At 35.3% G+C, this 71,806-nt stretch overlaps 7 protein-coding genes across 7 annotated transcripts; 1 reads left to right on the top strand and 6 right to left on the bottom strand.

The window, feature by feature from the left end:
* Positions 1-22,798: 22,798 nt before the first annotated feature.
* LOC139844700 (DEAD-box ATP-dependent RNA helicase 22-like) lies at positions 22,799-25,700 on the bottom strand. The gene is made up of 7 exons (XM_071834921.1): positions 25,329-25,700; positions 24,923-25,219; positions 24,707-24,829; positions 23,824-24,621; positions 23,577-23,729; positions 23,361-23,412; positions 22,799-23,259 (listed from the first exon to the last, which is right to left on the bottom strand). Exons 1-7 carry the CDS (start codon positions 25,635-25,637, stop codon positions 23,210-23,212), a joined length of 1,782 nt encoding a protein of 593 aa, XP_071691022.1. The 5' UTR covers positions 25,638-25,700; the 3' UTR covers positions 22,799-23,209.
* Positions 25,701-27,629: 1,929 nt separating this feature from the next.
* Positions 27,630-28,672, bottom strand: LOC139844699 (uncharacterized). Its single transcript, XM_071834920.1, has 4 exons — positions 28,520-28,672; positions 28,320-28,427; positions 28,179-28,230; positions 27,630-28,013 (listed from the first exon to the last, which is right to left on the bottom strand). Exons 1-4 carry the CDS (start codon positions 28,601-28,603, stop codon positions 27,934-27,936), a joined length of 324 nt encoding a protein of 107 aa, XP_071691021.1. The 5' UTR covers positions 28,604-28,672; the 3' UTR covers positions 27,630-27,933.
* A 1-nt stretch (position 28,673) lies between these two features.
* On the bottom strand, positions 28,674-30,866 carry LOC139842396 (uncharacterized). The gene is made up of 5 exons (XM_071832540.1): positions 30,396-30,866; positions 29,660-29,818; positions 29,391-29,459; positions 28,789-28,881; positions 28,674-28,685 (listed from the first exon to the last, which is right to left on the bottom strand). The coding sequence occupies exons 1-5, from the start codon at positions 30,768-30,770 to the stop codon at positions 28,674-28,676; spliced, it is 708 nt and encodes a 235-aa protein (XP_071688641.1). The 5' UTR covers positions 30,771-30,866.
* Positions 30,867-32,105: 1,239 nt separating this feature from the next.
* On the bottom strand, positions 32,106-33,468 carry LOC139842395 (uncharacterized). Its single transcript, XM_071832539.1, has 3 exons — positions 33,257-33,468; positions 33,110-33,155; positions 32,106-32,188 (listed from the first exon to the last, which is right to left on the bottom strand). Exons 1-3 carry the CDS (start codon positions 33,350-33,352, stop codon positions 32,106-32,108), a joined length of 225 nt encoding a protein of 74 aa, XP_071688640.1. The 5' UTR covers positions 33,353-33,468.
* Positions 33,469-36,683: 3,215 nt separating this feature from the next.
* LOC139842394 (uncharacterized) lies at positions 36,684-37,323 on the bottom strand. Its single transcript, XM_071832538.1, has one exon. The coding sequence runs from the start codon at positions 37,227-37,229 to the stop codon at positions 36,684-36,686; it is 546 nt and encodes a 181-aa protein (XP_071688639.1). The 5' UTR covers positions 37,230-37,323.
* Positions 37,324-38,345: 1,022 nt separating this feature from the next.
* On the top strand, positions 38,346-41,860 carry LOC139844698 (zinc finger transcription factor YY1-like). The gene is made up of 6 exons (XM_071834919.1): positions 38,346-38,616; positions 39,425-39,483; positions 39,609-39,811; positions 40,643-40,732; positions 40,900-41,043; positions 41,155-41,860. Exons 1-6 carry the CDS (start codon positions 38,528-38,530, stop codon positions 41,719-41,721), a joined length of 1,152 nt encoding a protein of 383 aa, XP_071691020.1. The 5' UTR covers positions 38,346-38,527; the 3' UTR covers positions 41,722-41,860.
* A 3,399-nt stretch (positions 41,861-45,259) lies between these two features.
* LOC139844697 (uncharacterized) lies at positions 45,260-46,272 on the bottom strand. The gene is made up of 3 exons (XM_071834918.1): positions 45,823-46,272; positions 45,629-45,750; positions 45,260-45,532 (listed from the first exon to the last, which is right to left on the bottom strand). The coding sequence occupies exons 1-3, from the start codon at positions 46,070-46,072 to the stop codon at positions 45,398-45,400; spliced, it is 507 nt and encodes a 168-aa protein (XP_071691019.1). The 5' UTR covers positions 46,073-46,272; the 3' UTR covers positions 45,260-45,397.
* Positions 46,273-71,806: the final 25,534 nt, after the last annotated feature.

The following is a 71,806-nucleotide window of genomic DNA, read 5'->3' as shown; positions in this document are numbered from 1 at the left end:
TATCAATGTTATAATAAGGTTGTTTTGTACGAAAAGTCGAAGTTGTCTTGCTGGAGCTGTGACAAAATTGGCTATCTCGAACAGCAGATGCAAAGTTATTTTCGGTAATAATAACGCTAAAGGAATTAGCACAGCTACGTGTTAAACGTTTACTCAGGTTCCGAGTGTTTTCAGGTGCATAACTATATGCATCAATCTTTTCTCCTGTAAATGAAGTGCGGTTGGTTCATCCTCTCGATTGAGGTGTTTTCAAGAATCATGAAAGGTTTGAACGCAGAATGTAATCGTGAAGATACAAATGATGTTTAAGACGAAATCAAGTGGTAAACTTGAAGAATTATTTAGTTTCATATGTTATAAACAATATTTTAATTCATTTTAATTGTCCAATTGTTGGTAGTCCTTAGTTGATAGTCCACAGTTAGCAATTCAACAATTCATATATAGTTTAATATATAATATTCAAATTAATTAATATGTATCGTGACCCGTATACATCTCAGACTCAATCACAATTCAAACTATATATATATATATATATATATATATATATATATATATATATATATATATATAGATGGGTCGATATGATATGTCAAAACATTGTATACGTGTCTCGATATTTAAAGTGCATAAAATAAATACAGAAATTAAATGACAATTAATAAAATGCGTAAAGTAAATAACAGAAATTAAATGACGATAAATAAAATTGCGAGAATATAAATTGCGATAAAACAAATTGCGATAATTAAATTGCGATAAATAAAATGTAATACGGAATTAACAGTTAGCTAGGAACAGTTAGCTAGGATTTTGTTAGCGTGGTTTCTTAATAAAATTTAATATTGTTAATTAGTCTGTTTCTAATCAATTTTTATTATGTCCATTATTTCTTCATTATGCCACTTGTTGGATTCTGATAGGTTAAAATCCAAATATGAAATTGAATTTGAATGAAAATAGTTATTCTTTGGTGAACGGATACGTATCTCGGTGGTTGTAAATAGGATAGTGAATAATTGTTGAATCAGATTCGAAGAATATACAGTGTAACTTATTAATGTGAAATTTAAATATTCCTCGGGTATTACCTACCCGTTAAACTATTTTCACCATTAACAGTTTGTACAAAAGAATTTTTAATTATAATCTTTTTGAAAACATATATACATATATATTTTCTTCAGATGTAATCATGGATTTAATGAGTCAATATGATATTAAACTCATTTGATTTATCATTAGAACAAGAATATATAATCTCTAACATATTAAAGATTACATAATCACCATGTCGAATGAAGATAAATGATGTAGAACGATTCGTAGAACAATAATTATATTCGAGGTACAGAATGAGATGTCGAGGCCTGGATTGTTGATGGTACTGGTGTTGTTACTGATGGTTATGTTGATGTCGGTGATGTTGCTGAAGCTGGTAAGTTTTACACCATGTTCTCCAAATTGATTACTCGAGCGCGAAGCTCGTTGACTTCTTCGATTACCCCGGGATGATTGTCGGTCAGAACGAGCGGATGAATCAGGTTTAGAATCTGAGTTATGATATAGTCGTGGCGAGATATTTGGGAAATGAGGGTGAATTGGTGTTACGAACAGGTTCGCCGGTAAGTGCTTCAGGTTCGTTGCCAAAAGGTGAAATCGATTAGTGGATGGGATCGCCTTCTGCGCGTCTCCATTGATTGAGTCGACTATGTACCCATCAGATTAATTGATATTGGCTGATTGGTTGATTCCTGCCGATGACGCTGTTTTCGGAGCTTAGGTGAACATCTATGTCGGAATAGCTGTCGGAATAACTATCGGGATAACTATCGGAATCTGAGGGACTCGAACTGGTTGCAGGATTCATCTCGTACGATCAGATGAATGATTGTCGATAAGAAATAGATTATAGGATGTAGATTAGTACCCAGCAATACATAATTTACATATGCATATATAATACTAAAATTCCATAAGTTACGGAGGAATCTACGGAAGTTGTCAGGCAAAGTTACAGTAACAAATATGCTAAGATATGAAGTAGCAGATACGCTAAGATATGAATTTTTGTCTATACACTGTTCATGCAGTCAATGCAGTAAAACGTGTCTAGACTAAGAGTGATAAGCAAGTGATTCTCTAAGAATGATAAGCAGGTAATTTTTGACACAAAATGATAAGCAAAACTTTTGATATGCAGACACGGTCGAAGTCCAGACTCACTAATGCATCCTAACGACTATCAATTAGACACACTAATGCAAGACCTGGTTCGCTAAGACCATTGCTCTGATACCAACTGTGAAGACCCGTCCTAATCCATCCGGACGAAGTCATCAACCTTTGATTCCAGAGCAATGATCGATTCCAAGTATTGTCCTTAAAATGAGCAAAATGCACAGCGGAAGGTTTCTTTCACACCTGAGAATAAACATGCTTAAAAGTGTCAACCAAAAGGTTGGTGAGTTCATTAGTTTACCATAAATAATCATTTCCAACATTTTAATAGACCACAAGATTTCATATTTCCATTTCTCATAAACATACGTCCCATGCATAGAGACAAAAATATCATTCATATGGATTGAACACCTGGTAACCGACATTCACAATTTGTATATAAGAATATCCCCATCATTCCGGGATCCTCCTTCGGACATGATATAAATTTCGAAGTACTAAAGCATCCGATACTTTGGATGGGGCTTGTTGGGCCCGATAGATCTATCTTTAGAGTTCGCGTCAATTAGGGTGTATGTTCCCTAATTCTTAGATTACCAGACTTAATAAAAAGGGGCATATTCGGTTTAATAATCCAGCCATAGAATGTAGTTTTAAGTACTTATGTATATTTCGTAAAACAGTTATAAAAGCAGCGCATATATTCTCAGTCCCAAAATATATATTGCGAAAGCATTTAAAAAGGGATTAATGAAACTCACGCATATAAATATTGTAAAACAGTTAATAAAGCATTTGCATGTATTCTTAGCCCAAAAATGTAATGAGTAAAAAGGGAGCAAATGAACTCACCTATTGTATTTTGTAGTAAAAATACATATGACGTCATTTAACAAGTGTAGGGTTGACCTCGGATTCACGAACCTATATTATTCATATATATTAACACATATCACATTTAATCGTCTAAGTTTAATTATATTATATAATGTATTAAGATTAATATCTTTATATATATATATATATATATATATATATATATATATATATATATATATATATATAGGATTATATTAAAATATGTTTTTATATAACTATTACTTTATTTGGTAAAATAATATTTATAATGGAAAGTTGTAATACTTTTATAAAAAAAAATGATACTAAATATAATAATAAATAATAGTAGTGTTAGTAAAAATTATACAAAAATTTTGATAATGATAATGTTAATAATAATAATAATAATAATAATAATAATAATAATAATAATAATAATAATAATAATAATAATAATAATAATATTAATATTAATATTAATAATAATAATAATAATATTAATAATAATAATAATAATAATAAATAATAATAAAATTGAAAATTTAAAAGTGTATACCCTCTTTTAAAGCTTTTCCAAAAATGTTTGCCCATGACGGGACTCGAACCCGCGACGTCCTGCTAATCCGTAAACATCCTTAACCACGATTTTATCATACCATACCCTATGTCGATCATTATTATGTTAACACCCTAATCATCTTAATCATCAACTAACATCTATATCATCATACACCATTGTATCATTTATCATGATCATCATTCTCATGTTCACTGATTATTATTATTATAATCGCGTAGTATATTCACCATCATCAATCTTTTATCTCGTCACCAAGTGATCATCATTATCTCGTTAAACAATAGCAATTCGTGTTCACTATATCACCATGTTAACATCTTCATATTATTTAATATCATTCGTTATCTCGACATGTGATCATCATAATCTAATTAAAGTTGGGCTTCGGCCCAAATAGGAAACCGAACCCTATCAGCCCATATAACAATCAATTAGCAGCCCATTAACAATCTAACTTGCTGAGCCCAAGAGAAAATCACTCGGCCCAATCTTAAATCCCATATCCTAACCGACCCACTTTATAACCAATATGTTCTCAAGTCACACTAGTACGGGAAATAGAAGAAAAATATAGCGGGTCCCGTAGCTAGCAAAAAACAAAATTAAATCACGCACCCACTTTTGTTTCGAGCTGTAATCGCATTAACATACGACCATGTATATATTTTTTTAACATTGAAAGGTAGGACACAATATCCACTTTGTGTCATCTTATACACCTGCCATCACACTTTTGTCTGCCACAATTTGCAACTTGGTTCTTTTTATATAAGGTACAAGGTTATTATTGTTATTCTATTCCCTCAATTAATTCGGAAAAAAAAAATGTAGCAGCTGTACAGTGGTTTTCGTTGAGTGGGTTAGGAAATAGATGGTGGTTTGATGAATTAAACAGAAAGAAAATTATAGTAGCAACAGCAGGTTTCGATCATCTGCAGCACTAGGGATAAATAAAAAAAATAGACAGAAAGTGGGTTTGTGGCGTTTCATAATGGGTTCAAGTTGGTGGAAGTGGGGTTTAGTTTAGATAGGTATTGAAGTGTTCAAGTAATAGTTTGTGTGATGGTTGTAAACGGTGACAAGAATAGTAGCGGATCAAGATCACTAATGGCAGCAGTTCGATGGTGAGGATAACCGTAACCACAACAGCAAGATGATCAGGTTGACTGTTTATTGGTGTTTGATTGGGCTGTGAATCGAAAACAGAAGAAGAACTAAAAGTGGTTTTTTTTTTTTTATGGTTTGGTGTCAAGCATGTAATAAAACCATAATCAGGTAACATGTGGGCGGTTTGTGTGTTGGTCTCGTTGTTTTGGTCTGCATTTAATCAACAAAGAAATAACATGTGGGTTGTGATTGATGATTTCATAAGGCGACATGTAAGTATGTGTGTATATTATGTTATATGTTATCTAGTGTGTGAGATAGAGAATTTAATTCTTGTTAAAGTATGAAATGGATATTTGAGAGTGGATTTGGATATTGGAAATGGTGTTTGGTTGTTCAATAGAAGGGAGAAATGAATCATAATAAAGAAAGTGTTCGAGCTATGCTGTAACGAGGGTTGTATGTGAGTTAATTGATAATATAAAGTCAAATGAAATCTTATCAGTTGGAATTATTTGTTTGTTGTATAGAATTGTTCGTAGACAGGAAGAATCATCAGGTACATGAAATATATAAAAAATTAAAATATGAAAATAACTCTCAACTGAATTTGTTGTGTTATGGATTTGATGGCATCAATTACAGACATGAGACAACTAATAGTACCATATGATTGAGATATGAAACAGATTCCAATTATTATATATATCTGATTGATATCTATTTGGTATTAATAAATAATTAAGTAGATAAGTAATAATAATATTAATAATAATAATAATAATTATATAAATAACAATAATAATTAATAATAATAATAATAATCAAAAATGATATTGTTAATGATATTTATGAAAAATTGTATTGTCTTTATGATAATCTTAATAATGATTTTAATAATAATGGTAATTATAATTATAAAAGTAATAATATCAATAATAGTATTAATCCTAATGACTAATTACAACTAAATAATAAATTTTATCATTCTTATAGTAATATTTATTTTTAGTATTTATTTTGATAATTGTAACCTCATTATATTATATATTATTCTACATATTCAATTCTAATGATTAATTGGCATTTTATCATTTCTCATTAATATATATACACATACATTTACATTTACACATTTGTTTGTGAATCGTCGGGAATAGTCAAAGGTCAAATGAATACATGAAAACAAATTTAAACTTTTTGAGACTCCAATATTACAGACTTTGCTTATCGTATCGAAATCATATAAATATTAAGTTTAAATTTAGTCGGAAATTCCCGGGTCATCACAGTAAGCCGGTTTTCCGCTCGTGTAAAATTTTAAAGCTGGTCAGAATGTTTTAGTTCATTTGGCCAGTCCTTCAGAACTGGACGCCATCCAGTTAGCTGGACGCCGTCCAGATGTACTGTCCCACAAAAAAAAATTTAGGCATGCTTTTGGGTTGGATAACGGGTTGGGTCGTTACAAGTGGTATCAGAGCATGGTCTAAGGGATTTAGGTGACTTGAGATGGGTGCCTAGACTTAGACTTTTGTGTGAGCTTATTTGTTGCGGGACTTGTAGGTGTACGGGTCGGAATGGGAACTTGGTTAGTGCCTTAGCGTGTAGGTGAACTAACTAGGGTATTGGCTTGTGTTGTGACGTTACTTCTTACGTGTGTTTTTATCGCGTAGAAATTTTGATTGTGTTGGTTATATCATCAAGCGAGCTGGTGGTTGTACTAACGAGACGATACGGCGTGTGTGCGTAATAAGGACTTGCAAACCTTATTACGGGTGCAAATTGTGTCTAACAAGTGATGTACGACGAGTGTTTAGCAAGATGGAGCGGTGTTGTGTGTGTGGTTTATACGTTCGCGGACTAATCGTTTGCATTCTTTAGATTGACGATGCGAAACGAGATCGAGACGAATGACGAAGAGTTTAACGCTAGAGTTGCGGCCGCCATTGCGGAGCAAATGGGAGCGTTTCGAGAAGAAATGGATAGGATTATTCCGAAATTCAAAGTAGGGGTGAAATGGAGCGTTGTCATAAGAGCTTCATGAGGACTAAATCCCCAATGTATGACGGGAAACCGGATCCTTTGGTAAGTACAACATGGATCTCGGATGTCGAAGGGTGTTTTCGCACTTTTGAATGCTCTCCCGAGAAGATGACAAGACTCGCTACTAGCTTGTTGCGGGGTAGGGCGAAGGATTGGTTGGATGGTAAGATTGATCTTGTCGGTGGAGAAGCGTTTATGGGGTTATCGTGGGACGATTTTAAGAAGAAATTCTTCGAGGAGTTCCGGACTTCAGCCGATTTGTCGGAATTGCGTAATGTGTTGCAAAATTTGCAACAGGGTTCTATGGATTTGAATACTCTCAAGACGACCTTTATGGCGAAGGCTCGTATTTGCCCAGAGTATATGGGGAATGATCGTTTGTTGATGGAAGATTTCTATCGGACTTTGAATGATGACTTGAAGAATAAAATTAGTCGGGGTTACGCGAAGTTGTTTGCGGAGTTATTCGCGGTGGCTAGGGGTTTCGAGTCGTATTCGAGATCGAAGATTGGCGAACCTTCAAGTGAGAGAAGGGTTGTTTCGTATGGTGCTCCAAGTAAGAGAACTAAGGGTGCAAGTATGAGCACGGGTGGTACACGGACGAGTATATCGGATTCTAGTGCGTCTAGATGTTACAATTGTGGCATGAGGGGTCACAAGTCTTGAGAATGTTCGGCGCCAAAAGGTGATGGCAGGTGTGCTTCAATTGCCAAGAAGAAGGACATCGTAATTCGGAGTGTCCCGAGTTAGCGGGGACGGGTGTGACGAAAAGACGTTAAGGTACTTTTCGTTTTAATGAATATGTCCTTTGATTAATTATTATGTGCCGATTGAGTTCGGATTTGTTAATTGCATCATGTTGTGCATAGTATTGTTATGGGTGACGTTCCTAATGGAATTACCCTACGGTGACGTTTTGATTAATGGGCGAAGTGTGTAAGACTTGGTGCAACTAAGCATTCCTTAGTGTTCGAGAAATGTTTCTACTAAGCCATGTGTATGGGCTTTGGTGTTCGGTCGTTAAGCGCGTGTTTGCTTTCGTGTTGAAGTTGATGAACCATGAGGTTCGACGGGTAGATAGAATCCTAAAGATTGAGTATTTGATCTCGATGTATGTTGGTAAAGGAGTCTACATGGTGCGATGATAGGTGCCTCTTTCATACCTACTAGCGTGGTGATCGACTCCGATGGTGTTGCGGTTAAATTGTACTTAGGGTACCGGAGAGAAACCCTTAGGTACATGAGTGACTAGGTTGAAAATTTGACAAGCTATAGCAATTGGATGATTGCGAGAGTAAAGTTTGTGTAGTTTGTGGTGAACTCTTCGTTCGAAGTATCTAAGGATAGGTTAAAATCCTTTGTATGCTCAAGGTCGGAGTAAGATGTGGTGATGGGTCGTGTGAACCCAATTGTTAGTAAAGTCTACCTTTGGTAGCATTGTACGGTTGTACAAGATGCGGTTAGGGGACGTGGTTCTAAGTGGGGGAGTTTGAACTCTCGCACGAAGATGTTCTAGTGTATTGATATTGGACGATGCTCGTATGGATTCGGAGCTAGCATTGAGACCTATGTTGGTCGATTGTGGTAAAAGTACGATTTGGAATAAATTGTACTTATGGTTTTGGATTTAAAATTATCACCGAGGTGGTAATGTGGTGAATCTCATTTAGAGATAATGGACGTGTTTGACGAGCAAGGTGAGATCCCTCGGTTAAGGGATGTGCGTGTCGGATTCTCTTATAGAGAATTATTGTTATGTACCTATGTGCGATATAGGTGGTTCGTGCTCGATTGTGTTGGCGTTGTGTACGCGTACGTATGATGCGCGTAGATGTATGATGGTTTACTTGGGTGGGTTAGTCGCGGTGTTAAGACACCACCTGGGAGTTAGTGTTACGCGGTGTTAAGTACACTAATGGATATCTGTTTGGGGTGGATGGTTAGTGTAATCCGTTAGGATTCACTATGGTGTAGCAGTGCGCAATGTTACACTACTCGTTGTGATTGAGGCCAAAAGAGCGTGTGTTGATGGTTAGTGTATTCTGTTAGGATTCACTATGGTGTAGCGGTGCACGATGTTACACTACTCGTCGTATGAGGCCAAAAGAGCGTGGGTGATTGATGGGTTATGGTCGTGACTCGGTCCGCTAACTTCATCATAGGAGTAGTGTTATATCGGTATGGTATAGCGTATCGGGAAATGCGAGTACCGATGGGGAATGGGAGTACCATTCCTGTGTTGAGATTTGGGAGGTGGATCACGTGTGGATGCGGATTCACGATGACGCGTGTAGTTCGGTCATCTTATTGTGGAAGTGAGTCGTGTGTAGTTCGGATTCACAATGACACGTGTGGATGCGGTCATTATATTGAGGAAGTGAGTCTCGTGTAGTTCGAATTCACAATGACACATGTGGATGCGGTCATTCTATTGGGATAGTGACTCTCGTGTAGTTCGGAATCACTAGGGCAAGTGTAGTTCGGCCAATCCCGATTGTTGTTGCGATGGAGGTGGTGAGTCGCGTGTGGTTACGAATTCACTAAGGCGCGTGTAGTTTCGGCCAGCCTTCATGTTGATTGGATTTGTGAACTATTGGTTGTTTTATACACCAATGGTGGGGTCGCGAGGACCATGTTGTGTGATTAGTGATGCGATAGCCGCGTTTTGCTCACATGTTGTTACAGGTGTGACAATAGCCGATTTTGTACACCTTGGGATTAGCGTTGCCATAGTCGTTTGGACGCTATCGGTTTTAGCCGTTGCTTATGATGTTACGATAGTTGCGTATTGGTCGTATTACGCACTACAAGGGATGTTAAGACGTAAGGGTAATCCGTAAGGATTCGTTTGTTCGGTCTTCACCGTTCGGGTTGTTGACCTTATTTTGGTATGTAGTTACTTTAGCATTGTACTTGTTAGGGGTACGTTAAAGGGGTGATATCTCGGTACGAGATTGGTTGAATTTTCCCGATGTGAGGGATTGAGCAAGTTTTAGTGCTCGGATTTATGAATTTGATAGATCACGGATGACGATTTAGTGTTAAAGGCAATTCATTGAGAAGGATTGCCTAGAGAAGTTGGAAGGAAACACGATGTTTCCGCGTATGTTAAGCGATTGTGGTAGATTTTGGATGTTGTGTGCATTGCATGTTACGGCATGCGTACACGTGTGTATTTAGTAAGTGGAATAATCCTCGAGATTAACGATAAGTGTGGCGGAAGTCGTTTTGGAATGTATGTTTAAGGACCATTGAGTGTTGGTCCGGTTGGTTAAGTGATGGAGATCAAGAGGACGTGATCCAATTTAAGTGGGGGAGAGTTGTAAGACCCTGATCCTGTTTAAGTAAAAGTGGACGCCGTCCAGCAAAGAAAGGTGAGACGTCGTCCAAGATTTGGGACGCCGTCCAACATAACTGACGGGCCAGCTGTTAGTTTTGTTTTAAAAATGGGTAAATTGGTAATTTCACTTTGGGTCGGTTTGGAGCCTTCAAAGCTGACTCATTGATCATCTTATCCTCATTTTACACCCATAAACACTCTCACCTTCAAACCCTAGAGAGAGGGGGAGCTTTAGAGAGAGAGAGCTCCATTTGGAGAGGAAGGAGTCGAATTCTCGCCAAAGCTCGGGTTTTAAAGTTGTTCATCTCGTTCACGGCTACGTTGTGATAGTATTGGTAAGTTCAAACTCCGAATTTCATTTGTTAGATTTGATATTCAAGTTAGGGTTTGAGCTTGATTGGTTGTGAAACCCTTTTAGATGATGAAGTGAGTTTATGGTGACTAGTTATTCTTGTCACTTGGCGGGTTTTGGGTTAGTTGACGTTTTGGCCATGTCTAGGCTTTGATATTGGGTTTAATCACTAGGTTTAGTGATTATGGAAGTGTTGGAACCCTTTTGGGAGTATTTGGTTGACTAATTTTGAAATGGGTCAAAATTAGGGTTTGGTGTCAATTTGGGCAAGACGAGTGTTTAACACTTTTGTTCGGGTTTAATTGGCGTATTAGGACCATTCTCACTTGTGTTAGTGGTTATTGGTTAGTTTGGACGCGGTTTGGTGCTTGGAAATGCAATGGGTCGAAATTGCACTAAGTGTCGATTTGAGTTGGTTTGTAAATCCACTCTAAGTGTGTTGTTTGTATCTTGATAATGGAATAGGTACTTTCCATTGGCGCGTTGCGGATTATTCGGTTGCATTCATCAAGGCGACAAGGTGAGTGTTAATATCATATGTGCATATGTATGTGTATGATGGGTGCGGGTCGGGTGAAATGGTTCTCAGTTATAGAGCTCAATTCACATATAGGTGGATTCGATGGACTTGTGTAATAGGTCCAATTGGCACGGTTGTGCGTTTTGGGTGACTACCTTTGGCGAGGTGCACACCTTGTGCGTACGTTATCACATATGCTCGTGATGTGGATTATACAACCCCAATGCCTGAAGGGTTGGTATTGAGTTGTGATTGGAGAAGTGGATCACGTGTGGATGCGGATTCACGATGACGCGTGTAGTTCGGTCATCTTATTGAGGTAGTGATCTCGTGTTGTTGCGGATTCACTAAGGCTCGTGTAGTTTGGCCAACCTCGATGTTGTTGTGATATTGAAGATAGTAGTCTCGTGTGGATGCGGATTTACTAAGGCTCGTGTAGTTCGGCCAATCTTCATTTGGTATTTGGGTTAAGGGGTTAACCTTGGGCGTTTTACGCTTTATTGTTATATATATATATATATATATATATATATATATATATATATATATATATATATATATATATATATATATCGTCGTATTGTTGTGATGTAGCTAGCCCTCCGGGTGTAGCTTGTGGGTGTTGTTCATAGTGTCGTTGGTGAACTTACTTGTTGATTATTAGCTTGTTATATAGCGGTTGAACGGTATGCTTAGTTTGCCTTATACTTGGATGCCCCGGTATGTGATATTGATTATTCGTGTGGCGTGTTCATTTTATGCATATATATACATGTAGTATATTCTCACTTACTAAGCATTAGCTTACCCTCTCGTTGTTTACATTTTTGTAGATATGCATGGATGCAGTGGCTCGGGTAAGCGTGGGAACTAGAAGACTTACGTAGTTACTTAGAAGACGTGCTTTTGGATTTGATTAGGATTGGGTAGCGTATCCCCAATCACCATGCTCGGTCTTTGTTTTTGTGTTACAATTTATATGGTCGAAAACTTGTATTTGGTACCAAAGTCGTAAAACGGCCGATGCGGGCCCGGTGTCGTAAAACTCAGTTTTATTGTGGAAAACTCTTAGTTTTAATTATTATAATGTATTGTGAAAGTATTTTCGTGTGAAAGTGTCGGGAAGCGGGTTTTCCGCTCGCGTAAAATTGTAAAGTTGATCAGAATGTTTTAGTTCATTTGGAAGCCGTCCAAAGGGCTTGGACGCCGTCCAGTCCTTCAGAACTGGACGCCGTCCAGTTAGCTGGACGCCGTCCAGATGTACTGTCCCACAAAATTTTTTTTAGGCGTGTTTTTGGGTCGGATAACGGGTTGGGTCGTTACAAGTGGTATCAGAGCATGGTCTAAGGGATTTAGGTGACTTGAGATAGGTGCCTAGACTTAGACTTTTTTGTGTGCTTATTTGTTGCGGGACTTGTAGGTGTACGGGTCGGAATGGGAACTTGGTTAGTGCCTTAGCGTGTAGGTGAACTAACTAGGGTATTGGCTTGTGTTGTGACGTTACTTCTTACGTGTGTTTTTATCGCGTAGAAATTTTGATTGTGTTGGTTATATCATCAAGCGAGGCGGTCATTGTACTAACTAGTCGATACGGCGTGTGTGCGTAATAAGGACTTGCAAACCTTATTACGGGTGCAAATCGTGTCTAACAAGTGATGTACGATGAGTGTTTAGCAAGATGGGGCGGTGTTGTGTGTGTGGTTTATACGTTCGTGGACTAATCGTTTGCATTCTTTAGAATGACGACGCGAAACGAGATCGAGACGAATGACGAAGAGTTTAACGCTAGAGTTGCGGCCGCCGTTGATGAGCAAATGGGAGCGTTTCGAGAAGAAATGGATAGGAAATATTCCGAAATTCAAAGTAGGGGTGAAATGGAGCGTTGTCATAAGAGCTTCATGAGGACTAAACCCCCGATGTATGACGGGAAACTGGATCCTTTGGTAACAACATGGATCTCGGATGTCGAAGGGTGTTTTCACACTATTGAATGCCCTCCCGAGAAGATGACAAGACTCGCTACTAGCTTGTTGCGGGGTAAGGCGAAGGATTGGTTGGATGGTAAGATTGATCTTGTCGGTGGAGAAGCGTTTATGGGGTTATCGTGGGATGATTTTAAGAAGGAATTCTTCGAGGAGTTCCGGACTTCAGCCGATTTTTCTGAATTGCGTAATGAGTTGCGAAATTTGCAACAGGGTTCTATGGATTTGAATACTCTCAAGACGACCTTTATGGCGAAGGCTCATTTTTGCCTGGAGTATATGGGGAATGATCGTTTGTTGATGGAAGATTTCTATCGGACTTTGAATGATGACTTGAAGAATAAAATTAGCCGGTGTTACGCGAAGTCATTTGCGGAGTTATTTGTGGTGGCTAGGGGTTTCGAGTCGTATTCGCGATCAAAGATTGGCGAACCTTCAAGTGAGAGAAGGGTTGTTTCGTATGGTGCTCCAAGTAAGAGAACTAAGGGTGCAAGTATGAGCACGGGTGGTACACGGACGAGTATAGCGGATTCTAGTGCGTCTAGACGTTACAATTGTGGCATGAGGGGTCACAAGTCTTGGGAATGTTCGGTACCAAAAGGTGATGGCACGGTGTGCTTCAATTGCCAAGAAGAAGGACATCGTAAGTCGGAGTGTCCCGAGTTAGCGGAGACGGGTGTGACGAGAAGACGTTAAGGTACTTTTCTTTTTAATGAATATGTCCTTTGATTAATTATTATGTGCCGATTGAGTTCGGATTTGTTAATTGCATCGTGTTGTGCATAGTATTGTTATGGGTGACGTTCCTAATGGAATTAACCTACGGTGACGTTTTGACTATGGGTGACGTTCCTAATGGAATTACCCTACTTATCAAGGTGAGAGTTAGGATCATCATTCGGTAGTCCATGGAATTGACAGCCATTTTGGATGAGCTGTATAATGTGATGTTTTAACTTGAACACGTGTCCTTGGATCTCTATGAATCTGATCGGTCCTCCTTAACCTTCAATCGAGGGTTTTGTGTTTTCTGCTAACGTAACGCGTAATGCCATTCGATTTCTGATTCGTTCTTCCTTGCGTGCTTTAGAGATTATTGCGTCTGAATCAGGTACGAATAAGAGCGGCCCTGTTCTAGATCGGGTTTGGGTCATACACTGGGTATGCCTTTTTTGTTTTTAATTTTTAAGCAGATAAGCTAAGTTCCTATTTTAGTCTAAAGCAATCTACGGTTATTCTAAAGTAATCTAAGGTTATCTAAGGTAGCCTTAATCTAAGGTATTCTAATCTAATTATAAGGTAATCTAATTATCCTAAGTTTAGATATGTTTTTGGTTCTTGCTACTGATTCCCTGGTATTTCGATAACAGAGTTTCGCACTAACTATTCAACAAACCAAGTGGCCAGGCCGACTACAGAGAGGCAGGATCCTTTTGGTTCCAATATAATTGGAGACTGTTCGGAAATTCAACAATCAAGTCCGTGTATAATTGTCTTTCTTAGACACCACTTAATGCTTGTGAATGAGTTTGATAAAACCAGTATTGTCTTATACCAGTTCCCCGGCAGCGGCGCCAAAAACTTACCCCTCCTTGATATGGCCGAAATGGACAGTTTTGTTTATGCGGTGTCGTTAGGCCGCAAGGTGTCATAATCAACTACCAACAGGAGGGAGCAATAGTTTTAAATTTATATTTAGCGAGGCCTAAATCTTACTACTCCTTATTATGAATAAGGTAAGTATGACCTAGGGTCGTATTTTTAACATATCAGTAGAATCGAACCTATATTTAAAGCTTAAGATAATTCTAAGGCGCAGGAGTAGTGGTTTGTTACCTAATTTTTGATAAAGTAAAGTAAATACGATAAAATTTGTAATTCAGATAAGGTTAAAACAAGTGCATGCTATGATTTCATCAGTTACTTTGCCGAGATTATGGAATGCTGGCTCATGAATAGGAGTGACCTTGTATTCATTACACTAGTCCTAAACACCCCTGTCATAAGACATGTCACTGGGTAATGCGATAGGCTTGAAGATTCTGAATAGACAGCAACGTCCCTTACCCCCGACACCCATGCAGTCTGACTACAGGCATACACATTCAGATGGCTCATCCAATTGAGCTACTCGGTTGGGTGACATATTAACATTCCACAAAGGTCTAAACTTTCTTAAGCATAATAGAATACAGGGTTTTCCATATCTGAGAGACGTGATGTGCTTCGATACTTTCGTTAATGATTGAGTTTAAAAGATAGTTAGGCCCTAAAAAGAGTTCAACCATAAAGAACACCATGGCCAAGTCAAGTTTGACATCCATGAACACGTTCGGTTATCCTAACGGTCCAATCCTTTATGTGTTTAAACAAACAGTTCCTTAATTAACCAAGAATCCCTCAAGCGGGGTGCAATGCTTGAGACCGCGTTATGGTGAAGTGTACTAATCAGCACTGACCGGGTTCCATGGCCTTACTTAGTAGAGGTACAGCTTACAACAACCGTTGTGCTTCAGCGTGCACGTACAAAGTTTATATGCTTGGTGACAACACTAGCATGGTCTAGGACTGACAAGGTACTAGGGGTCTAGTTAGATGTTTCATTACGAAAGAGTCCTCAGTCGAAATCCAAGGCTTGGTAAACTTACTACAACCGTTGTGCCTCAGTCGAACTTACGTTGTATCTAATAGACTTCTCTTATCAAGGGGTGACACAGATAGTGTACTCTGAATCGGGGTTCGTGACTTCCCAATAACAGAGCCAATAACTACGTTCTATTAGTTGGAAAAGCGATTGAGTTTAAAGCATAATCGGAAAGCATCTCGACAACATACACAAGCCATAATATTATTTCGGCATTATAACTGACTACATCACAACATACACTAAAGATAACTACTCGCTAATCATGGCAACAATATCACAAAGCATAATAATGGAAAACATTATATAAAGACAAAGGATAGAAGTACCAGTAGATTAAATGAGTTCCGAATACAAAAGTGACAACTTCAAACTCCAGACCGCTCCTAATACAATCTCCGGCGTTCTTCTCAGGGTACTAGGTTTCCCGCACGGAGTTGAAGACCTTGAAAGTATGACTAATATTGTAGAAAGAGAGAGAAAGAAGTGAATTGAAATGTGTGTAAAAATGAATGACAAAGACCCTTTATATAGACTTAAAATTTGCCTGCAAACGGCTGGCAGGCCGTTTGGCAAGCCGTTTGCAAGGGCCGTGCCAGCTTTGCCCATTTAATCTGGCCGTGTGGCAGGCTGTTTACCATAATGGCAAGCCGTTTGGCAGCCCGTTTGACTTGTTGATTTGCTGGATCGTAACTTGATTTATTGTCTTTCACCGTTTTCGCTCTAGAATCTTCGTTTTAGCTCCGATTCTCTTGAATTTTTTTTGCACCGTCTTCGTAATCACTTGTTCTTCAATTTTAACCGACGAAGCGGGTATTTTGGCGATAAAGTTTGGAATTTTATTATTTTTGGGCCTTAATACCGAGGTGAAAACGTGACTTTTTAGCCGATATCAGTGTCTTACCCCATAGTTGTAAAACAATTTAATAAACAGATAAAATTGGAGCTATGAAACTCACCTTAATGCATAATAATATCAATCCAAACAGATTATGAGTAAGAGTGGAAACGAAGTCCACACAGTCAACCTAATCATTAGGTTTGGTGGAGTTAGTGAACCATCACCATGGTTTAATATTAAGTGTGTTAATACATATATAAATGTGTATTAAATGATAAGTAGTTATATGGTTTATGGACTTAGAAAATATAGGTTTTGAGTTAATGGATTGGGCCCAAAAAGTTATCCTAATAAGAGTTGGCCCAATAAAGTTTGTGTTAAACCCTAAACTCTAAACCGTTCATGTTAAAAATTCAATCTAAACCTTAATTTCTGAACCTTAGTTTTTAAACCCTAATTTCTAACACCATAAAAAAAACTTTAATTAAAACATTACATATGATGCATGTTATCATTTATTTCTTTGTTTTCCCGCCAAAATAATAACATTTATCATAAAGTGTGTTTTTCAGATATTTATATTTTCATGTGATCTTAATGTTTGAAAAAATAATTAAAAAAATAAAATAAAAAAATAATTACTTCTCCCAAAAAAAGTGCATCTCTTTTGATTAAAACACTATATATATATATATATATATATATATATATATATATATATATATATATATATATATATATATATATATATAAACAAAGTTTATTCTACTTACGTGCCTTAATCATATTAAATATTCTTACGTAGCACCACTATATTAATCTAACGATTATATTATTATTAAATTAAATATGGATATTATTATCAAACCAGAAGGGTCCAGAGAGAATTGAGAAGACTAAAAAGCCACTTATCATTTCAACCCGAATCTGAACCTATAACTCCGGTTAGGGAGGTTGTCAACGATCAAGCAAACAACCTTTCAAAATTTGATTTATTCCAGCTTCAAACGGGCAATAGTTTAGATCCATTGGCTAATAGCGTAGTTTCCAATTCAAATCTGAATTTGGATGTATACGAAAAATATAAGGGATCTGTACTGAAGAAGAAATCGATGTCTGTGCTGTCTAATGAGATTTCTCATAGTGCTTTTGGAGATAGGACAATTAACAATATTTTTGTCAACTTGGAAAGTACTTTTAGCGTGGCGAAAAGCACAAATCCTACCCCTAATCGTTCTGTTCTTGTTTCCTTCACCAAAATGCCCATTTGTTCACCTTTAGTCAGTGTTGTAAAAGTCGGCCGACTTGGCCGACACTTCGGCCGATGCGTCGTTTTTTGGGTTCTCCGTCCCGTTTTTTCTGAAAACGACTCAAAAGACGGTCAAAGCTAAAAGTTCGGTCAAAGTCTGTCAAAGACGGTCAAAGTTGGTCAAAATCAGTCAAATTTTCGTCAAGATGTGATATGTTTAAAATTAGGGTCTGTTTTCATTTTTTGGGCTGCTCTTTTCTCTGTGTCCTTACTGATTATGTACTCGGTAACATTAATTGAGTTTGAAGTTTGACTTTATTTAAATTCAAGTTCTTATTTAAGAAATTTATGGTACATAATCAACTATTTTATACATATATAAATATATATTTAAGAAATTATTAATAAAGTCAACGTTGGTCAACGACCGATGCGTCCCCGACGCGTCCCCGACTCTGCCGACGCGTCATTTTTAGTTCTTGACCGATGCGTCCTCGACTCACGACTTTTACAACCTTGCCTTTAGTAATCCCATTGTTGGTGGGCCGGCCCAAATTAACTCTACTTTTGACGTCGAGCTTCCAGAAGAACCTGTTTTTTTTCACGCAGCAAGATTTTCTCATGACAAATTGGATAAACATTGATGCCCAATACGAGATTGTCGATCATCGTGTGCTCAATATAAGAAAAACTCTTTGAAGAAGGCAATCTCAATGAAGGAAGTGACTGCTGCCCATCGCAGTTCATTAAAAGGCCACAAAACAAAGAAGACCAAGACTATGGACCTTAACGAGGAAATAGAAGCTGGATCTGATGAGCATTTCCTAAAAGAAGATGAGATCAAACACAGGAGGCACAATCCTCCGTGTATCCCAGGAAACCAAATAAAGTTGCTGGAAAAAATTATGAACCCAAAAATAACGCAAAAGCTAAGCTCAATGAGTTTGGTAACTTTTTAGAAGGTATGTTCGATAGCAACGAACGTCCTTCTAAATCAATGTAATGAAGTTAGCTACTTGGAACAATAGACCTCGGGTATAAAGATAAGGGGCGTAGAGTTGGTGAATTGATTAGAACGTTTCAAATTTAACTTATTGTGGTTCAAGAAAAGAAGGTGGAATAAGTTTCTTATAAGGTGTTTAAAGAGACGTGGTAAGGGGTTATTGTGATGGCATCCTATCGGATACGGGATTGCTCGATGTCAGTGGATGGGGAAAAGGCACGAAGGCTTCTTAGCTTGGCTATGCTTTGAGCAATTTGATTGGGAATGAGGTGGAGTTCAATGGACCATACACGGGTTGGGCTTAGTGAATGCCCAAGTACATGTTTGGTTAAATAGCCCATGGTTGCTACTGTGAAGAAGCTAAAGATATGCTAAGGAAAAGATGTGTATGTGATGCTTGGCCTTTAATTCCTTTTAGTGCACTTGTCATAGTAATGTTCTTATTGTATGGTTTGTATGTAGTCTACTGAGTTGATGTCAAATGGGCAAGTAAAGTTTGTAAGCCCAATTTTGACTCCATTATGTGCTTGCATGATTTTTCACTTTTTTGTGAAAATTCGTTTTTAATTTCAATTCCAGTTTTTTTGCCAAAAAAGAAAAAAAAGAAAAGAAAAAAAAAAGCCACCTGATACCATATCATCAGCAATATTTACCGATAACTTAGAAGATTGAAAAGCCACTTATCAATAGCCACTTGATACCATATCAGCAATGTTGCTCGGAGGCAGGGACGGATCTTTGGGGTGGCAGGGGTGGACAGTGGCCCCTTCAAAAATTTGTTCTCTTAGTGTAAGTTTTATTTTTTGATATCTAAAATATAAATATATTATATATAATAGCCCCTCAAGATTTTAGAATTTTTCTTATATAAGTTTTTGAAATGATTTTGGCCCTCCCACTAAAGTCGTTCAAGATCCGTCCCTGCTCGGAGGTCCACTCGGAAGCAATCTTTTTATCCGTCGAATAGAGAGATGGATGACTTTCTCTACTTTTGAGAGTGTTTCAGTCTAGATGGAGAAATGACTTGTTTTAATTCTTAGAAAAGATTGTCTACTTCACCTTTCCCATAAACCACTCATGTGTTATTGAGTTTTGTTGTTGTTGTTGTTAGAAGATTCAAAAGCATACTTAGTCATAAACTCATAATTTAAGCACCACTATTAAAATACGACTCACATTTCATAATTGTTGTTATTGTTATAAGTCAAAAGAAGAAACGAAGTTGAATGATACTACGTATATGTTTGGCAATATGAAAATGAAATGATGGTGACGTATATTGTATTTGTAGTTTATTTGTCAACACGCAAACATTTATGGCACTATTGAAAATTTGAAATCTATATGTTTGATGTGATGCCATGAACTCTTTGTTATTTCATGGCATTATTATCTTCTTGTGTTATGTCAGCTTCTTTAATTTTTCGTGTTTTTTTAAACACAGATTGAGTGCCTAGAACATGGGAGTTGTTGGAATAAAGACATTGTTTTGAAGATATTTTTTTATACAAGATGACTAGAGTGGACCTCCAGAGGATCTTTCATTTACAATTGTGAAATCAAAGCCAAAGTTGGTTTGGTTTTTGTCAAGAGGGAGCTTTCAACAAATCTATGATTCAAATAATTATCAATAAAAAAATACTTATACCAACAGAAAAAGAGATATTCTAAACTTTGTAAACGACCGTGCTATTATTAAAATGTTCAACAACAACAACAAAACTCAATTTCACAAAAGTGCGGTATGGAGAAGGTAAGACGTAGACAATCCTTTCCATATTCCTAGAATAAAGACAAAAGTTATTTCTCCATCCAGAGTGAAACAGCCCAAGAGTTGAAAAAGTCTTATGAATGGATCTTCGAAAAGTAGGTTAAAATAAATAAATAAATATGTGTTAGACGCCATTAGAATGGTAGAATTAAATTTTCATGGGTTTTAAACCTCTCTGAAGTTTAATTTAGACTCTAAGCGACAGTTAAGTCGTCAATAAATCGACGTTTGCTATTGACTCGATTAATAGAACCATTATTAAAATGTTTATATATGCATAATGATTATTATACTAACATTTAAGCATAAAGTGGGATATGTACGTTCTTAAATTTAATAAAAATATACTCACTCCATTACCAAATAAGTAAATAACTATCACATCTCGGTCCCAATATAACTATTACACTAGTGAAATGATCCGTGAAATCACGGGTTTGTTTAAACGAACAATTTAATGACATGTTTTACGTATTAAGTGAATGTAAATGCTAAATTCATTTATTTTAATGACCCGTTTGACTAAGAAGCTTGCCGTTGTTTTTACAAATATAAAGAGACATGTATTTTCGGCATATATATGTAACGTAATTAATTTCGTAAAGAATTCATATTTGAATATTAATAATATAATAACTTTAAAAGTAAATAATAATAATAATAAAGTTCGTTTAAAGTTGAGTGCTTATATTTATATTTTTAATAATAATAATAATAATAATAATAATAATAATAATAATAATAATAATAATAATAATAATAATAATAATAATAATTAGTAATAATAAATGCCTTTTAATTTTTTTTAGAAAATTAAAATTACAATTTATGAGAGATTAATATTTCCTTTTATAAAAGATTTCGCATTATTTTTTTAATTAAATTAATATATAATTATGACATCATCATTATGAAAAGCAAAAAGTAATTAGCTTAATGATGATATCATCATTTTAGAGCTTTATATGACTATATAGATTTTTCGAAAAAAGAACGAGTCCTCGAGGTCAATTGTTGTGATCCGTGTTATCTTCTTTGCTTGGTTTCGTTCCTTGTAATTTCATGTTATTTTCGGTTTTTGTTTGTAGTTTTTCCGGAATGTCATGGCGGCTCGTTTATAGATAGTTTTTGTTTAAATGGTTGCTTTCTATGTGCAACTTCTCATTTTTCCATGTCATTTTGTATTTTCTGTTGAGTGCGTTTTTGCTTTGGAAAACGACCTCATTTCAATTTGAGTATACGTCATTTTCGCCAACAAATAAAAACTATTGCATAACTTATTTCATAAAGTCTTTGTGTTTATAACTTTGACTTTAAATATTGTTTATTGTGTTACCACGTATATAATACTTATGAAAGTTATATCAATACAAACGCAATACCCAATTTAATCATATAAATTTAAATCAAATGTTATATAACACAATCAAAAAAAAATTAAGTAAAATTGAAAATGAAAAAACATTTAAAAGTCAAAATGAGACTATTTTTAACTGCAAAATTTAATAGAATGAGACACAATAGCAAATTCAGACTTTTATTTTGAGGATAGAATCATATATGTCCTCATTCTCCATCATTTTCCATGACAAGTATCATTGTTATAAGCTTTAAAAGCATCAAATACATAACTAACTCACCCTTCTTAATTTGTCAACTCCATCTTTCAAAAACCAGTGGTATATATTCAAAATGAGTAAAATTAGTGGCCATACACAAGTAGTAATTTGTTCCTAATCCTATTGGGTGTTTCTTCTTTTAGTATCAGCCAGTCAGCCACAAAAGTGAGTTGAGTTCCTGTGAACGCTAAAAGAATCAAGAATATATACATGATCAACAGGTTCAACTTGCTACGAACCTAAATAAATCTCCAATCTCCATGGACGGCGAATCCACATTTTTTAAGAGATTTTCACAAGTTCTGAAAATTTAGTATCAACTTCGTATGACTCGTGATATACAACCTTAAGTTGATTAAGGCGGCAGTTGAACAGTGAAGTAGTCAAAAAGGATTTGTTTACACATATCATATATAGCTTAATTCCTTATTTATAACTCAAAGTTGTCATAAATAAATACTGATGAAATTTAAATAAAGAAAATCAGTATTTAAACTTTACAACTATTTCAACTGAGTTTAAAAATTTATATATAGTATAGTAAATGTAGCCCTAAGGGCTACATTTAACAAATCCCCAAAAAGGATACATATTTATAGAACACAAACACATAAGCATTTAAATTTATAGAACGAAGATTGCGCTTTAAACACGTGAAACATAAAAATAAGTTTCATATCACCGTTTCTGTAACTAAAAAACTGATGTTGCTGTAATATTAATATGAAACAAGGGATTAAAAAAGTAGTATGGATTGAAGCATAAGCTAGTTGCCCTGAATACTTTTGATTCCAGAAACACAGTTTTAGTTTTGCCAGAGATACAGGATATGTGGAATCCATATAGCATTGTTCTAAACTAAGCTAACTGGTTGACAATAACATCATCAGATAAACAAGTTATATCGTAAATGCACATCATTTGGCATTGCAGTTGCATCCTAATACAAAAAGAATGTGCACGTAAATAAATATTAGATGACACGAGCTACTATTCCTCTTAACACATTTAAACAAGTCTTTTAGAAGTGTATCAGGATGAACAGTTCATAGCCATGAACTTAATGTGTCGCAGATTCAAGTGATGTAAATTAAAAACTAACTTTTCATGATGAGTTTCTGACCGCCGAATTTAAGCAGCTATCCGGTCTTGAACGTGTACTGTGTTACGCCCTTCCCTACCTGCTTTAGCAAGTACATAGTATCAGTCAGTACAGTTTTTTTTCCAACCCTTACTAATTTATATCTAGCATATTATGAGATCTTTTAAAAATTCAATATACCTCGCTTTTTTAGTTTCTTCCTGAAGCTTCGCTTCCTGCTAAATGCCTTCTCCTGCAACCATACACAGATTTCATTTACAGAGGCAAAGAGAAAATATAATAAGATAATACATTACACATGAATGTACATGTGCAGGATTTCTTTTAATGGAAGGCAACCTAGAAAAAGTATCTAGAATTTACATCGATTATAATACAATAGTGTAGTGTACTTACCACAGGCTCACATACTTTCCCAGCTTGACGAACTGCAGCAACGAGATCACGGTTCGATTCACTATACATACTTGTAACGAGGCCCGGTTGACCCGCTCTGGCGGTTCGACCCACCCTGTGCAAGAAATCTACTGCAGATGTAGCAAATTCTGCCTGCACTCAAAGCACAGAGTAAAAACAGTCAGATCCCCTGATTTATGCTTTCATAAAAGGATCACAAAATAAATTAATACAAACTTTCAAGCACCTGTATAACATGTGAAACATTAGGAATATCAGTGCCACGAGCAGCAGCATCCGTGCACACAAAGATGCCGCCTTTTTGTTGAAAATCAACCAAATTTCGTGTACGTTCTTCAAGAGAGCTCTCACTATGATAACAGTAGCATTCGATACCTGCTCCATGTAAAACCTGTGCAATTGCTTCGACAGCCTCAACAGTATTTGCAAACACCATTGTTCGACTCAACCCGTTTTCTGAAGCTAAAGACTTTGTATGATTGACAGCATCTATAAGTACATCCACTTGAGAGTCAACTGTAACTTCAATCCATTTCTGCTCTAATCTTGGATTATGACGATGAAGATAAAGCCCGCTTACCCATTTGGCATCTGGAAACAATCGTTTCAGCTCGCCTCCAGCAGTTCTTTTTCCGTTTTCGGGAAGTGTTGCTGCAACAAAAATGTATTGCTTACTTCGCTCGTATATCTCTCTTGCCCTTTTCCAGTCTCTTTTCTTCACACTAACAGGTTGACTTTCTTCTAAATTATGTTCGTCGGGTTGACTTTCTTCTAAAGATTGTTCTTCATCATTGTCACTCTCTTCATCATCTTCAGGAACGGAGTTAGTATGAATGTCTTCATTATCCTCTAACTCAATCTGCATTAGACTGGATTCAGCAGACTCCATATCCATCAGTGGCTTGTCACCTGGAGAATTTTTTGCTCGTGACAACACTTTTTCATCATAACGAAACATATTTATGAGGCGAATAACTTGGTTTTGGAAGCTCCCGCATAGAAGCATGTCGGCTTCATCAAAAACCTACCAATTATTTGAAAAACTCAATGCAATAACTTATCAATCAAACAACAAAACAAACAACCGCATTGCATTAACAGAACATTACCACATGTTTAACACCACGCACAAATTCAGCACGACGACGCCTTTCAGGATCAATAGCATGAAGATAGTTCAAAAGAGCTGCAGGTGTTGATACGATTATGTTTGGTTTATTAATCGGCCACCCCTATAACCAAAAAATAACAATCAAAGAAAGATAAAGAAATATTTTATTAAAAAAATTGAAAATAACAGTAGACGAAATGTAGATAACAATTACCTGTCGTCCACATACGGCAGCAACACGAAGAAGGGGTTCCCCGTTATCATTACATATAGAGTTGGCCATTCGAACTACTTGCTCACATAACATAACATTAGGACAAAGAACTAGAGATATATGATGAGGTTTATTCACTGTATCACCGGACTCGTTTGCTGACGTATTATCACATGATGATAAAAATAAAAGCTGTTTATGAAACAATGGAGCAAGATAGGCATGTGTTTTACCACTACCGGTTTCAGCTGCAACCACAACATCATTTCCATATAGTATAGCAGGTATTGAAGCAGCCTGAAGTATTATTCAAATCATTACAATATCAATCAATTTACATATAATTGTAGTCATGTTAAGCCCTAGAATTGAAATCTGCAAAATCTCTAACTGATTAACATAGTACCTGAATGAGTGAAGGACGATTGAATCCGATTTTAGAAAGAGCTTCAGATAATTTATCATTACTAATACCTAAGGAGCTCCAGGTAACGGTTTCATCGGAGAAGAAGGTGTCGGTTGTTGTTTCCGGCTTTTCAATGGAGGTAGAAAAAGCCCTAATTCGACATCGGGGACGGTGGTGGAATTGAGACGTAAGCGGTGAAAATGATGTTAATTTGGAGGTAAGATTTGGGCGTAATAGAACGAATTTAGGAGATGTTGAGGATTTGCAGTGATTCAGAATCGGAACAAGTGTTGAACGTTGAAGAATCATCAGAATGAATGATTATGTTAAATTTTTGGATACAAGAAGTAGGGATTGGGGGAGATTTGGGGATTACGTTTAAGGGGTTTTGTTGAGGTTTAAAGGTATGTGACCTATTCGCAGTTATTGAACATAAGGGGACCATGTTTGCAAGTATAAGTCAATTCTAGGGTGTTGTTAATCAATGAAGCTATATTCTAGGGGCTGATTTTGTAACTTTTGACAAACTTCTTTTCTTTTATACTTGCTCTATAGTAACCTAGAAAAGTATCAAACAACATTTTTTTTAACCGGAGTAAGGGATCATAGGAGACTTAATTACTCATGCGTTCATCTCCCGTAGTTGCATAATCCACCCTCAACTGCTATCCAGAAGGAAACCCGGCCCACTCCAAGGACATGGGTGGTAAAAACCCCCTCCGCCACTGCCCCGGCAACGCGATGTGCGGAAGGCACTATTGGGTAGAATTCAAGGGTAAACGGACAACCTTCTGTGCATTGTTGCACCTCGTGAGAGTTGAACTCCTAACCTCTCGCTAAGAGAGGCACGCCACTGCCACATGAGCTACAACACAATCTTAGTTTCAAACAACGTTACTTTATAAAAGTTCTAACAAGACTTCGTGTGCGTTCGATATAAACAAAAAAAAAAAAGTTATATTAACCGCCAAAAATCTGAATTAATGGTTCTGCATCATTTGTCATTCATATTTTACAAATAAACACACGGAATAGTTCATCGTGTTAAGCCATTTAATTAAGAGGCGATCAAACACACCCTTAATCTCTTTTGTGTGTGTAACCTTAAAAAACAACAATCATTCCTACACCCGAGAGAAAGACGTGTTTCTCTACCATTAAGTTAAGAAAGACATTTCTCTTCCCGAAGTTAGAAAAGACTGCTTTTAAAAGGAACTACAACTAGCTTGATTGTAATGATGCATATAAGTTTAAAAACCGATATTATATACTATCGTGAAATGTTTAATTTATTGGTTTCAAACTCAACTGTGAGAGACAATGTGTACTCCATATGTCACAAGGATAATAATTAGAGGTGCACAAACTGGATAAAAAACCGAATTTGGACAAAGAAAACCTGATTTTTTTGTCCGTATTTTCCAGAACCGGTTTCGGTTCTCGACTTCGGTATTTTTTTCGGAATCGGTTTTTTTGGTTCTCGGTCGGATATTTTTCGGACTAGGATTCGATTTTGCCGGTTATATTTTAACCGGTTTGGTTTTATTAACATTTGAACAACAATAATATAATGAATATTAACAAAAGTTACAATGCTTTACACTATATATAATATAAATAACAACATTTTTATTTATAACGATTACCACTATAAATAACATCAATTTTATTCGAACGATCAATTAAAATACAAAAGTTAATACATTTCGAGCTTCGGCATGGCCATTACCGAAAATGTATTACGAATAAAGTATACCGAGCTTCGGCATTGCCCTCACCCGTTATACTTTAGTCGTCAAATGAGCTTCGTTGCCGAGAAGCGTTTTGCCTTCGCTCCTATTCTTCAAATTCGGGATCATCAACTACACTCGCAAAAAAAAGCTTGTTAGTAAACTTTGACAAATTTTGCCGAAGAGCTTCGGCATCGTATTCAAAAATCGAACCATCTTTCCGAAGTGTTTGTTGTGTCAGGTCTCTTGCGTTTGCGCTAAAACCGGATCCGGATCGGATCTAAAATCGGATGCGGATCGTGTCCGGTTTTTTATCCAGAAAAAACCGGTTTTTCCGAATTCTGTATCCGATAGGATCCGGATCGAATCCAAGATCCAGAACCGGATTTTCTGAGATCCGGTTTTGTGGAATCCGGTTTCTGATCGACGGGTCGGATCGTGTCCGGCTTTTTTGTGCACCTCTAATGAAAGTATCTAGAGCATCGTGTCCGGCTTTTTTGTGCACCTCTAATGATAGTATCTAGAGCATAGGTTGCTTTTGCAAGCTCTTTTCTTTATGTAAAAAATGCCCTAAGAGTAACATATATTCATTCCAACTAAATAGTGTTTGATATGTAATATACACATTGTTAACAATAGATCGTCTAATAGCGAATAACTAAACACGAAGAGAAAAAAAAAAAAAAAAAATATCACTTTATACTTCTGTAGCTCTGAATGAAAGCACTAGCAAAGCTCAGGTAATACAGATATTAATGGTGGATCTTATGTTCTTGCACGCCTTGGATGAAACCAATTTCAGAAACAAAATAGTTCAATTTGAGAAAATGGGCGTGCATATAGTTGATTCATCTTGTTGCACTTGGTTGAAACTGTTAAGCAGAAATCGTCATTGACTGCTGACTTTGACTTTCCTTTTTATATATGTTGATCTCCTCCTCCTGTACCTCACCAACTGTACAAAGATTCTATTAGATCGATAAAACTTCTATACTACATGGTTTACACAAACGTTTTGATTATCTGTAATGTACTTAAATTGTCTTTCAACAAAAACAGTACAAGAACGACACTTTATTTGTGTAATAATGAGCAAATAGGTAGTTTTAAGAGTGATCACCTTCAAGAAGAACAGCTAAGTTTGCCTGAGCATCTGCTGCAGCGTTTTTGTCCTATCAGAATATTTAAAAATGTAAACTTGAAGAGATAAACAACTGCAAAATACTAAGACAATAACCATTAATCAACCAAAGTATTGTACCCGTAAGACATGATATACTTGGAAAAACAGAAACTCGTCCTTTAATTTCTTTGCTTCTTCATACCACTTGCTTATATTCTCATTCCTCACCCTCCATAAACCTTGAATCTGTACAACACAAGTTTTTTTAATTTTTAAAAATAAGCATCCAAACATTTTGGCTACGTTGGTGTCTGTGTGTATGTATATATGGGAGACACCTGCTTGCAAACGAGTTTAGAGTCTCCTGCAACACAAATATTTGTGAACCCTTTGCTAAGAGCATATCTCAATCCTAATATCATAGCTCGATATTCAGCAACGTTATTAGTTGCTACCCCCAAACCTTCACGCACTCTATATAACTACATAAAATCAGGTATATCGCTTTATAGTCGTTAAGACAATAAAATATAATAAGATAAGTAAATATATAATATAATATGAAGAACAGAAAATAAGGCAGTTCCAAAAAATCATGTGTACGTACCAAAATCCCGTCAGGACTCCGTAGCACAGCTCCTGCCCCAGATGGGCCGGGATTTCCTTTACAAGCCCCATCAAACTCAAGAATACAAGAACGCTGTCAATTAGTTAGAGAAATCGGTTAGGAATATAAGTAGCATTAACATTATGAGTTCTTAGGGTGCGTTTGGGTGACTTAAATAAAAGTTTCGTAGTGAATGCTAAACAATTCAACATTCAGTACATTGTTAGTGACATTTGAATGACAAATGACGTTGAACCTTTCAGCAATTTGTGTTGAACCATTCAGAGTTTAAATACTCTTAACCACCTCCATTTTTCTTCAATATACTCCTTAAATTATATTTTGAATATTTATTAAACAATTATATTCTTTTTATTTATTTATTTATTTATTTATTTACAAGGTTAATATTGATTATATCATTTATATAGATCATTCAAAACGATTATTAAACAACTTATTGTTGTTCAACCATGTTCAATCACAACCTTTGAATCATTCAGATTTTGAACCATTTAGCGCTTAATCATTATGTTTTATCAAACACACCCTTAAAAATTGAACACTACAATTTTTATCTCAATTCTAAAATACTAACTCACCCCAGTTTGTGATGCCAAAGCTTCCTGAAAGGTTCTTTGTGGTTCGCCAATGGAAATAGGTGGTGGATGCTGCATGGAAAAGATGAATCCTTTGGTTTACCGATGACCATAGAACTAATCCGTATTCATTGTGTATAATTGGTTCATTAGATTGGGATAACAATGGTTGTCTCTTGATCTCGAGACGTATTTCACTATGTTTTGTCGTTCATTTATCAGATGTTATAATAAGGTCCAGATAGACAGAAAATGAAGATGAATTATGTTACCTGGAAAAGACACGGCACGAGCCGTCCAAATAACTCTTCTGTCAAATCTACGGCTCTGATTGAGTACAAAGCATCTTTAAGCCCATGAGATTGCAAATACGCTTCAGTTCCCTTGGGCATCGCGTAACCTTTATAAACACTCACAGGAGGGTCACATACCTAAATGCGAAAATAGACGAGGGAGGGTTTAACATCATATCTCGAGTATAACTATCTCATTATTGTGTGTTTCGAGTTACTGGGTAATCAGTTTCTAGTGCTCGGCAATAGTAAAATTGCCCACAAGTTCCTGACTAGGCAGCCTAGTCCCCGACAAGTCTCCGACTTGGCCAATGTATTCGGTCAAATTTGTCAAAAGTCCAATTTAGTCTGTCAAAGTCGGAATTATTTGTTTAATGTCGGATTTATTCGGTCAAAGTATGTCAAAAATATTCAAAGTTGGTCAACGTCGGACTGATCCCGACTAGTCTACAACTTGGCCGGTTAGTCTTATAAAGTCTCGACCGATTAGTCTTGACTAACCACCTTTACAACCTTGGTTCTAAGGGTCAATCAAATTAGAGTAATCACAACAAAACTGATTATAAATTTATAACTATGCATATATTTTTTCAGAGTCACACAAATTACATTTAAATAATCAAAATTTGGCAAACAGAAATTTCAAGACTTAAATAATGAAAATCATGGAAAAAGATAGAATAGAAAAAGAAAAAATAATAAACAGTTTACTGACTGAAGATCCAACTTGAGCCTGACAGTCAGTTAAGCTGTTGTAGACACCAACAATATCCCCTTTTCTAACAACAAAGAAACCACCATTCTTATCTTCCTCCATTATCGTGTTCATTGCAGCTGTTTTAGAAGAATCTACTACTAATTTCTTCGTCTTCTTTGACTTTGACTTAGTTATACCAATACTGCTGGTAGTAGAGTAGTAGTAACAGTGACCGCCAACCTTAAGCGTGAGATTATTATTATAATTATAATGATGATGGTACATATTACTACTAGTTTTCTTCAATTTAGGAGTACCATCAAATCGTGTTAGTTTCGTACAAAATGAAAACCTAATTCCCGCAGCAGCCATTCTTGAAAATAATGAATTCATAGCTTGGAAAAATTAGAAGCGTTTTTCGCCGGGTAACATTAAACACCTGACGATTTGATTGGGTTTCGTGTTTCTTGTTCGAATTTTGGTGCTACTGATATTTTATTTGGCAGCAGGTTCAGGGTTTATAATCCACAACATTAGGATTTGTCGAGGTTTTTGATTTTGTTAAGTTGCACCAATCACCCTCTGACTATTTCTAAATATCCAAGTTTGGCCCCTGTCATAAAAATTTGGGCCACTATTCTTCTTGAAATGGAGTGTATCAGATCATTTAACATTACAGCAGGGGATTATAGCATGTCGAATTTTGACCATGAGGACTACTCTTGCATCTATATGGAGCAACCGATAGGTTAACGTTCGTATATATATTTTTAAATACCAGAAATTCTTTAGAAAACTAGCAGGAAACTCATCGTCAGTAGCCAAGTTGTGAAAATCGAGAATGAGAAGAATTTGGGCCGTGTTAATCCCTATGGCTTCTCTTGCAATTTTGCACATGTAACGAAATCAATACAACAACTCCTTCATACTCGAAAAGTTATTTCTTATCTACGTGTCCAAAATGGCTTTAATCCCATCGAATATACGTGTTGACGACCCTTATTTATATATGTCGTATACAGAACCAACACAAAGAAGGAACATTTAGTACAAATTATTTGATGTTCAGTGGTTGGGGCTCTGAGTTTCTTGCAAAAGGTCTCAGGTTAGAATCCCGTCTAGGACGAATATTTAGTGGTGGCCAGGGAGGCAGGGATGAGTTGGAAACAACCAGGGAGTAATCCTTCTAGGCTGCGTACATCAGAGTATGGAGTTGGATGGTTCGCTGTCCCGAGTAGCCCGAACAGGGAAAACCTTCTACCTTTTTTTTATTTGATGAACCACATTGCAGCAATGCTGAACTTGATCAAACCAATGACTTCTAGAAAATATCACGTTGACCCACTAAGATATAATGATATAGGTGCATTCTTGAGCTTTCCACAAACGTGACCATGTCATAAGTTGTAGATACCAAGTTCAGATCAAGAAATCATATTCTTAACATTTAGATTTATAGACATAGCAATAGCAATAGCATAGCAGTGCAATAATAGTAACAAGACATTGTTTTATACTGACAAATTAAATTAAATACATGTATGTATATATGTTGTTGCAACTCCTTGCTAACTACATATACTCTAACGCATACATAAAAGTCAGTATGATTTTTCAACTTCCATCATGAAGTAGTTATTTCTAAACAAATTACAAAATGCTAAATTGTTTCTCTGTAGCAATAACCAACATTGGAAGACCAACAAAAAGGGTTGTAGTTGGCTAATGTCAAGGACTTCCACTGCTAGTCGTTTCACTCCTTTTGACGGCTTTCTGCCTTTTCTCATTGCATAATTTGAGATTCTGAACTTCTGTTGAAACATAAAGCATAAAACAGATTATCGTTACAGATAATCATATCAAATTACCCCAATTAGACCACTTACTATTGTGACATCCAAAATTAAACTTCTTAACTACAACATAAGTGTCACGTCAATATGAACATGAAGACCAAAGGAATGATGCTTGAACTCTAAATATCGTGACAACAATACTAATAGTGCGTTTGATAAAATTGAATGATTTAGCGTTGAATGGTTCATAGTCTAAATAATTCAAAGGTTCTGAATGAAGCTGCTGAATGACAATAAGTTGTTTAATAAACATTTTGAATGAATAATGTGAATGACGTAAAATTACTTTATTAACCTTTAACATGAATAAAAACTACAATATAGTTGTTTAATAAGTGTTCTTGATATAAATTAAAGAGAATACTACATAAAATTCATGTGCTTAATGGTTAAGAGACAATTCCAGCTCTGAATGGTTTAGTACTGAATGTTGAACCATTCAACACCATCTGTCATTAGAGGTCAGAAACAAACATACTGAATGTTCAATGGTTCAGCGCTGAACCATTACTTAATAGGTAAACAAACCCACCCTAGCACATACTGGACCCAAAAATACATACACAAAAGTCACCGTGCCTATAATGTGCATGACCATATACCCCTAAGATGAAACCCATGAAGTCATCATGCATATGGTAGCTTCTTGAGGGCGGTACAAGACGATCAAGTGACCAACCCTCTTGTACCATAAGCGGAGGTCTTTAAGGTATTAGGTTAAACCATTCACACAAATTCTAGGAGCAACATAGCTTTAAAGAAACACAATGATTTACTGCAGTTAACTTGGAAAAAGTAGACATGTTTTTAGTTTCGCATATATTAATGGTGAAAAACAGAAATATATATGCTAAAAAAACACAATAAAATACCCACCTTTCTGGCAAGCTTTCCAATTTCTATTAAAATTAACAAGACAGTCCTACAAAAAATTGAAAATAAAAATGAAAATTTGTAAGTAAAATGAGATTCTAACAACATTTGTGTGCAATATATTATTGTGGTAGTTAGATAATGAACCACCTGTAATAATAAATAGAGAGAAGAACATTGTTGGAGTTGCTTCACGTTTTCATCATCTTCATCTGCATCGCTTTTATGATTCGCTTGTGGATCCATTTTGATTATAATGTGAAAATTAGCAGGATTTATTAAATAATTAACTGTACCAAAATTTCTATCAGTCAATCTGCCAGTGTCGTCACTAGCTGAAGGGATCAATGATAGGTATTTACAGACGGAGGGATTCTGATCCTCCGGGTTAGGGTTTTAGTGGGTCAACCCGGATTTATTCATTTATTTTTTGGGTGGACTTCTAAGAAAAATTACTCCGTAACAGATTTTTTTTTTTAGAAAAAAAAAAAAAAAAAAAATTAACAGAAGTCCAGTTGGCCCTCTTAAGTTATTAATTGTTGAAGATATTGTATTGTGTATTTTACTAAAAGTGGTTATTAATATTTTGAACCAATAAAGTTTTTTCTACTCAGACGGGAGGGGGCAAGTATTTTTATGGTTTTTCCAATATTGTTTCTGATCACCTCAAGATATGCGTTAGCCTTCAAATGAGATTCCAATATTGTTTCTAATCACCTGATATGTGTTAGCCTTCAATTGAGGTTTGAGGATAGGCATTTTCAACAAATAGTGATGATAGGGACAAATGGTAATGGAGCTTGGATGAGAACGGTGAGTTTTCAACAGAGACTTTGGCACCAAAGTTTGACGAAAGTATTTTAAATGGAAGTGGAGTAACAATTGGAACCATGGGGACAACCCATGGAAGGCGCTAAGAAGCAGATTACTGGTCAGAACAGAATAGGACAAAATGGGCCTTGATCTTCATTCCACTAGATGAATGTTTGTACGACCATTTGAACTGAAGCTATACAAAACAAACAAGAGTTTATCTGTAGTCCTGCCGTACGAAACCTAGAGGTTATTCAAGTATGTATAAGATAGATTCACAACTTGTTGAACTCGGACTTATCGCAACAACGAAATACCAGCCATGCCTACTTGACATAAAGTCAACTCTCTACGACATCAAAAGTTCAACACTAAGGTCAATAATCAACAAAAAGATTTCAAACGTGAAAACCAAACTATTCAACTTTACCACGATCACCAAGTTTTACATTCTTTTCTTCTACTCCAGAAATTAAAAAACAAAATTTAACTAAAATCTTTCAGCAAATGAACTTAATCAGTAACCACTTCTGTTCCTTTCGCAGCGCCAGCACCGTATTTTGAAAACACACCAGAAAGCAAAGCCTTCTCCTTCGTCTTCAACCTGTGACATCAAAACAACGTTAACAAACACTTCACATGTCAGCTGAAAAAACAGGCATACTAAATAAAACAAAATAAAACAAAAATGTAAACCTGTTGGCAGATCCAGGTATGTTCAGCTTTGGTGTATTTTCTGCTTTCTTTTTACTCCCACTTATCTTCTTCCCCTTTACACCAACTTTTTTCGGTGGTTTTGGCAACCCTGGACCCACTTCAGGTTCATGTGTTTCTTGAACCACATTATCAATTTTCGCTGGCTCGTTGTCATTGCAGTCATCTGTTGCTGATACAAGTTCGTCATCACCCCTTTTGAAGTTATCCAAAACAGCATCTTCAACATTTGGGTCGAATGGCGTTTCAGTAACAATAGTTGAGTTGATGGTTTCAGTGGGATATGAAACTGGAAGACGATTTTTGGTTTTATGTATGGTAGGTTTAGAAGATGCTAGATTTGGAGGGCTCGATTTCATTATTTCACATCTGACTTGCTTCTGAACCTTACCAAAAGTGATCGGCTGTGTTGAGAACGTATCGACAAACCTGCCAAAACACACACTTTAGCACTGACAGAGATCTTGCATCATAAGTTTGACATTTGAGATCAAAATTACTAGTTTGACTTAATGGGATATTTGAATTATTAAAAGTTTGAGAGAATTTGATGAGTATGCTAGGCTCTATAACAAGTGGTATATAATATATTACTATGTACAAAATAAAAGAAATGACTTTTCAAGAGAGTAATGAACTCCGTCACAATCTTAAGTTCCTAGAGCAACCCATTTGACCTGAAAAGGCAAAACACAACTTAGGCTAAGAGTTGCAATTATATCTTTTTATTTCCATCATCAATCTTTTAACCTTACATTGCAGATACAAAATATGTTAAGATCATATCTATTGACTTAATGGGAGAAAGTATCTTATGAACGCATTTATCAAACCGGTTAAAGTTATAGTGCAGCTAACGACCAATTGCCTTTGCTTATTAGTGATTACTGCCTGTCTCATGCTATCAAAATCTCAAGGCAAGTCAACCAACTACTATGTCTGTCCTATTCAATTTAGGGCACATATGATTGCCTTTTATTTGAATGGTTAAGCACTGAATGTTGAATCGTTTGTTCGTAAAATCTGAATGACAAATGATGTTAGACCATTCACAAATATGTGTTGAACCATTCAGAGTTAAAATAATCTCCTAACCATTAACGACTCCATTTCCTTAATATAATCCATAAGTTATATCGGGAACACTTGTTAAACAATTATATTCTTTTAGTTATCAATCTTAAGGCTAATGTATTCATTTTACATAATTCATAGAGTTTATTCAGAATGATTCTCAAGCTAGTTATTGTCGTTCAGAACCTTTTAGTTATACCAATTTTGAACCATTCGGTGTTTAATCATTCTGCTTTATCAAACACCCCATGAATTCATTTGACTACATTTTAGAAGCTTCAAAACAAAAATTACCTTCAACCTCGAGTCATGACATAATAAGAAAATCTTGTAAACCCCAAACATGTTATCAACTTATTAAAACGATAGGCCTGGCCTTTAAAAAGAACTTATTAAAACGATAGTAAAGACAAGCAGATAGCAGTAACTTAAGATACCTGTTTGCCTCCTTCTCAGACTTAATATCAACAAAAGCAAATCCTTTGCAAACAGGTTCCCTGGTTTTTTCATTCCCTAACACCGCAGGAATTATATTGACAATTCCAGAAAACGGTTTAAACGCCACTTGTAGGTCCCTATGGATATTCTTCTTCTTTGGCAGGTTAATCAAGCGCACCCGAATTCCATTTGGAGGCACTTCAGGCACTATAAATGATAAAACAAAACAACATATACATTAACATTCCACTATGTTGTCACATTTTATCACTCACCTTAACATACTTCCTCAATTGTAAACTTCCAAAAGTTACTACTTTTATAACAAAGAAATGATGCACATCATGTACAATATTGACAGTAACATTGAACCATTTAAACTTTTGTTTAATGAAACACAATGAAGCCAACATATATTCCTCTAAACTGCAGATTTGATATAAAAATTGGAACTTTTAACTAAAAAGTTTGACTACCAAAGTCAATACTGCATCCTATAATGAACAGACTATATCTAATTCAAAAAATTTAAGAAATTTTAAGTAAAGAAAACAAAACCTTTCTGTTTTGGAAGGTTTTCTTTCTTAGGGTTTCCATCTTCAGGATTCTTCTTGAGGTTATTAATATTAGCGATCTGAGCAACCTTACTCTGTTCTAACTCTTCAAGTAATTTATCTTCTACACTTGTATCATAAACTTTCCCTTCACCAAACCCTAATGGTTTGTTTCGAGTCCACTCCCTCATGTTTCTCAGTGGAACAATTATATCATCATCATCTTCTTCTTCTTCTTCTTCATCTTCGAATTCATCATCAAATTCGTCCTCAAAATCATCATCAAGATCGAATTTTTCAGTTGCAGGAGTGGTGGGTTCTGCTTTAATTGAAGTTTTTGTGGCCAAAAGAGGGGACCCAGATGGTGATTTAAGATGAAATGAGAGTAATTTTTGTGTGGGAAATTGGACTGAGACAAAAGAATGTTGGTGGTGGGTTTTATTATTGGAGTGAAGCAGAACAGGGGAATTGAGTGAGAAAGGGATTTGAAACAGAGTAGGTGATTTTAAGAGTGCTCTATTGTTGTTCATGGTTGCTAATGAATCGAAAAGATGATAATATTACAGGATTCAATTATGAATGAGTTCAAAGGTTTGTGTTTCGGATAAAATAAAAGCATGCTTCACTTTGATGAACAAAATTCGTTTTTCCAATTATCCAAAATTCAATAAAAAATGTTTTTTTTTTTTTTTTTTTTTTTTTTGTTGTTGGTTAAATTAAATGGTTTTACTCAAAATAAAAATCTAAAGACAATTCCATACACTCATTTTTGTCACGATGAAATTCGAACTAATAATCTCAAAATTAATAAAACCTTCTGATACCGTCGGATTAGAAGTCAATTTGGTAAATAGGTTTGCTCAAATGATATAAAATTGTTCTTGTATACATGTCTATAGTTGTAGAAAACTGAAGAGGTGTTTTTTCCCGAAAAACTAGAACTTTATAACCAAATGGGAACTTCATCAAATAAGTGAAAGCCCCGAAAAACGTACAACCAAGAAACTAACGAGCTTAACGAAAACTATAGAACTTATCTAAAGCTCACAACCAAACTACGAGACCTAAACATAAAAACGAGCTACTAAATACCTAAATAAACAAACATAAGGGGTAACCAATTAAGCAAGCGGCGAAAGATTAAAAAACCATTTACATCCCGTCAAACCAAAAGCCAAACGAACAAACTAAACAGACAACTTCAAATGTCCTTGACGAATTCGAAAAACTTCGACATCTACGCACCTTGGAACGAGCATATTCTTTTTGGTTAATTTCTTAGGCAAATCACCAAAATTAGTAAGGAAACGGCTTCAAATATAAATCGAAAGCACCGAAAATAACAACGATAAAAAGGTGTCAAATTAAGAAATTAAAGAGAGATTATCAACCAAAGAGAGATTATCAACCATATTGAATCCGAGTCGTACCGAAAAAGTAGAACACCATTTAGCCATACAGACTCTTATCAAATCTCTTTCCCAAGTAGGAAAAAAAAAAACTACAAAGTACTCGGTACAAAACATGAGAAAAGTATACCATATGCAAAGTTATTCAGTACCATAAACCGGTTCAAACAACAGCGGATCTTGACCCGAACCATCTTAATCCCAATTTCCAAATCCAACACAATGCCTACCTTTTAGCTGCGGTCAAGCCTTCCCGGTTAACTCCCTTTTCTATTTCCCCAAATTAAACCACCACCGTCTTCATCTTCCCAATTCACAAAACCCTAATAATCCCCGAATAATCAAAATTATTACCAATTACTAATATCTGTTGCTAGTAAATTCACTTTTTTATCCAGTTACAATCACAATCATAAACTATGGAGCATCATCAATCGTTCCACAATTTGTTCGAACGACGCCCCTTTATCAAATCCAAAACCCCTGCTGTTAAGTGGTTCAAACAATGGTAATTCTCCCCTCCCTCTTACTTTTATTTTATAGATTTAATCTAGTGATTGTTATAACAACCCCTCCCCAATTCAGACATTGACATGTGGAATCTTGAATTATTGATTGCCTGTTTTTTGTATATTAGGTTTGATGGACATGTATTACACATTTACACACTATATGATATGTTCAGTCCTTATGCAACTTCTAAATTCATGTGATTTTATGATCAGAATGCTAGTAACAGTCTTTACATCGGATATAGGCACATTGTTGAACCATGTATATGCATATATATTTTAATTTTTAAACGTCTGCCTTTCTTTTTTCTGCAATGTTATTGTTCAAGTGATTATTGACCAAAACACATCTGACATGGTCAGCGGAGGAACTAGGATTTTTTTTTTTTTTTTTTTACCGGGGGCAAAAAAAAAAAAAAAAAAAAAAAAACTGTAGCAATTTTTTTGGACAAAATTTGAAGGTTTTGGGCCAAAATTTAGAAGTTTTTTGGCAAAATTTGAAGATTTTGGGGCAAAATATGTAGGTTTTGGGGCAAAAAAAAAAAATCCACTGGGGTCAAAGTCGAAAAACCCAAAAATTTTACGCTGAAAAAAAAAATTCCACTGGGAGCCCCCCCCCCCCCCACAAACCACCCCACAACATCCCACACCCACATAGTTTCGCCACTGGACATGGTTAGATCTTTAAGGATTTCCAGTTATGGTTATTTAATGGATTCCCATCACACTGCCATCCCAACTATTATGATTGTCTTTGGTTTCATGTGGTCAAACTGATTGTTATTATCATCATTATTTACCCAGGGTACCTCAGGATGTTGTAGCAACAGGTGGGAAATGCTACGTTATGAAATGGGTCACAGGTCAGTAGTTACCGACTGAAAAAACAATCTGAAATTTATCGTTAAAGAAAATAGCTAGTTGTACAAAGTTGTTTCTTTAACAATATTAATTAATTTTGTTTCTTTTTTTTTTTATGTGCAAACAGAGGCCCAAATGAAGGCCATTAAAGAGAAGATGGATGATCCAGTGGCGCCTGTAGAACCTGAACCGGAACCAACTACTGAAGTTCTTTTCCTTTGCAGCTATGAAGGTTGCGGGAAAACATTTATCGATGCTGGGGCTTTAAGGAAGCATTCTCACATTCATGGAGAGAGACAGTATGTTTGTCATTATGAGAATTGTGGAAAGGTACATCCTTTATTTTATCTTATAGGCAGTTGTTAGCACAATCTTGATCATAACCTAATTATCAACATTTAAGTCAAGTATCAATTTGGATTGAGAATTGTGGGGTGGAAATATATAGTTTTAATTTTTTAAGGGAGAATTACATATTTTGTCCTTAAACCATATAAATATTAAGTATACCCAAATTAACTAGAAAATATCATTTATACCCATGTTACTAATTGGATTACAATTACATCTTTAAAACCCACTAGTTAGTTAAAAATAAATTAAGTATTATTATACCCTTATCGTGCGTCTGTTAAAAGTTAGGTTTTACTCAAAGAAGACATGAACACTAATTGTGATACATTACTTTCCTTCTCTTTGTTGAGAATACTTGAACGTGCCATCAAGAGCTCTAGCTGCAAGGGGATAGGATCTGTAGGCTGGGCACGAATAAATCAGTTATCAGCTATAAACCTAATACCCTTAATTGAAGGTGGAAACATGTAACATCAAATTGCTATGGAGATATCAGATATGGGTCAATGGTAGTTCATGACATTGATTACGTACACATGCCACAAATAAAGAACAAATAAACTATATAGGCCAAATTTATTTTTCCAAACTTACAACAAGGAATGATATTACTGATCACAACTTTGATATTATGGATGGAGTTTGAACCAATGGGGTGTAATTGATATTGTTATTAAGAATCTGGTAATTTGGGTATATGTGATATTTTTGAGTTAGGTTGGGTATGTTTGATACAACATGGGGAAATATGTAATTAACCTTATGCTTTAATTCCTCACAATTGTGAGAATTTATGCTTTGTTGCAGAAATTTTTGGATAGTTCAAAGTTAAAGAGACATTTTCTTATCCACACAGGCGAAAGGGATTTCATATGTCCACATGAAGGTTGCGGTAAGGTAATAATAAATCTATCGCTCCCTTAGCAAGATGTTCCATAATCCATACAACATTGATTCTTGTTTCTTATTTTATTTAATCTAATCTTATTTGAGATTTTTTTGGGGCACCAACAGATACTAATATTAGCATTAACGTATGTGATGTCATCTATTTACTTTTGCAGGCATTCTCGTTGGATTTCAACCTGAGGTCTCACATGAAGACACATTCTCAAGAAAATTATCATATCTGCCCATTTCAAGAATGTGGCAAGAGATACGCTCATGAGTACAAGCTAAAGAATCACATTATGTCTCACCATGAAAAGGTTCGATCTTGATACATACCCACATTTTAGTTTACACAATTTACTGAACAAAATAAGTATATCAATATTAAAAGATCTTTTGTTTTTTTTTTCTTTCTGAAATTCCATCAGAATATGAGTAATATGGTTGAATTGGCACCCAAGTACGTCCAAGTCCAACAACCCGTGGAAAAACCTCCTCCAAAGCCACCAAAAGCGGCTGCAGCTCCCACTTACGCCGTTCCATCACCTGACCGGCCTTACGCGTGTCCGTATGAAGGATGCGGAAAAGCTTACATCCATGAATACAAGCTCAACCTCCATTTAAGAAGAGAGCACCCGGGCCATTTCCCTGAAGATAATCCCAAAAACGCCCCTCGTAATAAAAACAACGATGCTGACATGGACGCTGGCAGTGACCATGAAGGATATCTTGTCAAACGTGGGACCACCAAAGCTCAGAAACCAAACCGGCCAAAACCCAACATAAAGCTTCCCCCCGCCAAAGCTATCATGCGCAAGCCGCCACCTGGTGCTGTTGCAAGTGTGGCTAAGAAACAGCCACGACCGGTGGTTAAACCGGTGCACGAGGAAGAAGACAGTGAAGAGACCGAAGAAGATCGCGAGGACGGGTGGAGGTATGGTAATGGTGGTGGGGATGATAATGATGATGATGATGAAGAGACCGATGAAGACTAGTCTTGATGAATAACATCTTGAGTGTTTTTCGGTTACTACACTAATAGATTTGTTTTTATGTAAATGCCAAGTAATAAGTGTTATCAAGGGAAAAAAAACATTTTGTTACTTGAAGATTATTGTTTGAGTTTCATGTTCATATATTAGTAGCTTGTTTATAGAAGTGGGTCAATAAGTATTGCAACCAGTTTCTTATAAGATCAAATAATTAGAAAGTTATTGGAGATGGCGCTATGACAGATATATATGTTTTTAGTAAGAGCACTTTTGGTACAATTATGTGCATATAATTATTCTCATGTCCTTTCTATCCTAACTTTCTAATGTTTATGATGTTAGATATGGTGTAACCTTGTTTGTTGTGTAAAGCAAGGGTCAAATTTTGACTATAGCAAGTCAAAGAAGTAAAAAAAAAAAAAAAAAATCATTGAGAGTGGGAGGGACATGTATTCTTTATGATGCTAGTTTGGTAGTAGTTACATTAAATGTGTTGAAACACACATATCTTCTACTTAACAAGTACCTGATTTGTCCCTCACCTGATTGTGTAAGATCAATGATTGACAGTGAAATGACCCATCTACCCCTCACAAAGAATAATTTATCAATCAGTGTCTTAATGACAGCATAAAAGAAGTCTTTGTATATAGCCTAACTAACTTGCAGTACCTAAGGCATATGAACTTGTACACTGCCTGTCTAGGTTCATCAATGGCAATAATTTTCAGCTACCATGTTGTACCTAAAGAGGGTTCTAATGACATATATAGGATAGCCAAAGCTAGGGAGCGAAGAAGCAGGGACTTAGGTAACATTAAATTTATCAAGGATGTAGCGGGTTAAAGTATAGTAAGAGAAGATCTTATTAGGAAAAGATGGGAAGAATATTTTGCATCCCTTTTCGGTAGGGGAAGACCAGAGCGGAACGGTGAACCACACGAGGTTCGGGAGTTCCAAAACAACTGTTTCTGCACGAGGATTAACCAGGAGGAAGTTAGATTGGCCCTACGAAAGATGGGGAGAAACAAAGCAGTAGGACCAGACCAAATTCCGATTGAGGCGTGGAAGTGCCTAGGAGGCGATGGGGTTAGATGGTTGACAAACCTTTTCAACAAGACGTTTAGAAGCGCAAATATGCCTATGGAATGGAGACTCAGTGAGGTTATTCCCATTTACAAGAACAAGGGAGATGCGCAAATATGTAGTAACTATAGAGGCATAAAGTTACTTAGTCATACTATGAAGCTTTGGGAAAGAGTGATGGAGACGAGGCTCCGACGCGAGATAAAGGTTTCAGAGAACCAATTCGGTTTCATGCCAGGTCGCTCGTCGACGGAAGCGATTCACATAGTTAGAAGCCTTATGGAGAAGTATAGGGAAAAACAAAAGAACCTACACATGGCGTTCTTAGACTTGGAAAAAGCTTATGATTGTGTCCCACGTGAGCTGATTTGGAAGACTCTTAATGTTAGGGGTGTCCCAAGTAGATATATAAGATCTATTAGAGATATGTACGAGGGGGCGAAGACTCGTGTACGTACGACGGTAGGAAACACAGAGTTTTTCCCTGTAGAGGTAGGTCTACATCAGGGATCTGCACTTAGCCCTTATCTTTTCGCTTTGATCCTAGATGAGTTGACTCATAGGATACAAGACAACATCCCATGGTGCCTGATTTTCGCCGACGATATTGTATTAGTTTCAGATTCCCAGGATGAGCTTAACAGAAAGCTTGAGCAATGGAGGATCGCCTTAGAATCAAATGGCCTACGGATTAGCAGACTTAAATCTGAGTACCTTAGATGCGATTTCAAGACGAGTGAAGAGGAACACGACGATATAGTGGATATCCGAATTGGGGATCAGATTTTACCCCCGCAAGGGTCCTTTAGATATTTAGGCTCGATGCTTCACAATTCGGGAAGAATAGATGAGGACGTGACGCATCGTATACGAGTAGGATGGTTGAAGTGGAGGGCTGCGAAAGGGGTGTTGTGCGACAAGAAGGTCCCCTTTAAGCTAAAAGGGAAATTCTTCAAGGTGGCAATCAGACCAGCCATGCTGTACGGATCGGAGTGTTGGCCAATGACGAAGGCCCAAGAGAGGAGAATGGAGGTGGCAGAAATGAGAATGCTTAGATGGACGTGTGGTAAGACCATGCTAGATATGATACCAAATGGAGTTTTTAGGGAGAAATTGGAAGTTGGGAACATCATCAACAAACTTAGGGAAGGACGACTTAGATGGTTTGGGCATGTTAGGAGGCACCCACTTTTAGCCCCGGTTAGGAGAGTCGAGACCCTCGCCGTTGGCGGCGTAAGGAGAAGGGGTAGACCTAGACGTAGGATGGAGGATAGATTGAAGCTGGACATGAAAGAGCTTCTACTGACGGAGGACATGACTTCTGATAGGAGCCTGTGGAGGAGTAGAATTGGAATAATTGGGTAAGTTTTTTTTTTTTTTTTTTTTTTTTTTTTTTTTTTTCAATGTGTATTATACATTTATTATACAACTACATATATAACTATAACTAGTTATTCTATAGCTACACTATATATAACCCTCCACGTAGTATATATGCACCTGTATCTATTTATATGTTTTTAGACTATATATATGTACCGCTGCATATGTTGGTTACCTATATATGTACCTATGTATCTATGTAACATGTATTTGTGTATGTATGTTTGTCTGTCTTGTTTCTGCACCTAAGTATATAATCTACGAATGTATCTATATGTATATATGTTTAAGCATGAGTTTTTTTTATCAATGCTCATGTGTGGTGCGCGTGTATATATATATATGTATTTATTTTGTTTGTCTGTATGTTTACTTGATTTTAAATGGTTTTGTGCTCTGTATGATCCATGCTATTTGCCCTACTGTTGTGCATTACTGCTTTATGTGTTCTCTTTTTTGGCTACTGTGTATGGTTGCTTCTTGCTAGGAGCACATAACTCTTACAGGTACGTATCTTTTGCCCTATCTTTTCGTTTTTTGAGCACTTCTGGCCGGAGGTCCGTTTGAAAGCAATCTCTTTTGCTCTAGAGTAGAGGGAGGGACGACCTTATCTAGGCGCGGGTTCTATACCCGCGGCTGGAGTAGTGACTTCCTTCTAATCTAGGGTACGAGGAATGATTGTTTACACCCACCTCTCCCATACCCCACTTTTGTGGGATTGGGTATTGCTGTTGCTGTTGCATGTTGTACCAAATGCATGATGCAATGGTACTCCTGATTTGAACAGGGAGCAACTTCCCTTTAGACCACATTTTATTTTGAAATTCCTTCAAGCAGTAATGTAATATCAGGGAGCTTTGATTAATAAAAGAAGTTGGCTTTTCATATTAACTTGACTACACTTTCTTATGAAGATATTAATAAAAAAAAAATACAACATACTTATTGATTTTGTGACAGATTAATAAACATAAATGCAAAAAGAACTTTTTTCAGCCTCTAATGCTTGTATTTACGCTAGAATGATGGTCAAATTTGGGAAAAACATAAGCAGCACACATAAAGGAGGCAACTTTGAACTCAATATCAACGTGTTTTATCAAGATTAATATACATGTGATGAATCAAAGTGTTAGAGCCATTTTTTTTTTCCTTTTCTTGAATATGTAATATATATACTAATATGCTCATAGATCATAAAAAAATCATCTCATTTATTCGTCATTGAACTTGTAGCTTCTGAGATACTTTGCAGAGCAGGCCGCCATGATTTTGATCTCGTAGCAGCTAATATCGACGATGAAGAACCAGATCTTTGCCTGAACATCCTTTCATGTAACTCCACCTAAAAATCAACAATTTCAGATATTTTTCAATAATAAAAAGGATTTTAACAACAAATTTCATGCTTTTCAATGAAATTTTACAAGATGTTAATCACCTGATTTGTGTTATCCACTATTGTATTCCCTTGATCACCATTAGCAGTTTCAATTGATTCAAGTGGGTTGATGTCTTTCATCATCTTTGCATGTCTTTTTGCTCTTACAACCTTGATAACCTCTGCAGAATTCACAATTCAACCACCATCAAAGAAAATAAAAATCCAATTTTTATTACGAATATCGAACTAACCGTGAGAAGTAACAAGACGGTAAGCTCGACCAAGTACAAGAGTGTCGGTTGGGCGAAGAAGCTTGACACGTGTAAACCGAACGATTTTTGTACCGTCTTCAGGAGGCAGTGGAATAATGATGGAAACATAGTGACCTGGATTCATTTTCATTACCTCACTTGCAGTTATAGACCAATACATTCTTTCTATCTTTCCATTTGGATGTTGTATTACTAATGCAGCTGCATCTACTGCTTGACAGTTTCCCATTTTTTTGATAATAATATTTTTTCTCTTTATAAGAAATGTCAATCTTTTTAATTGTTTTTCAACTTTGAAGATGATGATTGAATGAAAATGAAGATGTTATTAAAAGGAAGAAATGAAGGTAGAGTAAGCAAGTAATGGTTGTTCTCTATAATATTGCTCTCGGGTCTTGCTTCACCACCCCTCCCTTATCTATACTTTCAAAAATACAGTATTATTTATGTTTTACACCTTTAACTTTTAAAAATATGGTTTTGAGATGTTATTTGGTTGTATCTTACAATAAAGAATAAGATAATGAAGGCGTTTGTGATATTTTTAGCCTTAGACCATAGATTACGCGGAGTTTGTGACTTCACTTACGCCTATGTGACATGACAAACGCCCCACAAACACCTATAATTAGGGAGTTTGTCAACAAAAAAAAAAAAAAAAAAAAAAAATCGGGCGTTTGTCAATGAAAAATAGCAAAAAGGTGCGTTTGTGATTTTAGTATTTTTTTTAAATTCCGTTCCTACCCTTTTTACCACTTTTTAACCCAATCTTCAATTATGTTTTGCCACATAACCCACAAACACCCCCAACAACCTTCCCATTGCAAACCACATACTTAACATGTCACATGCATAACCCAAAAAAATCTCTCATCCATTCCACATCAGCGTCACCATTATCTATGGTCTTATTGTCTAGGTGTTATTTGTACCCTTACAGCAAGTCCTATAACGTTTCTTCGACATCAGGAATCTACATTTCTTACTCTACGTAGGCGTTTTAGCTGTCGTTGGTGGATCTCTCGGTGTCCTCGTACAGACGTTGGTATCTCATTCTCATTCTCTTTTTTATTTTCCTTACTTTTTTGATTAATTTAAAAAAAATGAACTTGAGGGCACATTTTAACCCCTAACCACTTCACTTTAAGAACAAAATACTGCAATGACCCCTTCACTTTTTCACCTTCAATATATTTGAAAAATCAATTAAAAACATTAAAAGCTTCGGTAACCACTTCTTGTGTTCTTAATAAAATAAATTCAGGAGACAATCTGACCATCTTAATCTTGAAAATGAATAATATAAGTAAATAAATAATGTCTTATTCAAAGAAGGCAAATCTCAATTCTTTAGTAGGTCCTCTGCATTAATTATTATTTGCCCATACATCATTATAATTAGACTATACAAAATAATAGTGTGTCCTAATTATTTAATTTAATTTATATGATATCATGCTTTTAGTGATTTGTATTGCTCATTGAATATCTTTTTCCCAAAATTCGAAATAATGAAATTTTAGTACGTTTGTTTTGAGTCAATAAATTCTTCTCAAAAATATGAATCGCTTACATAAATGTTTAGCAACTATTTAATTAATCTTATAAATCGAAGTAAATGAAAGGAAATTTTTTTTTTTAACGACCAAAGAATCAATTAAATAAATAAAACGATCCCTAGCAAGATGTTAAAGGATATTTTTTTTTTAAAGGCAACAAGCAATTTTATTAATTAGAAAAAAGAGTACATGGAGGTTGCAAAACAAAACAACCTGCAACCTATAACCTCACGATTACATACATACAAATCACGAAACTACAAATCTAAACCTATAATGCTAGGTAGCACAAAACGACTTAAATGGAAAGGTAGATTTGCGGATTCGATAGCCAAGAACACCATTCAATTTTCGGACCTTTTAATCTTTTTGAAATCCAATCGAAGCTTAGAATTTGGATCTCGTTTACCAAAGAAGGAACACACCAATTCTTATTCTTGAAAATCTTTGAGTTACAATTTTTTTCAAATAAGATATTCGCATGTCCATTCGACCGCTTGCCATATTTTCGGTCCAAGCTCCGAGTTGCTTTGGTTTACGGATCCTGCAAATGTTTCGGCAACACTCACATATGGTCCAAAACCCCACCACTTATATACTCTCGACCAAACATCATATGCGAGATTACAAAAGATTAAGGCATGATCAATGGATTCAACGTCATTATCACAATTAGAACATCTCACCTAATGGAGATCCACCCCTCGCATGTCGAGTTCACATAATGTCGGTAATCTTTTTTTCCGTGCTCTCCATATAAATATCTCCACTTTTTTTTTGGAACTAACGGATTTCTTATTGTTTCGGGTTGGCTTTTCTCACCTGCAAATACTTTCTCCATGATGATGTTATTTAGTTTTTTTGTTGTAAATAAACCGTTCGATGCCATTGACCACTTCCAGGAATCTGAATTATTGTTGCTGCCGAGAGTATGATTGTTGAGTAATTCAATTAGTGCTGTTTGTTCCGCCATGGTTCTGCCGAAAGGTTCTCTGCACCACTGCCAATTAAAACTGCATCTGCCGTCTTGCCATGTAACACGTTGATGTACTTCCACATATCCACTCAGAGGAAGGTCTTTTCGTAATGGATGAACAGGCATGAGATGACCCAAGAATTTAGTTATTTTGATTCTGCTAGTCCTTGGGAACAACGTAGCAACGGATAATTAAGAATCAGAATAGGTCCATGGGACAAATCAATGGGAAATGTAATTTGCTTCGTAAGAATAAGAATTCACTTCTATGAAAGACTTTCACGGGGATTGTCTTGATCGTCGGATATCATTGAGAAATAAATAGGAAGAAGTGTTATCGCCTGCAATTATTCCCAGTATGGAATGAGTAAAGAATCAAGCTACAAGTCTCGGTCTATAGGAAAGGCACTGGGTTTTTTCTTTCTTTCTGTTTCATTGATAGCAGAATATCCTGACTCTATAGGGGCGCTAGCGCTTTACTAATAGAAAGAATATAAAAGGGGTCTGAAAAACGTAATAGGCTGCGCTGCTACTCTAGGCTCGCTTCTTCAAGCTCCGCCCATCGCCTATCCAAATTTCCTTCTAGAACATTGTTGATGTACCATCTCCTACGACCTTCTGAAAAGAATTGTAAAAAAGAACTCCAAAACTTGTAAGGGATCTGCCCGCACGAATTATGTAACTCCAAGAACTGCAAAAAGAAATCCGAAAAGCAGTAGAGTTAAGGTTTAAACCGCCACAAAGCCCATATATGCTAGTAATGACTTTGGCCCATAAGGAGGAAGACTCGTTATGAAACCGCCACCACCACTTGCATAATAAGGCTAAGTTTTTACAATTTAGAGAGCCCACATTGAGCCATCCATCCGAATAAGGTAGCATAATTTTTTCCCACTTAACCCAAGCAATTTTTTCCCCTCCCCAGTATTACCCCAAAAGAAATCTCTCCTCACTCTTTCTAATTCTTTTATCACACAAGGCGGGGCACGGTATAACGGAAGTAATACAATGGAAGACTCGAAAGGAACGATTTAATTAGTGTTACTCGACCACCGAAAGAAATCGAGTGTGCTTTCCAATGCGAAATTTTATCTTTGAATTTTTGATGACCACATCCCAATCTCTTAACTTTTTCATTCTAGAACCAATAGGGAGCCTGAGGTAAGTAAAGGGGAAACTCCCTATTCTACACCCGAAATGGTGTGCAAGTGCGGATAGCTCATTTTCATCTATGCCAACACCGTATATGCAACTTTTGCCTATATTAACTTTTAGGCCCGATTTTAATTCAAAACACTTAAAGAGATTCATAAGGCTTCTCAAGTTCTCATAGTTCCAATCCCCGAAAAATATAGTGTCATCCGCATATTGAAGGTGCGAGACGACAATATTATTTCTACCAACTTCCGCCCCTTTGTATAGTCCTCTTTCAACCGCCGATTTAGCAAGAATGTTTAAGCCTTCTACCGCAACTATAAAGAGGAACGGGGAAAGAGGGTCTCCTTGTCTAACGCCCCTCCCCGTGTAAAATTCGTTTGTCGGCGAGCCATTGAGGCCGAACTTAAGCACGTTGTTATTCATTTACACCATCTATCACCAAACCCCATACACTTCATAACTTCTACTAGATAATCCCAATCAAGACTATCAAAGGCCTTCTCAAAATTGACTTTGAAAATCAATCCCTTTTTGTGATTTCTACGGTAGAAGTCAATAGTTTCATTTGAAACTAGAACGCCGTCTAAAATGTAACGACCTTTTAGAAACGCACTTTGCTCAATACCTACCACCGTTGGAATGACACGACGATATCTATTGGAGAGGATTTTCGAGACTATCTTGTAGAAGCTTCCAATGAGACTAATAGGACGGTAGTCGTTTAGACCAAGAGGATCTTTTATCTTGGGTATCAAGGAAATAAACGATGCATTACAACATTTAGAAATTTCACCCTTCTCCCAAAACCAATGTATTGCACTCATTAGATCACTTTTTATTGTATCCCAATATTCTTTAAAAAATCACATATTGAAGCCATCGGGTCCAGGGGCTTTGTTACTTCCACAATATTTTAAGGCTTCAAACGCTTCTTCCTCCGTAAAAGGGATTTCAAGGTCGGCACTTTGAATGTCTGACAGAATCTGATACTGCAGCCCCGATATAGAGGGCCTGTTGCATCCTTTTTTTCCGAACTGCCGATTGAAATGGTTATGAACAGCACACATAATGTCACTTAAATTCTCGTTCCAATTCCCATTTATGACTAATCCTTTAATGTTGTTTCGGTTGTAGTTTCTTCTAATAATCGAGTGAAAAAAACGCGAATTCTCGTCCCCTTCTATTATCCACTTGATTCTCGCCTTTTGTCGGAGCATATTTGCTTTGGATCTTTCTTTGCTTAATCATTTTTTCCTACAATCCATCCATTCTAATCTTTCTTCCTCACTTAAAACTCGACTTTCGGCCACTACTTTCCAATTATCTACTTTTGACTTGATATCTTTAATTTCTTGATCAAGGTTGTTACAATTCGAATTTTTCCATTCCTTAAGAGCAATTTTTACATTTTTCAACTTGTTTCGGAAAACACAGTCTTTTCTATTGCCTTTAATTTCTATGCTCCATGAATCCTTTATGACTTTATCAACACCCTCCATACTTAGCCATTCATTGAAAAACTTAAACGATTTTGGTCCAAAATTGACCAATCTATCTCTTAGCATTATCGGACAATGGTCTGAGAATTTCCTATCCAAAACAAGAGCCGACAAGTCATCCCATAAGTTGAGAAAATTTTCGGATACAAGAAATCTATCAAGTTTACTCATCTTGATGCCATTGTCACATACCCGGGTAAATTTTCTACCCCCAAGGGGTATATCCACAAGATCATTGTTTTGGATGAAATTATTGAACCGTGATGTATGACTTGGAATAAAAACGCTATTGAATCTTTCTTCTTCTTCTCTTACCTCATTAAAATCGCCACACAATAACCAACTTGTATAACGCTTCAAGTGAATCCCACATTATTTTTTTACCCACGTCATCATGGGGGCCATATACATTGACTACCACTGTTTCTTTATTCAAACTTACCCAATAACCTTTAACTGCAATAAAGAATTCTCCTTCTATGAATTCATCTACACGAAAGGAACTACCATCCCAAAGCCCAGAGTTGCCTATCGAATTCTTTTGTACTATTCCTACGTTATTGTTCCAACACAAATTTGATGCCCAAACATTGCTAACATTACAACATTTAGTCTCCTGAATAGCAAGGATGTCGGGCTTTTCAACTCTACACAGATTTTTAACCCAACTAAACGTACAATGGCATAGTTAACCATAAGTTCCAAATCAAAACTAAATGGCCTCTATGTTTAATCCAACGAAAAGACAAAGATCTAATTACGTCAAACAAGCTACTTTTACTGCAAAAGGAATTATTAATAACAACTCCATTCCAAAAGCGCCAAATAGCCCATAGAAGAGTAACAACGACCGCAATGATCCGATCCTTAACACTAGCTTGTAATCGAACACCCTCGATGTAACGTCCTCCCAATAGGGTCTGGAAGAAACGTTACTAATATCAAATAAACCAACATATTATAATATGAGAACAATACTAAATGAGAAAATTTAACTTTATTGAGTACGCAGAGGAAAATGAAATGTCGTTACAATAATGGAAATAACGATAAAGTAATTGTTCATATGCAGAAGTAATAAATGCGATATCTCTTGATCCTAAGTCCAAGTAGCATCACATAAGTAGTAGATAAGAAAGCTTGAATCAAACAGCACCTGAGACAAAACATGCTAAAGTGTCAACCAAAAAGGTTGAGTGAAGTTCATAGGTTTAACAAAAGTAGTTATCGTTGTTTTTAGACCACAAGATTTAGTTGTAAAGTTGATCTCCCGCAGGATCAAAAAGTAGATCTCGCAGATCCAAAAGTAGTACTGATTCGTGATATTTTAGACTAAACGTTTGTTTTGTTGCCCCGAAGATAAGTTGGCAGTACCTTATCACCATGTTTAAATCATTATTAAGTAATACAAAGACATCACGATCAAATGTATCGGGGACGTTACTCTCGATAGGCATACCCCCAATAATTAAGAATGCCTTATCCTAAAAGCAATTAAAAAATATCACTGTGGGGTCTTAGTAGCATAAGCTAGTCATAGTACAGTTTAGGTTCGTACTTGTGTCTAAGTTATTTAAAGTATAAAAGCAGCATGTGTCTCACCCCAGTAAGTATAAAAAGTGCTATAGCAATAAGAGTGGGGCTATGAAAGTCACCTTAGTAAGTAGAGAGAGAGTTATTCCTCGGAATAAAGAGTTGAACGAGTGAGCAGGAAAGTCAACCTATTGACATTTAAGAGTAGTTAAGTGTTTTGCCCATGTTTAAGTTTAAGTATGTGTTTAAGTATAGTTTGTTTTACTAAGTTTCTATTCCTAGTAAGTTACTATTTTTATAAAGTTTCTATTTTTAGAAAGTTTCTTATTTTACTAAGTTTCTATGACTAGAGAGTTTCTACTTTTATGAGTGTTTTTCATTTTAAGATACTTGCCGTATTAGATAAGCTTCCAATCACCCATTTCCCTTCGAATGGCTAATTTAGTTCTAGGGGCTTGAGCCATAGGACCCTTTAAATCGGAAATCCAAACCCTCTGCCTAGAATCTCGTAGAAACCATTCGTCAAGAAAGTTCGAAGATCTATATATCTCTAATACATATCCCAAAATGTTTTTGTGCTACAATATAAGTAGTAGGTTATAGGTGCTAGTAATAGTAATAGTGTATACATGTTAAGTACTAGTATAAGTAGTATTAGGGTTTAAGGTTTTAATATGTATATGTATATATAATTCGTATATATACATAAAATATTTTTTTTACATGTATATATGTATATATAAATCTAGGAGTGTTTATGTATATACTTATGAATAACAAGTTTATAATATGAATATGAATTAACAAAGATTAAAGTTTATGTAAATAGTTTAGGGTTTATGTTATACCTTTGAAGATTCAAGATAATTAACAAAGAAAAGATGAACACGATGAAGATGGAAGATCAAAGCCTTAAAAATCTTGAAGAACTCCTTGAAGATTCTTGAAGAACACGAAGAACAAGCTTGAAGATCCGAATACCACAAGAGAGGGAGAGGGAGAGATTGTTTTTGAGAGAAGATTTTGGTGTGATTTGTGAATGAGAAACTAGGAGTCTAGGAGTGTTTATATAGTGCAAGTATTAGAGTGTTAGTCAACATAAGGATGTTCTAATTAATGATTTTATTTTGTTTTATAATTTTTAGTCAACAAAAGGTGGTACTAGTTTATAATTAGTCAACATAAGGATGTACTAGTTTATACTTTATTTTTAGTCAACATAAGGATGTAATTGTTTAAGATTCTTTAGTCTCATTATTATTACTATTATTATTATTATTATTATGTTTATTATTATTTTTACATTTACTACATGATAAGTATTATTTTCTTTTTACTAATTCATGACTTGTATTTATTTTTATTTAGTTCCCAATTGTTTTATTATTTATATAAATGTCACTTTTTATTTATTACTTCTAGATTAATAGTTATAAATAATATTATTGAAATGCATAAATTTTAATTAGCAGTGAGTGTCGAATAAAAGTTTAATATTTGGTCAATGTTAAATTGATTGTGTATATAACAACCCTTAAATAATTAATACGTATAGTCAGACAGTAAACCCTAGGGTCATTTCAGTAATTTCAGAAGTCAAAAAGTGAGGGTTGTTATAGTACCTCCCCGTTAATAAAAACTTCGTCCCGAAGTTTTAGGTAGACTTCTTGGATGCATCAGCAGTTGAGAAGAGATGGGGATATTTCCGTTTCATATGGTCTTTGCGTTCCCAGGTATATTCGGGGCCTCTACGCGAATTCCAACAGACTTTAATGATAGGTATGTTGCTTTTACGCGTTTGTTTGACCTCTCCTTCCATGATTTCTATAGGTTCTTCAACGAAGTGCATTTTATCATTAATGCGAAGATCATTCAAAATGATGATGTTATACAAGTCATTTTAGTAAATTGGATACATGAAATGTGTTATGAATGGTATTGAGCTCATTTAAAACCTTGAGCATTTTATGCCACAATATTAGGGCAGACAAACAGAGAGGAGTTCGTGAAAATCACAGTCATGAAATTTGATAGAGATCTTCATTGTTTACAACAAGAATATTTTAATGATGAATATAAGTTGAAAAATAAAGTTTTATCACTATTGAATAATATGGATAAAACGATTCGTTTATAGGAAGAGTATAAACGAAGCTATCATAAAAGAGTGAAATGAGAAAATTAAATGTTCGCCTTAACTTTTGACGTAGTCACGATTGATTTCTGGAATTCAAGGAATTAAAGGAAATCTTCGTAATCTATAAGATTTGATTCTCCGGTATTTACGAAATTTTGAGATTTGTTTGATTAAATGCGGTGATTTGCCTCGATTGATGTGTTTGGAATTTTGCTATAAATTAGCTTCTTCCGTTTCATTATCTTCACCACTTCTATACTTTCTTTCTCAATTCAAACTTCCAAAAGATTAAGAAAATGCTAAATCCAGTTCTGATCCTGGTTATTATATTGACCATCTATGCAGTCATTCTTCTTTTTCTTTTACCGCCAGAGGAATCTGTTTACTTCTTCTATGCTCTTGGGGTTATAGTGTTTTTAATTATCCCGTGTCTTTATATTGCTATACGCATTGATATACACGGTTTGTAATTTCGGAGTCGTTATCGGGCTTTATATTTTCCCTTATATGTCGGAGCTTTATGTTTTTGTTTCTTCTTCCCGACTTCAAGTCAAGCGAGTAATGGTCCAGAATTCATAGGTATGAAGTTTTGAATGATCATAATATATAAAGTAGAAAGGAAAGGTAATAGCACGATTTGATTTGTCATATTACCAGAATATCCGAAAAAGACCGAATCATCAAGAAAAATATTTTCTTGATATGTTTAGAGGTTAAATAGAATGTAAGAGTCGTGTAACATGGCAAATGATGATTATAAAATCTATGAATCATCATCTTCCATTAAAAAACTGAGCATGACTTACTGTAATATAATCACGTTGGCCTGACGTCATTATATTATATTAACTCATGCTTCAATTCCCAATCACTTCTTCAAAGCATTTATAATTTAAACTCGGATTTTACAGAATATAAAAACTAAAACAGTTTCCTTTATAAAGATATCGCAAAGAGATACTTAATTGTGGACATGAATCGTTATGAAGATATCTTCCGAAATATAGAGGATATTTATGATGATATTTTGGAATTTCTAAGTTCGAAAGTTGATGAAGAAAAATTTTCCTGAAGCTTTTAACATGACTTTGGAGCAAGATATTCTCTAAAGATTTCACCGGATTCAGAATTTCCTGGATTCTTTGAATATAGGGTTTGGCCCTTGTGTTTGTCCTTGGTCTCCTCCATGGTTAGCTCAATCCGTTTTTCAGTTCCAAATTTTCTTTTGGGTTTTCCAACGTACCATTCTTTATTATCAAACTGTTAGCCCTTAAGAACATCTATAGCATTTGCTGCTTCGTCAGCATTCTCAAGGTTAACGAATCTGAATCATTGATTGACAACCCGAGATGGTTTCAAGAAATTTTATTTTTAGATGATTAAACGCTGATTGTAATCGTCAATGGATCTAATAGTTGACGAATAGGCGTTGTTGATTTCAAAAGTAATGAATGATAATTTTGGTGGTTTGATGTGATAATTCATCATAGAATATGAATGAATATAATTCATGAATGTAGTGATCTTTAGGAAGATAACATCTGCTATAGCTTTACTTGAATTCTGATATGTCAAATTCAGAATATGTAATTTGATTTGAATGAAAATGGTTGTTCTTTGGTGCGCGGATACATATGTGGATGTAAGTAGTATAGTTACTGATTATTGAATCAGAATTTGAAGAATGTACAATGTAACATATTAATGTGAGATATAAATATTTCTCGGGTATTACCTACCCATTATAATATTTTCACAATTAACAGTTTGTACAAAAGAGAAGATATACGTTCATATATGTATTCTTCAGATATAATATAGATTTAATGAGTTAATATAATATTAAACTCATTTGATTTGCAGTTGAAACGAGAATAAATAATCTCCAAAACCTTAGAGATTTCATAATTGTCGCGAAATATTTTGCTAATGAAGTTATGAATCAATACTTCATCGTTCGTTGTTATTGATATACCTCGGTGTATGATTATTGATGCTCGTGGAATTCTTGTGAACTTCAAGGCACGAATGATGTTTTCTAGAAAGTTTCGAGTACACCGGGAATGGAAGTATACAATCAATTATGTATTTGAGTAATACACTTGGTTTATTATGAAATGGAGTTTATTGTGTTGAAGCAGTGATTAACGATTGTTAAGTCATAACGAAGGGTGTACATCATAGCATATTAGTGATATGAATTGACCAAGTAATACATACTAGTTGAGATTCACACGTAATTGCTTAGTACTACAAGATTTATTATTGTTCCAAATCATATATATATATATATATATATATATATATATATATATATATATATATATATATATATATATATATAAAGTATACATATATAATTCTTCACGAAGAATGAGTCAATACATCTTAACTCGTTATTACTAATATTCCTTGGTTGCTATGGTGTTGCTGTTGCTGATACTGGTGGTGCTGGTTATGCTGCTGGTGCTGCTGCTGCTGGTGCTCGTAGGTTTTGCACCATATTTTCTAAAGCAACTACTCGAGCGCGAAGCTCGTTGACTTCTTCTATTATTCCGGGATGATTGGAGGTTCGGACGAGTGGATAAATAAGATCTGAAATTCTAGATATTATATATTCGTGACGGGATATCCTGGAAATGAGGGTGAAAATGGTGTTCCGGATTGGTTCGCCGGTAAGCGCTTCAGGTTCTTCGCCAATAGGGCAATGTGGTGGGTGAAAAGGATCACCTTCTTCACTTCTCCATTGGTTAAGTAAACTACGAACCCACCCCAATTCATCCAGAAAAGATGATGACTGATTGGTTCGTTCATTCCGGTTACGCTGCCATTGGAGCTCGAGGAGTTTGAGGAATCAAGTGAGAAATCCATCTTATGTGATTTGAATTAGGGTTTGATATGAAATGGGTGTTGAATATTGAATGACATATTCGTCTCTTTGAATAAGTATATATAGCAAAAAGATTTCCATAATTTACGGAGAAAATTTAGGAAAAGTGTTAGACAAAGTCTATTGGGATAGATATGATTAGATATGATAAGATATGACGTGTCTATATTCCAATAATGGCAGTATGACGTGTCGAGATCATAAAGTGATAAGTATGTAATCTGATAATCTTTCGACTAAAGACTTTCAATTCGTATACTGTGATAACCCAATGATATTTTTCGGTTCGTAAACCGATGCATAAAGGTATAAGGCATATAGGTACGTGATATAACAGGGAGTTATATACGTTTGAGTATGAATAGTAACAATTATAGGAGTTTCAAAAATCATGGATAATATTTCATGTAATACATATGTAATACACAAAACCATGATAGATGACATAGGAATGTCAAGAATTTCAGAAATCATGGTGTCGCATTTAAATGCGGTGGCGTAATTGGATAATACTTAGGAAAATGAACAGAGTTCTTAGATTGGCACGGCATTCTAAGATAAGTAAGGTTTCTAAAGTATAGTATAACATTTAACAGTTAAAGGCAACAAATAAAAGCACTATGGTCAAGGATAGTTGTAGTCCTACATTGCTAAGGTACCTAATTGTATAAGGCACACATAAAATGCAATCCTGGTTCTCTACAACAACCTGCTCTGATACCAATCTGTGACGTCCTCCCAATAGGGTCTGGAAGAAACGTTACTAATATCAAATAAACCAACATATTATAATACGAGAACAATACTAAATGAGAAAATTTAACTTTATTGAGTACGCAGCGGAAAATGAAATGTCGTTACAATAATGGAAATAACGATAAAGTAATTGTTCATATGCAGAAGTAATAAATGCGATATCTCTTGATCCTAAGTCCAAGTAGCATCACATAAGTAGTAGATAAGAAAGCTTGAATCAAACAGCACCTGAGACAAAACATGCTAAAGTGTCAACCAAAAAGGTTGAGTGAAGTTCATAGGTTTAACAAAAGTAGTTATCGTTGTTTTTAGACCACAAGATTTAGTTGTAAAGTTGATCTCCCGCAGGATCAAAAAGTAGATCTCGCAGATCCAAAAGTAGTACTGATTCGTGATATTTTAGACTAAACGTTTGTATTGTTGCCCCGATGATAAGTTGGCAGTACCTTATCACCATGTTTAAATCATTATTAAGTAATACAAAGACGTCACGGTCAAATGTATAGGGGACGTTACTCCCGATAGGCCTACCCCCAATAATTAAGAATGCCTTATCCTGAAAGCAATTAAAAAATATCACTGTGGGGTCTTAGTAGCATAAGCTAGTCATAGTACAGTTTAGGTTCGTACTTGTGTCTAAGTTGTTTAAAGTATAAAAGCAGCATGTGTCTCACCCCAGTAAGTATAAAAAGTGCTATAGCAATAAGAGTGAGGCTATGAAAGTTACCTTAGTAAGTAGAGAGAGAGTTATTCCTCGGAATAAAGAGTTGAACGAGTGAGCAGGAAAGTCAACCTATTGACATTTAAGAGTAGTTAAGTGTTTTGCCCATGTTTAAGTTTAAGTATGTGTTTAAGTATAGTTTGTTTTACTAAGTTTCTATTCCTAGTAAGTTACTATTTTTATAAAGTTTCCATTTTTAGAAAGTTTCTTATTTTACTAAGTTTCTATGACTAGAGAGTTTCTACTTTTATGAGTGTTTTTCATTTTAGGATACTTGCCGTATTAGATAAGCTTCCAATCACCCCTTTCCATTCGAATGGCTAATTTAGATCTAGGGGCTTGAGCCATAGGACCCTTTAAATCGGAAATCCAAACCCTCTGCCTAGAATCTCGTAGAAACCATTCATCAAGAAAATTCGAAGATCTATACATCTCTAATACATATCCCAAAATATTTTTGTGCTACAATATAAGTAGTAGGTTATAGGTGCTAGTAATAGTAATAGTGTATACATGTTAAGTACTAGTATAAGTAGTATTAGGGTTTAAGGTTTTAATATGTATATGTATATATAATTCGTATATATACATAAATTTTTTTTTTTTACATGTATATATGTATATATAAATCTAGGAGTGTTTATGTACATACTTATGAATAACAAGTTTATAATATGAATATGAATTAACAAAGATTAAAGTTTATGTAAATAGTTTAGGGTTTATGTTATACCTTTGAAGATTCAAGATAATTAACAAAGAAAAGATGAACACGATGAAGATGGAAGATCAAAGCCTTAAAAATCTTAAAGAACTCCTTGAAGATTCTTGAAGAACACGAAGAACAAGCTTGAAGATCCGAATACCACAAGAGAGGGAGAGGGAGAGATTGTTTTTGAGAGAGGATTTTGGTACGATTTATGAATGAGAAACTAGGAGTCTAGGAGTGTTTATATAGTGCAAGTATTAGAGTGTTAGTCAACATAAGGATGTTCTAATTAATGATTTTATTTTGTTTTATAATTTTTAGTCAACAAAAGGTGGTACAAGTTTATAATTAGTCAACATAAGGATGTACTAGTTTATACTTTATTTTTAGTCAACATAAGGATGTAATTGTTTAAGATTCTTTAGTCTCATTATTATTACTATTATTATTATTATTATGTTTATTATTATTTTTACATTTACTACATGATAAGTATTATTTTCTTTTTACTAATTCATGACTTGTATTTATTTTTATTTAGTTCCCAATTGTTTTATTATTTATATAAATGTCACTTTTTATTTATTACTTATAGATTAATAGTTATAAATAATATTATTGAAATGCATAAATTTTAATTAGCAGTGAGTGTCGAATAAAAGTTTATTATTTGGTCAACGTTAAATTGATTGTGTATATAACAACCCTTAAATAATTAATACGTATAGTCAGACAGTAAACCCTAGGGTCATTTCAGTAATTTCAGAAGTCAAAAAGTGAGGGTTGTTATACTCGAGCCAAGAAATAACCGTATCCCATGAAGAACAAATAGGAAGAGCACAATTAATCCATACCCGAACTTTAAGCCATATCTCTTTTGCCAATTCACAACCAAAGGATAAGTGATCCCGTGTCTCTATACCATTGTTGCAAAGTGGACAAGCAACCGAATAAATCTCTATCCCTCTAGCGGAAATGTTCCAACGAACGGGAAGAGAATCAATTCTTAAACGCCATAAAAATATATTAACTTTTCTTGGAATAAACTTGAATCAAATAGTGCTGATATTAGTCGATGGTAAGATTGAGCGGTCCACGGTATATCTCACTGTTTTAACAGTGAATGAGTTGTCCGAAGATAACGAGCATATCGAGTGGGCAGGATGATCATGAAGGGAACAATCACCAATTTTCTCTAAAAGAGTATCAAGCAATAGTTTATTTCGACTGCCTATATCCTCTCTCGCCCAAGTCCAATGCCATTCCCCATCGAACCATTTTTCAGCTAAAAAATCAAGTTTATTAACATCTAAATGGTAAAGGCGATTAAAACGTGAGTATAAGGTCGAATTTCCACACCAAATATCGTGCCAGAAACATATAGTACAACCGTTGCCAACTTTCAATTTAATCGTATCGGTAGGTAGCATACCGTCGGAAGTCACCTTTGAACATGAAGACACAATAGAAGACCATATACTTGAAGTATTTAAATTGGTTCTATCAAATAGAGGGCCATGAATAGATTTAATTATGGATATCAAATACCGTCTGGGTTGTTTAAATACCTCCAACGCCATTTAAGAATTAACGCCAAGTTGAAAGCTTTTAAAATCCCAACATTTAGACCGCCTTTATCGTATGAGGCTAAAATTTTATCCCACTTCACCCACGACATATTTTTGATAGTATTACTTCCACCCCAAAAGAATCTAGCCCTTATCGATTCGAGATGTTTCAGAACTTTTTCCGGACATTTAAACAAAGACATGAAATAAATACCAAGGCTCCCCATTACGGACTTAACCAATGTTAATCTACCACCTGAAGAAATCAATGCAGCCTTCCAAGAAGACAATTTATCACGGAATCTATCTACTAAACAATCCCAACTCGAAACTAATTTCATATTAGACCAGATCGGGAGACCAAGGTACGTAGTAGGTTTAACACCCTGTTTTTTTTTTAATCATAGCGGAAGACTTAATTTACATAAATACCCTTAGTTAATTACAAACATGATTACCATAAATCATTAGTTATTACTTAATTACAAACCACCAGTGTTACGTTAAACGACTAGTTACATATTTACAAAAAGTTAAGACATCAGAGTTCTTCTTGTCAAACATATCGTTAGCCCGACTCCCGTCCCTACCAGCACTAAGATCCAAAACCTGCAAGGGAGGAGGTGAGGGGTTAGCACGAGGCTAAGTGAATGGAACTATCAACAGGTCTAGCATACAGTACCAACTTATACTCCTACAGCAACAACTGTATACAATCACATACAACAAACAACAACTGGCAACTATGCTCCAACTAGAGGATCGGCGGCTTGTACAGGCACATGACCACTAGCTGATCAGTCTAGCATCTACTGATAGTCTTTACTACTGAATCCCCAGTATAGTCATCCACACGCAGGTGATGTGTCGTTTAGCACTATACTCAACAAACAGTAGCCAACTAGACCCAACCACAACTAGGTTGACCTCTCTGAGCTGAACCTAATAGATCAAGGTTCCAACTACAACAACAAAAACAACAACTACTTGTGCACATGCAACCAGTCAACTACTATTACTACTAGCAACTAATACTACTAAAAGCATGGCAACCCTAACTGTGATCAATTGTACAACATAACTACTAGATATGGTAACTAACAACAATATAAACATAGTAGCATAACTTGCTACTCTATACTACACCAGGAGATAATCACACTCACCAATTACTAGCTTCAGCTCAGTTATCTAACTCTGAGCTTCCTCCTTGTTCTTATCTCCTGAGAACAATATAAACCAAGTTAGTATAGTTCTCTAATCAAAATTATAGTCAAATCATACTATAAACTATGTCATATCATCATATTATAAGTCTATAACATAAACCCAATCAATATCGTCGCATAAGTGCGTGCAAAACGGGACATACACGCTAAAACCTATTTTTTCTTCTCCAAAAACAGTTTGATCCAGCTTATTATAAGTTTACCATTGAAATCTATTCATCAATACAATTCCAACGATATTTAGTTCATCAAAAACGGAGTTACGGTTTGAAAGTTACGACCAAAACAATTTTTCCAAAAACACAGGAGACCATAGGGTCAAGGTCTCTGACCATCGGGTCAAAGTCTCAGACCATCGGGAGTAGGTCGACCATCGGGGAGTAGGTCTCAGACCTTCGGGAGTAGGTCGACCATCGGTGAGTAGGTCGACCATCGGGAGTAGGTCCTGGACGATCGGGAGTAGGTCCTGGACGATCGACCGATGGTGTTCTTCAGCAGAAACAGCTGCAAAAGTGACGGGTTTTGCCCAAAAATCACCAAATCTCGTTCCTAGACTCAAATTTGACCTTAAAACCAACTGCATCTTGTTTATAGAATGTTTTAGGACCTAAACCCACAACAATTTCACACAAACAACATCAAAATTGACCAATTTGACACAAAAACCCATTTTAACAAAAACCAACTTTAAAACCCAATAAATCACAGATTTGAACATGAAATCTTACAAACCTTACCTTGTTAGAATCACAATGACACAAGGAACCGAATTCTAACTTGATTCAAACACAAAAACAAGATTGGATGATTTAAGGTTTCAAGAATGGGAGGAAGTTATTTAAAGTGAGAGAGAGAGTGAAAGGAAAAATCAGGAAACTTCAAGAAAGGAGCTGGTCACCAGCTTATAATTATGTTAAAACACAATACCCCATTACACATGGGTATTTATCAGTTATCTGAAATCTTTCGTACCTCGTTATGCGGCCCTAACGGAGTCCAAATTAAATAAACAAACCTGTTCTGTGACCCTTGTCACAAACTGGTCTCAACTAAAATAACAAATAATTATAAACATATAATTATTAAAATCACTAATTACGCCATACCCAAGGGTAAAATGGTCATTTCACCTAGGCCCGATTATAGGATGTTACAAATCTACCCCCCTTAAAATAGATTTCGACCTCGAAATCGGGTCAACTATGGTCAACAAAACCCAAAATTGTTACTTGAACCGTCAAAACACTCGGTCAAACCTTATCAATTTTCTTCTCGATACCGCCATCATCCACCACAATTGCATGGGAAAATGAGATTCCTAAAGTCAATACATGTCTAATACAAAATCGTTTGTGTAACACCCCGTCAAAAATCCCTTTAACGAAATGTTAACTCTGGTCCCAGTGCTTGGCTTGACTTCTACGTAACAGCAATATTCTACAGCGGAAGCAATTAATACCTGAGAATAAAACACGCAAAACGGATCAACAACAATGTTGAGTGAATCTACAGGTTTTAAGTAAACAATACAGTATGTTTAAAAAATAACATTTCGAAGATGTTTATTAGTGGAAGACCACCAAGGTTTAACGTTAAAAGTTTGTAGACAACACCGTGTCCCATTTCAAAAGTTTGTTGACATGACCATGTCAAGTTTCAATCATTTGTAGACAATACCATGTCAAGTTTCAAATATTCGTAGACAATACCTTGTCAAGTTTTATCTCATTTGTTCGTAAACCACAGTTTTAAATAACGTTGTATAGTATCTGAAAATAGTTATCAGAAAATAGTTTAAATTCCTTGACCACGAGATTTTACAAGTACAACTCCAAGTTGCGAAACGTTTGCATAATCTATGAGCACCTGAACACTAGCAATGACCCGAGTATAGAATCCACTATACCCGCCTTTACCTCATAAAAATTGTTATACACTTGTACGAATGTATTATGTTCAAAGTAAATGCACCACAGTTTTTATAGCGGGTGAGGTTGTCAACCTAACGGATCCGTCCATCTAAATTATGCCTACACCGATGGTATTTAAAGTATTCAAGCTAGAGGCTTTGTGTACTAACTCAATATGCAGATATAGTACTCGTGTCAATACAAAAAGCATTTGATAATGTAAGTATAACAGCGTGTATTCTCATCCCTGAATACATGTAAAAAGCGGGACTGTAGACTCACCTTTGAATAAAGCTCGGATTGAAAAGTGGACAATTTACTTGTACGGTTTATAGCCGAGTGATGCAACCTAAGTATATGTATTTAGGTTAGTCAATAAATATGTCTTAAACAAGTGTGGTTTCATAGTATAAGTTGTTTTATTGCTCGAATCGACGCGTTTCAAAGTAGAAGTCAACATACAATCAACTAATTCATGCAAGTCAAACAAAGTCAACTGAAGTCAAACCGAAAGTCAAACTTGGTCAAAGTAGTCAACCAAAGTCAACATCAGTAGGTTCATGTCAAATGTTGGTCAACATGTCAAACCTAAGTCAAACAACACGTTTTATGTCATACATGGTCAATTTCACAATTTCAGTTTATCGTTGTGCACAAAGTTCATGTACATGTAGCAAACTTAGCATATTATCTCATAGTACAAAATTCATGCAAACATGGAAAACTCCAGATCATAATTATACTCAAAATCGATTCCAAAAAGTCTAGCCAGGGTCTCATACGATAATTAAAAGTCAGGAATCAGAAGGGATACATTTATGGTTTGCCAAGTCAGTTTCTGACCGCGCACTGATTTCGTTTTGGCTATAACCGGAGTTAGGGACATGAAATTGATACAAGACCAGTGGCCATGGTTCAAGGACAAGTTATACTAACACATATCAAAAATCGAGCAATTTTGGTTTAGCCAATTTGTACAGTTTATTCATGCAAGTTGAACATTCAGTTTTCAGCTCAAATCAGAATTTACATAAAGTATGGCTCTATTGTGCCCAATGCATAAGGTTTTAGAGATTGACATAAACTAACAATAAGTCACATATCATGTTAAAATTCATATTCCAGAAGCTTACATGTTCATTTAATAAACATAATCAACAGAGTATAAAATAGAGAGCAATTTACAGATTCGATTCTAGTTTCGCTAGTCACATTCGCACGCGATTACCCGAAGATATAGATACAATTAGCCTATGATATCTACATGAAAGATGAAGTACTTTTTGTGTGCATTTCAAATATGCAAAGCTTTAAATCCAGAAGTTAACACATTTTATCATACAAGGCTGTTTTCATGCAAGTGCTGTATAAATCAACTTTTTCACTAAATCGAGCATATCTTAGGTTATTCATAAGTAAACGACATGATATCCTAGTTTAAATTGTGTGTTTTTAAATTACCTATCCATTGGTATTAATTTCACAATCCAATTCGTGGTCTATCAAACCCAGATTTCGGATTACACAACAAAAACACAACGTTAATTTCAAATGGACATAACTTGATCATCCGGAAACGAAATTAAGCGAATCCAAAGCCTAAAACCAATAGTTTTTCGCAAGGATTCTGAATATCACATAATATCATACATTTAAAAAGTCAAAATTTACTGTACATTAATAAACAATTCGGTTTTCGCATTAATCAATCAAAACGAGCAATTTATCGCATCTAGTATTCATCAAACATCAAGACTTGAGCAATAGACAACCTAATCCGTGAAACTTTAACAAAAATCATATTTTAAAGATTAGGGTTTATGTAATTATACCTTTGATCACAAAATTAATGATACGCACGCGTAGAGAACGACGATCGGAGCAAGATTGATCAAACGAGTAAGAGCAAACAAGCAAGTTTGATGGTTGATTTGTGTGTGTGTGTGTGTGTGTGTTTGATGTGAAGAAAAAGAGAGGGAGGTGGAATGAGCTGCATTTTTCATAGTTAGGATGGAATGAGAGGATTATCTAACTAGTTATTTAGTGCCTAAAATCAAAAGTCAACAAACATGGGCCTAAAAACCAATAGTCAACAAACATGTGCCTAAACTAATAGTCAACATGCATTGGCTACTCATGGGACCAAGGATGATGAGGTATGAGGTCATGGCCATGTGGTCTCGGGCTCGGGTCTCGGGCTCGTTTTGTGTAAAAGCTCGTTCGCGCGTGGTTCGTTTCGAGTGCCGTTAACCGTACCGAATCTCCGGAACGTTAACTAGTCGTTGAAACAAAATCACCGTGTTTAATTCATTAAGTAAATAATAAATTAAATTTCTTTCGTAAGTTCAATAATTATTAACAATAATTATTCTATCGTTTTTCTGAGTTCCGTTAACTGAAAAGTTTTCTAGGCGATTAACTTTAATCGCGTCGTTTCTAGTTTAATTCGTCAACCGAATTAAGTTTACTAATTAATATAACATATTAATTCAAGTAATCCACTAAGGATCAAGTACGCATTTAATTTCTTTAAATACAAAAAAAAAAAAAAAATTCACGTAAGTTCCATTAACTAACTAACGGACAGTTAACTAAAGTAACGGAAAAAGTTGGGTTGTTACATTACCTCACCGTTATTGAAATTTCGTCCCGAAATTTGAATGATGGCGGTTATTGATGAAAATAAAATATTTTCGTATCATTAGAAATCCACGTTTCAACGTGAGCTTGAATTCTATAACGAAGTTTGCAAATAAAGTTTATACTTAGCTTGAATAGTTTGTCTTTCCAGATGTAAGCCTTCATAGATTCTTTTAATAAAAGAATTTGGTCATATACGAGTGTTTCGTCAAATAATATGATAAGATTAAATAATCTTTCGAGATCTCTATACGGATGGACTTCTAAGGTCCGTTCGGTTTCGTAATGAATACCAGTTAAGTGTATAGAATTTCTTATCATCAAGAATATGAATGAAATGATTCGGTTATGTGTAAAAATACGACTGAATATGTCACTAATGGATGTATTGAAGTAATAGTTGTCCGCCTTGACTTTTCGATGTAATCACTATTGATTCTCCTAAATTCAAGGGTTTTGAATATAATCGTTTGAAATTTGTGAGATTTGAATCCCGGTAATTAAGGAAATTAGAATCCTTTTCTTTTTGATTTAATACGATTATCTTAATCGGCTGACGCGTTGCTATGGTAAAAAGTTCTGATATAAATTAATCGTCTCTGCGGCCTTATTTTCTTAACCTCAATCTTCTTACTTTCAAGATTCTATTTTCGAAAATTTTGTGAAGATGCTTCATCCGCTCTTGATTTTCGTTACTATTTTGACTGTGTATACAGTCATTCTTCTTTTTAGTCTACCACCAGAAGAATCTCTATTTTTCTATAATGCTCTAGGGGTGACATTATTTTTAATTCTACCACTCCTCTATTATTCAATACTTATTGAAATAAATGGTTTATGATCTTCCATGTTTGTTGTCTTTTATATTCTGACCTATTTTTCGAAGACTCATGCTTTTTATCCAAGAAGATCTTCAACTTGTTCTTCTATACATGGTCAAATAATACGGATCAATAGCCGATGATGATGCAGAAACATTCTCTGTTCATCGTCATAGTATCCGTTTTCACCTTGTTTTCTCTTCTCGACTTTAAATCAAGCAAGTAATAGTCCAGAATTCGTAGGTATGGAGTTTCGAATGATCATAATATACAAGGTAGAAAGGAAAGGTAATAGCACGATTTGATTTGTCAAATTACCAGAATATTCGAAAAAGACCGAATCATCAAGAAATATATTTCCTTGATATGTTTAGTAGTTAAATAGAATGAAAGAGTTATGTAACATGGTTCATGATGATTGTAAGTGATGTTAAAGCTAAGGGGTATAAAATACTATTAAATTTTACAAGGAAATACTATTAAATACGATACAATTTTACACAAGATATTTATTTATTTATTGAATGGATATACTTAAACCTTGCTACAACACTTATAGGCAGTGTACCTAATCGTACAGTAGTGTAGTTTTTAGTAAGTCCGGTTCGTTCCACAGGGAATCTTTTTCACAAAGCTTAACGCTATATTAGTTTAAATTTATAAAAATACAAATATATATAATATTATTATTATAAAGGGGGTTTTTTTTTACCGTTTAATGACCGGTTTGTCGATTTTAAAAACTTTAGTTGCAGTTAAAACAAAATGTAAAATATTAAATAAATAAAAGATTTAATTTAAAGCGTAAAGTAAATAACGATAATGAAATTGCGAATAATAAAAGTGCGATAAAATAAACTTGCGATAATTAAAAAGTACGATAATTAAAAGTGCAATTAAATACAATAACAATAAATAAAAATGCGATAATTAGAAGTGCAATTAAATATAAAATAAAGGAAATTAAATATGAAATAAAAGAATTATGCTTATTTAAACTTCCGTAATCATGATGTTTGACGTATTGATTTTAGTTTTATGCCCATGGGTTAATTGTCCTTTGTCCTGGATTATTTAATATGTCCGTCTGGTTTTTGTCCATAACAGTCCATCAGTCATAAATATAAAGTGCGAGTATCCTCGTCAAATTATCCTTATACCCGAAGTTAAATATTTCAACTAATTGGGGACTTAAACTATAACAAGATTTTAATACTTTGTTTAATAATTACACCAGGATGTCGACTGAGTGTAACCCAAGGTTTTAATACTTTGTTATCAATTATGCCAAGTGTCCTTGTACATAATTTCACCCCTGTTTTAATAATTCTAGTGGCTATTAATCCATTCCCGTGTCCGGTTAAATGAACGATTATTCGTACATATAAATATCCCACCCATCGTGTCCGATCGAGTGTATATGGTTATTTATAGGTACGTCTAATTGTAAATCTTTATATTAAAATTAACAAACTATCATTTAGTTAAACAAATATAAAGCCCATTAATAGCCCATAGTCTAATTTCCACAAGTGTCGTTCTTTTGTCCAAATCCCAATTATGATACAAAGCCCAATTACCCAATTTTAATATTTTTAGCCCAACATCATGATTACTTCGGATTAAATAAGCATAATAATAACTTAGCTACGAGACATTAAATTAAAAAAGGTTGAACATAACTTACAATGATTAAAAATAGCGTAGCGTTACACGGACAGAATTTCGACTTACACCCTTACAACATTCGCTAACATACCCTTATTATTAGGATTTAAAATTAAAATTAAAATTAAAATATAAATATAAATATATACGTTTACATATAGATAGAGAGATTGATGGATGGATTTTACGTTCACCAAACTGCGAATTTATAGGCCTGTGAACTGAAAAAGGAGCTCATGCGATCGCATGAGCTTTGCTCTTCAAGGCCATGCGATCGCATGGCCAGCTGGGGAGGCTCACATTTGGTTGTTTTCTTCTGCCGACGTTTATTTATAATAATATAATATATATATTAATTTTAAGAATTAATTATATATTATATTATATTCATGTGCATAGTTGACTTGTAATTCTTAGTCCGTTGCATCGAGCGTTGAGAGTTGACTCTGGTCCCGGTTCCGGATTTTCGAACGTCCTTGCGTACAATTTAATATCTTGTACTTTGCGTTTTGAATCTTGTACTCTTGTAATTTTGAGACGTTTCTTATCAATAATTGGAACCTCATGGATTGTATTTTGTACTTTTGAGCTTTTTGGTCGTTTGCGTCTTTAATTCGTCGAATCTGTCTTTTGTCTTCACCTTTTATTATTTAAATGAATATCACTTGTAAATAGAACAGTTGCAACTAAAAGCTTGTCTTTCTTGAGGAATAATGCTATGAAATATATGTTCGTTTTTAGCATTATCAAATATTCCAACACTTGAGCGTTGATTGTCCTCAAGCAATATAGTCTTGAAATACAAGAATCACTTCTTTATTCTTCACACTTTGTACATCAGTGATTTCTTTATGGCGGTATAAACAATGGTAGTAACGATGTGGTTTACAGTCCCACATGACTATAAAATTTTGATCCATTAAGGAAATTGGATCTTTATGAAAACATTTGATCTTTTAAAAATTAAATCTAGTTTTTACCCTAGATAAGTTTTCCGGAATAACCCTTCACCGGTGTTTGCAAAATATTTTTATGGGCTTGGTGGGTTTCAGATTTGAAAATTTTAGCTCAAAACTTGCGGTTTTGTGTCACCCACTTGCTAACCTTGTATTAGGAAAGCAACACATCCAGTTTACTTGTCCCGTATATTACCTTTCGGTAAACTACCGTCCGGTTGTAAAGGAAAGCGTTGAACAAGCAACTGTTAAGGCAATGTCCCCTGACATGCTTTTAATTATGGTCTATAACGTGTCGGACGCAATTACTATTCTTTGTAGGAGCAATAGTAAAGCTCACCCTTATAATTTGTCGGTCTGGCACAAGGTCCTGTCTTTAACCATGCTATGCAACCACCGTTCTTACGGTTGACACCCGATTTGGTTCAGATGACCTAATGAATTCCAGGTGAATTCCTAGGATTTTACGTTCAATGGTAATGAACGCATTGAAAATGGGTTTTCAGAAAACAAATCGGTTTATAATTTGATCCAAATATTTTCTCGTTCAAGCTCGAGTTTAGATATCATTGAATTCCATGAGTTTGAATTCTCAATCTTTAAGGTCAATCTCTAGGATTGAGTAATATCAGGCTTAAAAGCTAATTTTTAATCTTTAAGGAGATTATCCTTTCTGGGGATCTGATTCATTAGTCTTATCCAGCTAATTTGCACGGTGCCCCCCCATTTTTCGAGATAAATCCTTCTCATGGTTAGGATAAATCTGACCACTTGGCAACCCTGTTTAATGCTGAGGTCCGTGGATTTCCTGCTGATTTTAGTGATGACTTTTCTAGGTTTTTCGTCAACCTGCAGCTGGTCTGGACGACAACTTCATGACCTAAATCAAGAAGCGCGTTTCTTTTTCGGAAGACTTTACTTCCTTTTAACGATGGAATTGATTCATCGTGTAGATCCATCTCTTCTTTTCTTTCATCGGGTAAAATAGTTTAGTTTAGTCCAAAGCAAAAGTATTTTCAGTTATTTGTTACAGAAATATGTGACATATGTTTAAGATAACTTGGTAATTTTTCCCACACTTGGCTTTTATTTTCCTTTTTATTGTCCTCTATTCTATTTTAAATGAATTTTAACATTTTGGTTTGTTTCTCAATTTATGTCCTTTCTGAGGTAACAATAATTTCGGTGTTAACACCTAGTTTTATCGTTCATAAATATGTATAAACATGATTT

This window comes from Rutidosis leptorrhynchoides, chromosome 4 (assembly GCF_046630445.1).
Source record: "Rutidosis leptorrhynchoides isolate AG116_Rl617_1_P2 chromosome 4, CSIRO_AGI_Rlap_v1, whole genome shotgun sequence".
In the NCBI taxonomy this organism is placed as follows: Eukaryota; Viridiplantae; Streptophyta; class Magnoliopsida; order Asterales; family Asteraceae; genus Rutidosis; species Rutidosis leptorrhynchoides.
Note: the sequence above shows the minus strand (reverse complement) of the source record. Positions and strands in the feature narration are given on the sequence as shown.

Coding starts and splice junctions, on each gene's coding strand:
- LOC139844700 (XM_071834921.1), bottom strand. CDS start 25,637: ATGATTCTTCAACGTTCAACACTTGTTCCGATTCTGAATCACTGCAAA. Junction 24,622..24,706: donor TGCGTGGTGTTAAACATGTG/GTAATGTTCTGT, acceptor AATAATTGGTAG/GTTTTTGATGAAGCCGACAT. Junction 23,413..23,576: donor GGAAAGTATGTGAGCCTGTG/GTAAGTACACTA, acceptor GTATGGTTGCAG/GAGAAGGCATTTAGCAGGAA.
- LOC139844699 (XM_071834920.1), bottom strand. CDS start 28,603: ATGATATTAGGATTGAGATATGCTCTTAGCAAAGGGTTCACAAATATT. Junction 28,428..28,519: donor CTAAACTCGTTTGCAAGCAG/GTGTCTCCCATA, acceptor TGTGTTGTACAG/ATTCAAGGTTTATGGAGGGT. Junction 28,014..28,178: donor CTTAGCTGTTCTTCTTGAAG/GTGATCACTCTT, acceptor ATCTTTGTACAG/TTGGTGAGGTACAGGAGGAG.
- LOC139842396 (XM_071832540.1), bottom strand. CDS start 30,770: ATGAATTCATTATTTTCAAGAATGGCTGCTGCGGGAATTAGGTTTTCA. Junction 29,819..30,395: donor AGGCTCAAGTTGGATCTTCA/GTCAGTAAACTG, acceptor TTTCGCATTTAG/GTATGTGACCCTCCTGTGAG. Junction 29,460..29,659: donor TCGTGCCGTGTCTTTTCCAG/GTAACATAATTC, acceptor TTTTCCATGCAG/CATCCACCACCTATTTCCAT.
- LOC139842395 (XM_071832539.1), bottom strand. CDS start 33,352: ATGGATCCACAAGCGAATCATAAAAGCGATGCAGATGAAGATGATGAA. Junction 33,156..33,256: donor CTCTCTATTTATTATTACAG/GTGGTTCATTAT, acceptor AATTTTTTGTAG/GACTGTCTTGTTAATTTTAA. Junction 32,189..33,109: donor TTGGAAAGCTTGCCAGAAAG/GTGGGTATTTTA, acceptor ATGTTTCAACAG/AAGTTCAGAATCTCAAATTA.
- LOC139842394 (XM_071832538.1), bottom strand. CDS start 37,229: ATGAACAACAATAGAGCACTCTTAAAATCACCTACTCTGTTTCAAATC.
- LOC139844698 (XM_071834919.1), top strand. CDS start 38,528: ATGGAGCATCATCAATCGTTCCACAATTTGTTCGAACGACGCCCCTTT. Junction 39,812..40,642: donor ATTATGAGAATTGTGGAAAG/GTACATCCTTTA, acceptor GCTTTGTTGCAG/AAATTTTTGGATAGTTCAAA. Junction 41,044..41,154: donor TTATGTCTCACCATGAAAAG/GTTCGATCTTGA, acceptor AAATTCCATCAG/AATATGAGTAATATGGTTGA.
- LOC139844697 (XM_071834918.1), bottom strand. CDS start 46,072: ATGGGAAACTGTCAAGCAGTAGATGCAGCTGCATTAGTAATACAACAT. Junction 45,751..45,822: donor CCGTCTTGTTACTTCTCACG/GTTAGTTCGATA, acceptor TGAATTCTGCAG/AGGTTATCAAGGTTGTAAGA. Junction 45,533..45,628: donor TAGTGGATAACACAAATCAG/GTGATTAACATC, acceptor GTTGATTTTTAG/GTGGAGTTACATGAAAGGAT.